Source organism: Mytilus californianus, unplaced genomic scaffold, assembly GCF_021869535.1.
Source record: "Mytilus californianus isolate M0D057914Y unplaced genomic scaffold, xbMytCali1.0.p SCAF_3, whole genome shotgun sequence".
Lineage (NCBI taxonomy): Eukaryota > Metazoa > Mollusca > Bivalvia > Mytilida > Mytilidae > Mytilus > Mytilus californianus.
Window position 1 is genome coordinate 71,051,074 of NW_026262679.1, and position 60,948 is coordinate 71,112,021.

The 60,948-nt window shown below is 32.3% G+C and overlaps 1 protein-coding gene across 1 annotated transcript; it reads right to left on the minus strand.

The window, feature by feature from the left end:
* Nucleotides 1-12,236: 12,236 nt before the first annotated feature.
* LOC127734994 (zinc finger RNA-binding protein-like) lies at nucleotides 12,237-59,266 on the minus strand. The gene is made up of 24 exons (XM_052245053.1): nucleotides 59,161-59,266; nucleotides 52,914-53,130; nucleotides 52,035-52,122; nucleotides 49,175-49,396; nucleotides 46,208-46,270; nucleotides 44,040-44,197; nucleotides 43,298-43,489; nucleotides 41,965-42,172; nucleotides 40,616-40,699; nucleotides 38,685-38,741; nucleotides 34,253-34,392; nucleotides 33,533-33,678; nucleotides 32,710-32,815; nucleotides 31,363-31,440; nucleotides 30,922-30,995; nucleotides 27,120-27,188; nucleotides 26,533-26,734; nucleotides 24,464-24,599; nucleotides 22,329-22,432; nucleotides 20,932-21,027; nucleotides 19,914-20,025; nucleotides 19,345-19,442; nucleotides 14,752-14,893; nucleotides 12,237-13,033 (listed from the first exon to the last, which is right to left on the minus strand). The coding sequence occupies exons 2-24, from the start codon at nucleotides 53,115-53,117 to the stop codon at nucleotides 12,978-12,980; spliced, it is 2,835 nt and encodes a 944-aa protein (XP_052101013.1). The 5' UTR covers nucleotides 53,118-53,130; nucleotides 59,161-59,266; the 3' UTR covers nucleotides 12,237-12,977.
* Nucleotides 59,267-60,948: the final 1,682 nt, after the last annotated feature.

The following is a 60,948-nucleotide window of genomic DNA, read 5'->3' on the forward strand; positions in this document are numbered from 1 at the left end:
TTATTTTTTGTTAACTCCACTTTTCATTATTTAGTTTGGATAAAAAATAAATCAAGTGCCTCTATCAAAATGAATAGAAATACTTGGGTTTCCATCCGTCTGTCCGTCTTCCCGTCCGGTCTTGTCAGTGCTCTGACGTGAAAAATTATTGCCAGATTTTTATAAAACTTTTATCATAGATTTAAATCAGCATTGTCTTGGACAAGTCCGAAAATCATTGCCAATCAGTTATTTTTAAAAGAGTTATGCCCTTGAAAAACTATTTATATGAAAAAATACATTGTAAGCGATATCACATGTACAATTTTTTAGAGAATTTTATCAATTTCATATTAAAGGATTATATCAGCAATGGCTTAGACTATTTCGAAAATCAGTGCCGATCAAAAACATTTTTAAAAGAGTTATTCTCCTTATAATATCAATCATATCCGAAATTGCATTCCATTTTCTGTCTAGCCTTCATTTTTCTTAGATATTTGTTCTTTATTTTAGTTATTGCTTGCCTTGGACAGCTAAAACATGTGCAAGGAGACATTGGAATTCTGTTCTTTTATTTTACTTGATAAAGTTTTACTTTTGAATAAATATACTGTATGAAAATCTACCACACCATGCTACACGCAACATGTAACACGCAACACGCAACATGCAACACGCAAAATAGCAACTCCCCTCTCCGTGTCTTGATTTGGACAACAGTTGTTATATTTCGTTGGACACTTAAATTCGTGGATAAAGTCACTCAAGAAAACCACGAAAATTGGTACCTCACGAATAAAAGTACTTTCACAGTAGGTGATTTGTTGAATTAATTCATATACCATAAGTCATAGAGACCTAAAGTCTTTTGATATGAAGTACTGGTCCATAAGCAGGAAAATGAGGTCAAGGTCTAATGTCTAGGTCATGTTTTAAATTTTGAACTTTGCTTGTTATCTTTATTGTAAAGAAACCGTAACAGTTGATGATAAGAGGCGTTTGCCAAATAATTGTTAACGACAGGGAGCAACTTCAACCCATTTAAGTCGAAGTGTTTTGGTGACCCTTTATAGGAGTTTTCTCCCCTTATGTATTTATAATCAGTATAACTCCTCAACCATACAAGTGAATGACCTGGGATCTTTTGATATGAGACACTGATCTATGACCTTGACATTAAAGTGAAGGTCAAAGGTCAATTTTACACTCTAGAGTTTGACCTTTGCTAAAAATGCATACTGGTTCATTATAAAACCATTAGGTTGGTAGACATATGACCTTTAAAAAGGTCAACTGGAAGTGACATTCTTTTAACCGGAAGTAGCCATTTTCACACTAACGTAATGAACCTTATTGCGTGAACCCCTGAGGGTTCACGCATATTTATTAGTTAGAAATATAGTCTATGGAGGAATATTCGGAAGCTAAATTATTGTTCATTCGGAACACCTATTCATCTTATCTGTATTAGCTTCCTGCAATTAAGAGCACCTCCATACGGTGTATCTAAGATATTTAAAACATGGCAGTAACGAATTTTCACAGATCGCTAATTCACTTATCTGATATATGATAATAAACAATCTATAGATCCTTTTCAAACATGTGTATATTTATTGTAAAGCTACTTTTTATGCATTGCAAAGGTTTACTGACTTGGGCAAAGTTGACAGTTGTACCCTTTGATAAACAAGTGAAAGTTAAATGGTCAAGATTTAATTATAACGACCTATGGTATCAAACATCTGTGTCTAGATATTCACAGAGAGATATTTTAAAATAGTGCTGTGGTTTCTACATAATGAGTTATAGCTATAGTGGGCTTTTGGGATTTGATTTGTAACAATAAAATCATTATGCACACTTGTCATTTTGACAAATCAGATAAAAAAAATCTGTTTCAAATGAAAATAAAACAAGTAAAATAAAGACTGTTCTTTAATATACATTTTTACAACTTTGACTGTTTCCTTTTTACAGTATTCTCTATCAATTAAGTTATCTTGTAAGTTAATTAAATGTTTATTTAATTCATTGATGTCATCATTATTTCAGTGACCGCTGCAGAAAGTCTTGACTCGTTCAAGAGACTACTGCATGCACATTAAATTTCAAGTCCCATGTTTTTATTTGCACCATGTATAAATGTTATGTACAGCACAAATTATTTCCTTTCTGTTAAAATCATTTTTGGACTTGTTAAGTATGCAAGCGCACACCAAACAGTGAGAGGATAGTCAAACAAATGACGGTGGTCACTTAGTGGTAGAAGTAGAAATTTCTTATATTATTCACACACTGTAATGCTCTTAAATTTATGTGTATTTTGGATGTGCACTAGTGATTGGTAAATATTGATACGTTTCTGTGTTTTAATATATGTGACTTAACATCAAGAATTCCATTATTATGGAATCGTTCACTTTTGTACACTTCGGTATCTAAATAGAGGGTGGTAAAAGGGAACACGGAAACACGTGAAATAACAAATCGCAAAAACGTTGCACGGAGAAAAAAAAACATTCTGGAAAAACGAAGCCAAGGAATAAAATCGTAAATATTAAGGAAAAAAGTACCAACAGTTATTACGCAGCCGTTCTTGGAGATCATGCAGTCATTATAAATGGACATGGCGACCCTGCATGTGGTCACCTTTTAGCGTCCGTTAGTTGCATCCGATTTATCATAGTAATAAATAGGATATTAATAGATATCTTGGGACCAGTTGCCAGTTAATTAGTTTATAATTTAAAACAATATTTGGGCTGACTTTGAATTAGTCCCGGTTTACTTTTGAATCAAATGCGGGACAATCACGAGAAAATAAGAGTACCGACACGAAACACGGAAAATAATTAAGGGAAAACACGAAGCACGCACATCGAACCAAACACGAGAAAACGAGAAATAAAACGTCGAAACACGGAAACACGTGAAATAAAAAGGCCGTAAACGTTGCACGAAAATAACCCTTTACCACCCTCTAAATAGGCCATACTAGATGTCGACACCTCATATCAGAACTTATTATAATAATAATTTAATTTAAGTAGTTGGTCAATTTCGTTTACAAGGTTAAAGAAATCTTCAACTTGCTCTAATTTGCCTGTGAAGGCCATAAAACCGTCATCCCTATTGATAGTTGATAGTGTAATTTGGTGTTTTCTCTCCATTGGAACTTATCTAAGATTTTAATGAGTACAAATTAATAAGCCTGGTTTGTACGCTCCTATAATGTGTTTGTATAACAGTCCATTAAACTCAAATTCATTGTTTCTAAGAATTAATTTAACAAATGCAGTTAAATCTATTTTGTTGAGAATCTTTAAAGTATATTCTCCTGTGTGTCAATAAATTCTAATGCATTGATAACAATTTCTTCTAAATTGTCAATGATCATATTTGTCTACATTGACGCACATCATAGGCAATAAGAATGCATACTTTTTTTACCTCGTGTGACTCTATTTTATTAATGAATTTTTTTGTATCTTGAATGTAAAAGTTATGCCTCTTCAATAATTGGATATTGGATGTGTACTTATTGATAATTTAGTCTTAGATGCATGAGTTTTTTAATTAGTTGTTAGTGGCTTTAATTTGAACTAGCTGTCAGTAACTTCGAGTACTCTCAGATCTGTGCTTAGTGTCTATTTGTTGTTGGAATATACAAGTACCCGGACACGTCCACTCTGTGCAGTATTTCTGTTTGTATCCATCTGATGAGTTAAGCCTTTTTCAACTGATTTTTATAGTTCGTTCTTATGTTGTACTGTTATAACCACTGTCCCAGGTTAGGGGAGGGTTGGGATCCCGCTAACATGTTTAACCCCGCCACATTCTGTATGTATGTGCCTGTCCCAAGTCAGGAGCCTGTAATTCAGTGGTTGTCGTTTGTTTATGTGTTACATATTTGTTTTTCGTTCATTTTTTGTACATAAATTAGGCCGTTAGTTTTCTCGTTTGAATTGTTTTACATTTGTCATTTCGGGGCCTTTTATAGCTGACTATGCGGTATGGGCTTTGCTCATTGTCGAAGGCCATACGGTGACCTATAGTTGTTAATTTCTGTGTCATTTGGTCTCTTGTGGAGAGTTGTCTCATTGGCAATCATACCACATCTTCTTTTTAAATTTATAATTAGATCAAGTAAGTATCTCTCGCGGGAGAGTTACACTTATTGATGATTGGTCGGTAACGAACATTAATGTGTCCTGCTAGCTGACCAGTTCACAATGCCTCATTACTTATTTCTAGATTAATTTAATGAATTTTTGGAAGAAGGTACAAGTGTCCTCCATGTTTTGAATTATTATTATTCTTTAAGAAATTATACGTCTGGGAATTTTTTTTTTCTCTCCTTGCTTTAAATTTAACACTTTTCTCAACATGCCAAAATTGTAATGATTTATAATAAAAAGAAAATATTATCCTCCATACACATGGCCAAGATAACACTGATGTATAATTTCTTATTCAGTTGAATTAATAATTAGAATAAAAAAGTTCTAAGGTTCACGTATTGTCTTTTTTTTTTTAAAAGCAACTTGTATTTTTAGAATCAGTTTGAAGTAACAAATCATATGAACCAGATGTGACATCTTCTAACACCATTTTAAAATTTAATCCTTTATTATCGAGATTGAGGTGGAAAGACCTTCAATTGTTCTCTTTTGTGTTTGTTTAGTTATACATGAAGAATACATTTAAGAAAGCCTTAATTTAAACATCGTCATTTTCCAGTGTTTTAATAGTCAACACAAAAAAAATCAATAGGAACAATGTAGGAAATTTTGTCAAAAATCAAATTTTAATGTTTGAATCACTGTTCTCATTGATCAGATTGAAAATATATTATCAATATTGAATAAATACAACATCACATGCAGTTTTGTGAGTTAAAACATGTATTTTCATCTTTTATAAGATAATTTATTTATCCCGGTAAATTAATCAATGAGTGATGGATTTCTCTTAGAAGAAACATAACATGCAGTTTTGTGAGTTAAAACATGTATTTTCATCTTTTATAAGATAATTTATTTACCCCGGTAAATTAATCAATGAGTGATGGATTTCTCTTAGAAGAAATCTAAAGGTCCCAGTGAATATACTACCAGAGAACAATAGCTATTGTATTTAAGAACAGACAAAAGTTTAAATAGATTGACCAATAGATGACTCTGTGGAAAAGTTTCATTTGGTTCGCAATGTCCTTTTCTGAAGGTTTGAAGAGAATTTAGTAAAATTAAATTGATTAAAATTCAAAAGTCCTCTTCCTTTCTTTCCAATGTACAGTTGTCATTCTAGATCATCATCATTTTCATGACATATAAAAAGTCATTTTTTTTACAAATTTAACAAAATTAAGAAGCCCTTTTCTTTAGCCAATTTAGAATTTGACAATTTCCTATACAAAAATGAAGGAGAAAATGATCTTCCTGATTATTTGTAATCAGAAATAAGTTATATGTTAAAAAAAATTAAAGACATAGCACGAATATACTAGTATTAAATTGTGAATTATTAAAAAAAATATCAAAAAATGGTTGTACAACTTTTATATAATATTTATCCTTTCTTAAGTTTCATTTGTTTGAGTCTTTTCTTTGTGCGTTTCGATGTCTGGCGGTTGTCTGGTCGACTATGCATGATGCTTCTTTTATGCTTTAAATCTTTTTCAGAGTTAGGATTATGAGTCGTATGTTATTTCTTCCGATTGTTTGATTTATCAGAATATGTATGCATAGGTCTTTTCGTAGTTTTACAAAAATATAATTGGATATGACTTATGTGCATTTATGGAGGTTGAGCAAGTCGGGTAAAAACTAACTTTGTCTTCAAATGAGTGATATTCAAGAAGTAGTAATAATTGAACAGTTGAGTCTTTTTACTGAAGACGAAACGACTCTTTAGACGAACGAAACTACAAATGTTCAATCAAGTATTACCTTTTCGGAATGGCGAATTAGCTTTAATCCCATGCTTACTGGCAATGTTCAACCGTTCTATGTCTTCAGATATTGGGGTTTTATGACCTTTCTGCATGTTATTATTACCATCGGAATAATTTCTTAAAAAATTTTCAAATGTTTTCATACGGCGTTCGATTTTCTTAATGGTGTATGTATGTTTCTTTTTCTCGAACATTAAATCTTGGATATCTCACTACTGGTTACAAAATTTATGCCCCAGATCGGAAATGCGTATATTTTGCATATTGGCCGTTTTTCGCAAGGTTATCAATTCTGTGTACACAGTTTCAAGATTTAGCACTTCATCTCTAGATCTTCTCCATAAACAAAACTACTGACAATTTCCACAAAACTAAAAAAATGTCAATAAACTCATTGTTAATACGTCTATCGTACCAATGATATCCATGACTTCTATTCGACATTTATGATAAAAACCTAACCTTCTTAAGATATGTATATATAGATATTGGACTATTGTCAGAGACAAACTTAGCTGGACTAATCAATGCGATTTAGATATAAAATGAAAATAACGCTAGATATTAATGTCGTGCGTCAGAGTTTGATTTCGCATTCTGACCCGTTGATTTTTTCAAATATGAAAGTTGTTGTGCAATAAAATCAATTTTTAAATAGCTGAAGAATAATGCCTTCAAAGTGGGTTTATATGAACATCAAGATTGTTTTTTGCATGTTTTATAGTCCATTAACTGTTTGACAGTCCGTATTTTCACATATGTAACAGAAAAACAAAGGATATGGGGTATCCATCCACGACACAAAATCAGTACATGCACAGCTAAAAAAAAAAATCACACAAAAAGCAAAGGAACGGCGCTTTTATAGTGCCGGTCATTTTACGATCGTACTTTTCAATTCAAATTTATGAAAACATGAGGTGAAATGCATATGATTTTTATTTGACCTCTTGATTTATAATTATTAATGGTTTCAGAAAAGGTATCACTCAAATGGATTGAAATTCTACTTTGGACCAAATTTTGAGGTCATTTGTGACATTTTGTGACCCCACCCCCCCCCCCCCCCCCCCCTCTTTTACATATTTTGTATCAAATAAATGCAGATTGTTTCCAATGTTACACCAAAAAAGGATTATATTTCACTATTTAAACAATATGAAATCAAATCCATGGAAGAAGCTGCTTCCATACATATCACAAATAGTAAGCTTTATTTGTTAGAAAGCAAGAGAAAGATGGTGGTTAAAAATAATGAATGTAAATTTCAATATTTTTCCCTGTGTATTGCTACCTAAGCATCTGAAAACCGGGAATGCTCAAAATGCATTAAACGCGTGGAACAAAATTGTGCGAACATTTTTCTTTAACTTTAATTTAACAGTTGCACATCCAGAAACTTTTAATAAATAGGATGGGGTTTTGATTATTTTCGTATTTTTAATTTGTGACCCCCCCCCCCCCCCTTTTGGCATATTTTGTATCAAATAAATGCAGATTACAAAAAACGCAGAAAAATAAACAATGTATTAAATATGCACATTAAAATTTGGTTGACCCTACAACCATTTGATATGATTGTCATTAATTGTTACTTTAACTGTGTGGAGACAATTGCTACTTAAACCGTTAACGGTTAAACAGGTCAAATTCATGATCGGGGCCTATAATCTGCAATCCAAATACAAGGTTAGATTCAGCATATCAAAAAAGATCCCCAAGATTTCAAGACTTTAATTAACCCCATTTAAATTGGTCAAGAAATAAGCAATTTATACAAAGTATTAGAAAAGTATTGTTATTGGACCCTACACAATTCCTAAATGGTTAGGGCTACAATCCCAAAATCAATACCAACCTTTCTTTTGTGGAATTGAACCATGTGGTACAATTTCATAGAGATCCATACACTTATACGGCCAAAATTTTTTGCGGTCGTATAAAAATTAGTACAATCTTCATTTAAGGGCTTATGTTTTCTTCGCAGAAACTTAAAAAACTGCACACGTAATGTTAAAAACCTTACGTACACATCACTTGTCTGCCCAGTCGTCGAATAATCTTCCCCTGTCTGGGATCCATACAAAAAGCAACAAATCACTCAGGTTGAGCAGATACAGCGTAAGGCAACCAGATTTGTCTATAACGATTATAAAGACAGAACACCTGGAGCAGTCTCCAACTTGATAAATTCTTTGGAATGGGAAAGTTTACAAATTAGAAGAAAAAAGGCTAGATTAGCTATGCTATATAAAATTAGTTGGGGGTTAGTTGAAGTTCCAAAGGACAATTTAACAAAATCTGATAGACGTACTAGGGGGAAACATAAATTTAGGCAAAAAGCAACCAATAAAGATTTCTACAAATTTTCATTCTACCCTCACACTATTTCTGATTGGAATAGGTATGTCTGACACCCTGGAATCCTTCAAAAGTGGCCTATCCACTCTAACATTTGAAGGACCCACTACAACTTATTAAACTACCAAGCCACTGTACATAATGTATATATGTTATTGTAAACTATTTTTCTTTATTATATTAATTTTAATTAAGTCCATGTGTACATAGCACACAAGTTCCGGGAAGTTTTACACTCCTACCTAGGAGTCTACTCCCGTATTCGGAAGAAGAAGAATCAATCCTACTAACGATTTCTTTACATATTAGATCTCGTCTTGCTGATCATTTTTGATATTAAAAAAGAAGATAAATATCATCATTAAATGGCAATAACTCCAATAAATTGCTTCGCCGAGAGCAGCTGGATACGACCGCAACCTTTAACAGTTGGGGCAAAAATGGACACAATATTCGCGCTTGATACAGGTCTGAATTTGGATTGTAATTGAATATTTGACACATAATAGGTTTCTGACACAGAGTAACTGTAGTCAAAGAACTTAGAATTGGTTATATGATTTGAATTTATATTCAATTTTTACTTTTGTGCAATACACCATGCTGTTGCGAATATTGACTCCCCCCCAAAAAAATTTTTTTCTTTACCTCCCCCCCCTAGAAACTAGAAAAATGCTTATTTGGGCCCCTAATTCCTAAACTGTTAGGACTATAACCCCCAAAATCAATCCCAACCTTCCTTTTGTGTTTAGATTTCTATTTACATATACTAAAGTTATTGTCGGGAAACCAAATGTCTTCGGACGACGCAGACGACCACAGGATACCAAAACTTTTTGCGGTTGTATAATAAGAAGTCAGCTGACAGTGTCCAGTTAAATGGATAAAAGCTATATCTCACCATTCTGAACATTTCTGCCCGTCAGATTTTCTCTATTTATAGCAGTTTTCAAGATAATAAACAAGACTTGCATATTACCACTATTATATTTTTTATCCATGTCAGCAATATTGGTTGGCAAGAAGGATCATCAGACAAATTTTTAAACTAGATACCCTAATAATGATTGTGGCCAAGATAGGATAGATTTAACCTTGTAGTTTCATAGAAGATCTTAGTAAAAGTTTGGGACAATGACAAAGACAAAAGCCAAGTAACGAGATTAGCTCTATGGGCCAGGTGAGCTAAAGACTGTAGACACCTGTCAAAGTAAATAAATTGGGAATGTGTCCATGTGACACAGATGATGCTCCCTCTTGCATAAATTTCAAAGGGACATAAATCAAGAACAGTAAAAGTGACCCTACCAAAAGTTGTACTAAATCTGAGTTTTTTGGTAATAAGCATTGTGTACAAGTTTCATAACATTTGGTTGAGGCTAACTTAAGTTGGAGAACAGAAACCAATAAATGTGGAATTCGACCATGGGACACAGATGAAGCTCCCGCTTGGATATCATATAAAATTATAAACGGACATAACTAAAGAACGGTAAAAGTGACCCTACCCAAATTTGAACTTGATCTGAATTTGTGGTAATAAGTATTGTGTATAAGTTTCATAAAATTTGGTTGAGGCAAACTAAAGTTAGTAAAGGAAACAAAATTCAGCAATTTTTCCATTTGCAAAGGAGCATAACTCTAAAACGGTTAAAGTGACACCACCATAATTCAAACTTGATCTGTATTTTGTGATAATAAGCATTGTGTATAAGTCTCATAGCATTTGGTTGAGGCAAACTAAAGTTAGAGAACGGAAACGAAAAATTCAGCAATTTCTCCATTTGTAAAGGGGCATAACTCTAGAACGGTTTAAGCGACGCCAACAAAATTAAAACTTGATCTGTGTTTTGTGGTAATTAGCATTGTGTATAAGTTTCATAACATTTGGTTGAGGCAAACTAAAGATAGAGAACGGAACCAACTTTGGGACCTACGGACTGACAAGGATAAAAATTCAGCAATTTTTCCATTTGTAAAGGGGCATAACTCTAGAACAGTAAAAGTGACGCCACCAAAATTCAAACTTGATCTGTGTTTTGTGGTAATAAGCATTGTGTGCAAGATTCATAACATTTGGTTGAGGCAAACTTAAGTTAGAGAATGGAAACGAATTGTGTGCAAGATTCATAACATTTGGTTGAGGCAAACTTAAGTTAGAGAATGGAAACGAAAATATCAGCAATTTTACCATTTGCAAAGGGGCATAACTCTAGAAAGGTAAAAGTGATACCACCCAGATTCAAACTTGATCTGTGTTATGTGGTAACAAGCATTGTGTACAAGTTTCATAACATTTGGTTGAGGCTAACTAAAGTTAGAGATCAGAAACCAATTTCAGGACATACAGACGGACAAGGGTAAAAGTTAATGACCCCTCCGCTATGGCAGGGGCATAAAAATGTAAAGACAAACAACAAAAAACACCATATGACCTAGATTGGAAAAAAAGAATTTTGTAGGGGAAAGTCTGAAACAAAGTTTTCCTTGTACCCTAATCTCTGCAAGCTGTAAAGTAATGTTCACTATAAACAAAACCTGAACAAGCATTGAGAGTATTGCATGGCAATACATAGTCCCCTACCAGTTAAAAATTCATTATTCTGGAACAAAATGCTAACTTGTTCTATAACTTGTCATGGTGTAAACTATATAACAATTATCAAATCAATATCTTCAAGCATGACGAAAAAAGTGTGAAAAACTGATTATTTGCGTGAAGTCCGAGGACCATAACTCTGCAAAATAATCACCCAAACCGAACAAAATTCGAACTTAATCTGTAACTTGTCAGAGTTAAACTATATCCCAAATATCAAACTAATATCATTAAGCATGACGAAAAAAGTGTGGAAAACTTATTTGGCGGACTGATGGATGGACAGACAGACAAACGGATGGATGGATGGATGGATGGAGTGCAAACTTGGATGGACTTTGTCGGTAGGGGACTAATAATGCAACATAACTACTAACTTGGACAAGGTAATAACAGAGGGCTTAGAATTTAGTAAGCAGGGTCAAAATGAGTTAACTACAGTGGCCACAATATACCAACATATATAAATTCTACAATAGTTCGGCATCTTATCTGTATATATAATGCTTCAAGGGTCAAACCAGACTTGAAAATTGATATTTGCTGTTTCTACAAGCATTTAGGAGCAACAGCAAAGACTTGGTTGGCTCAGTGACTGCTTCTTTGAGAACTAGCACCTTAAAAAGCAGGGTTGATATTTGTATCACATTTAATGTACTTGTCCTGATATGCATGCAGTATTTGCCACTGGATGTTGAACACAATTTACAACATCTTTATATTTGTTTTCTTCAGGGATTCAGTAGTTTATGGATTGTGTGGTCTGTTGTACTGTCCAATTTTTCTGGCAATTCCTATTACCCTTTTAATGTATAATATGAACCAAAAAGTCCTGTTGGTTCTACAAATACAATCATCTTCAACTTGATGGTATTTCACATATGTTTCCATTAAAACCTCAAGAGTAAACAACTTCCTATACACTTGTTGTTATATTGAGAAGTTGAAAAGTACAATGTTTATAATAATAATAATAATAATAATAAATTCTTTATTTAAAGAGGGTAAACTCAGTTAGTTAGAATAAACTAATCTTCCCTGAGGCCCTCAAAAAGGCCCTCGTTTAAGCTAAGATTGACCGTCTAAGGCATAGCTGGATATGTATTTTACATGTTCTTGTTCTGAATTGGTTACATGATTCCCTGTAAAATCAACATCTCGGTTTATTTTAATTAGTACAGAAGGGAAAAGGAAGATTGTTGTTGTGCAATCTTGAAGTCCTTTGCATGGCTTTTACAACTTTTATTAACTGCCTGCAAGACTAAGCAACAGTCTCAATGAGAAAATATACATACATATTTTTCTAACAGCTATGTAGGATGAAAAAAAATACAGACATGCTGTTTGTATCCACTTTTATTCACTCATGGCTAATATAGCCTTCTATATACATTTTACAATTATCAAGCTTTCAAATGTCCGACTTCAAAACAAACAAAGCTTGTACCTAGCACTCAAGCATAAGCTTACATAATATCTCCCTTATCAATTGAAACCATTATTTTAGTATCAATCTACCACATAAACACCTTTTAATATGCTGGTAAAATATCTTGCTTTTCATTTAATGCAACAACCTTATCTCTTAACACCTGCTCACATATATGTATATTTTTAAAGAACTATCACAATTTCCACCCTACAAAGAATATTTTCTATACTCATGATCGAGAGGAATGGAATAACAGATAACTATATGTATTAAAGTAATTAAAAACATGAAATACATGAAAAAATATGAAAGAAATGAAATGAAATGAATACTTTACAAAAATCATCAAGAACAAGCTTTTGCAACATGTTGACACTGAGTAAGATGAGGAACAGGATTATATCTAGTTCGTGTACAGCATTCTTGTTTGGAAATAAAAGACCTTATTGATTCCTTTCTTTGTCTATCTGGCTTTACAAAATAAAACAAGAATTATGAAAATCATATAAAGTGAAATGAAATGAGTAAATATCTACTGAACAATAAGTAATGTTTAAATTTCCAAATTTAACAATGATACAATTATCCACTTTGATCAGATAAACACAAATCTGCTTATGGTCCCCAGAAAGACTGTCACACATTCATTATTTTTTTGCCTCTTCTGTCAGTTCATCTTTTTTGTCTTTTTTCTCACCTGCAACTAAAAATTAGATATATTCTAAATGTATTAAACAATTTTAAAATATGATGATATTTTCTACAATTTCATGATTCATTATCACACCCTGGGTATATTAGTGACATTGTGATTGGTGTAATGCTGTCACGTGGTGACCCCCTATTGATCCGTAGATTTCATAGGGGTATCATGACTTCACGTCTACTATTAATGGTGACGTCATCTATTAATGTTATTGTATTTCATTGTTTATTTTTATACAAAACTTGGCAGGAAAAGTACTGTGTGCGATAAATTCAATTAAGGTTCACTACTGGCCCCATATGGATCCATAAAGGGTTGTTAAAATCCATAGGGGATTCGACCTTCCGCCTCATCCCCTACAGATTTAACTAACTCTCTATGGATCCCTAGGGGGTCAGTAGCAAACCATATAACTTATATCATCAACAGTGTATGTCCGCTTTCATTTACTGCATGCATCTTATCATTACTTGTGTGTTTTGTATTAATATTTACTGGAGATCTCAAGGATCCCCTCAAGGCTTCTGAATTATCAAATATGAAAATGATTATCAATTTGTCCAGCTTTTTGCATTTTAGTAAATGTGGATTTTATCATTTAAGGAACACATGAAATATTTGATTACAAGTTTTCAGCAATTTTCACAGTAGAAAGATGAAAACCTTGTACATGTAGTAACAATAACTCACATTATACTCATATTTAAATCCACTTTATCTCATTTTAAAGTAAATGTTCATTGTCTAAATTTCGATTGAAGATACAATATAAGCAGATGTGTACAATTCATACAAGGATAATAATAAATAAATTCTTTTCATTAACAGTCATGTTGTCTAGACTAAACCAAGCTATCTTCAAAACAAAAAAATATGGATAAAAACAAATGTAATCATTCATATTTATATATCTTAAATGTGATAACCTAACTGATTGATTGACATGCTAAGGAGAATTTAAACAAGCAGGCTGAAGTCATAAATGCCTTTTTTGATGATTTATTCCATGAAGCCACATACAAAATGAATGAATTACTTTTTCTTTGCTTTAATTTCAGATATATTAGTCAGTTTGCAATACATGTACAAACAATATTATTCATAAAACTGAATCAATAAAGAGTTGATTTTTTAGCAAACATATATTCCTGAATAATCAGTTGAATTAGCCATTTATTTCAAATCCTTATTTTTCATGGTTGACATTACATGTTTGGTCTTAATTTTTTTCTGCATAGATTTGTACAGAATAAGCAATATATCTCATGAATAGTGTATAGTAAGTTGTGATAAAAGTTTATAAATACAGAAAAACATGACCACCATCAAAATCTTCATGCCTAAACAGTTATCAAATAGAATACACACAACAAGATTTAAGGTGTGAAATACATTAATCCAAGTGAACTGCTATATCTTTGAAATTTTTTTTAAAAATGAATTTTTGTCCTTTATTTTGATGATTGTCACCAAAGGCAACTCCTGACAACCTCTTTATGTCAATGGTGCGAAGATTTTTCCTTCATCCTTGTAAATAGCATAAGATCTAAATCATTTGAAATATTATCTCAATTTCATATATTATCTTCCTGAAATTTAAATTTTTTTTATGTAATAATATGTGTGATTTAATTAAATCATAAATGTATTTCATTTTCTTTTACCATTATGTACAGATGCTGTAATAATCAATTTTAGTAAATCACATTACATACCATCACCATCAGCACCAGTATTCTCACTGTCAGTGCGGCGTCTTTTCCGTGGAGTCATGCGCATTCGTAATTTAGGTGCTGGTAAGGCATCCATACCAAGAACCTTGTGTATTTGTCTAAATGCAATCAGCCTCAATGCATGCTAAGGAAAAAAAATAATCCACATCAGTTTGGAATACTTTATTTCATGGTTAATGACTTATTCCTATCAAAACATCAGGAAATGTATATTTCCAAGGGTATGTAATCCACTGCTTGCCTTTAATTACAAAGGTTCCAACTCTCAGAATCAAACAATTAATAATGAATCCAATAAATTCTCTACACAATTTCACTGGTGCCTAACATGCAAGTGTGTTTTAATATTGAAGAATTCATCATTTTGTAATATTATTTTAATAATGTAATGAACTCTTAAAATAATTATCAAGTTGATAGAATTTTGTACTGCACTATTTCTATAACAAAGTTTTGTTCATTTGTCTATAAAATTGAGAATGGAAATGGGGAATGTGTCAAAGAGACAACAACCCGACCACAGAACAGACAACAGCAGAAGGCCACCAACAGGTCTTCAATGCAGCGAGAAATTCCCGCACCCGGAGGCGTCCTTCAGCTGGCCCCTAAACAAATATATATACTAGTTCAGTGATAATGAACGCCATACTAAACTCCAAATTGTACACAAGAAACTAAAATTAAAAATAATACAAGACTAACAAAGGCTAGAGGCTCCTGACTTGGGACAGGCGCAAAAATGCGGCGGGGTTAAACATGTTTATGAGATCTCAACCCTCCCCCTATACCTCTAGCCAATGTAGAAAAGTAAACGCATAACAATACGCACATTAAAATTCAGTTCAAGAGAAGTCCGAGTCTGATGTCAGAAGATGTAACCAAAGAAAATAAACAAAATGACAATAATACATAAATAACAACAGACTACTAGCAGTTAACTGACATGCCAGCTCCAGACTTCAATTAAACTGATTGAAAGATTATGTCTTCATCATATGAATATCAGGCACAATCCTTCCCGTTAGGGGTTTAGTATCATACCATCATAACATATATGAGAAGAACATAACCCGTGTCATGCCAACAACTGGTTTTTAAATAAATGTGTTTAGTGCCGATGCAAAGACCCTATAAGTGAATCAATATTAACGCCAAAATATGCAATCTTTAATGACCTGACAACAGTATCGTAACTATATCCCTTCCTAATAAGTCTATTTAAAGGTTTTGTTAGTTTCAGAGGTGGATACTGACATTTTTGTGCTTTATAAAGAATATTTCCATAAAAAATTGGATGTGAAATACCTGAACGTATAAGAAGTCTGCATGTTGAGCTATATTTACGAATGATGTCCTTATACCGATGATAAAATTTAGTAAATGTTTTGACTAGTTTGTGATATCGAAAACCCTGGTGTAATAATTTTTCAGTAATACATAAATTTCTCTCGTTAAAATCTAAAACATTGTTACATACACGAGCGAATCGTACAAGTTGAGATATATAAACACCGTAAGATGGTGACAAGGGAACGTCACCATCTAAAAATGGATAATTAACGATAGGAAATGAAAAATCATCTCTTTTATCATATATTTATGTATTAAGCTTTCCGTTAATGATATAGATATCAAGATCGAGGAAAGGGCAGTGGTCATTGTTAGTATTAGCTTTATTTAAAGTAAGTTAAACAGGATAAATTTCTTTAGTATACATACTGAAGTCGTCATTATTGAGAGCCAAAATATAATCCAAATATCTAAAAGTATTATTAAATTTGTGTATCAGATGTTGTTTCGATGGGTCTTTACTGATTTTTGTCATAAATTGTAACTCATAGCAATACAAAATAAAATGCTCCGCAGGGCGCAGCTTGATACGACCGCAGAGGTCGAACCCTGAACAGTTGGGGCAAGTATGGACACAACATTCAAGCTTGATACAGCACTGAATTTGGATTGTAATTAAATATTTGACACAGCATAGGTTTCTGACACAGAATGAAAGTGGTCTAAGAACTTAAAAATTTTCAATTTACCTATTCATACATGTGATGGACTGTGAAAATCAGATCAGGAGATTGGGAAATTTTGGTCAGGAGATTAGGACTCAGATCAGGAGGTTTTTAATCGACATTAATTTTGTTGTAAATGTAACCGTGTGCTGTAAAAATGGTCTTTTAAAGTGTGTTTTCTTCAACTTTCCATCCAATTTATTATGTTTATAGTACCCTTGTACTTATAAAGTTTCTCCATCTTTATATTCTACATGTTCAATCTAACATTGTATTTTTCCAGTATGTTCTTTAAATTTTTTACTTCATATTCTATAAAACAATCATTGCAACCAGAACATTTGTTTAGCTATCTGCAAATAGTTTTTATTTTTTTTTTTCTCTTGCAAATAGTTTTTATTTGCAAACTCAGAAAATCATTTTATCTGTAAAATTAGGGTCATAGTTATTATATAAATTTCAATTTAAGCCTTGAAAGGAAGTCTAGAATCCTCAAATAATTTTCAAATTATCATTTTTTTATTTGTCCTAAGACATTTAAAATCATTTAATAACCATCCTTGTATGATTATTTGTTCAATTTATATTTTATTTATATTCTTTTAAAAATTTTCATTATTAAAAGGAAAGTAACTTAAAACAGGATAAATCAAGGGAAGTAACCCAATAAATACACAGTTTTTGTTACACAACGGCAGTTAGCCTGAGGTAAAAATCGTTGATTACCTGTATGTTTGACACCCAAGCTGACAAGTGAAGCCATATAATTATGCATGTTAATTGATTTACAGGTAAAATATAACTTCAGGTAATGTCAGTTACACCAGATGCCTGAGATGATATGTTGGGCAGAAATTTTTCATTCATGAAAAATTTCATACACGGGATTTTTTCCTCTTCAACGGGAGGTCGGGAGGAGACCCCTGAAAACGGGATTATTGTACTCCCGTCGGGAGGTTCACATGTATGCCTATTCAAACCATATCATTATTATTTGCTTTTATATATAAATCAGAAATAACCAATTTAAAATGGAAAATGTTAAAGAAAAAAAAGGAAAAAAAAATCCCCCCCCCCCCAATTTTTTGAACCCCCTTATGATTCATCACCCCCCAAACTCAATCCCAGCTTTCCCTTTGTGGTATGGTACCTTGCAGTACAATTTCAGAGAGATTCATACACTTGAACACAAGTTATTGTCTGGAAACTAGAAAAATGCTTGTTTTTTGGCCCCTTTTTGGCCCCAAATTCCTAAACGTTTAGGGCAATTACCCCCAAACTCAATTCCAGCTTTCCCTTTGTGATATGGAACCTTGCAGTACAATTTGATAAAGATCCATACACTTACACACAAGTTATTGTCCTGAAACTAGAAAAATGCATGTTTTTTTTGCCCTTTTATGGCCCCTAATTACTAAAATTTTGAGGGAAAACCCCCAAAATCAATCCCAGCCTTCCCTTTGTGATATGGAACCTTGTAGTACAATTTCATAAAGATCCATACACTTACAAACAAGTTATTGTCATGAAACTAGAAAAATGCTTGTTTTTTGCCCCTTTTTGGCCCCTAATTCCTAAAATTTGGAGGAAATTACCCCAAAAATCAATCCCAGTATTCCTTTTGTGATATGGAACCTTGTAGTACAATTTCATAAAGATCCATACACTTACAAACAAGATATTGTCATGGTCGTATAAAAATGCTTGTTTTTTGCCCCTTTTTGGCCCCCAATTCCTAAAATTTGGAGGCAATTACCCCCAAAATCAATCCCAGCATTCCCTTTGTGATATGGAACCTTGTGGTACAATGTCAGAGAGATCCATACACTTACACACAAGTTATGTCTGGAAGTTACAAAAATGCTTATTTTTGGCCCCTTTTGGCCCCTAATTCCTTAACTGTTAGTACCATAACCCCCAAAATCAATCCCCACCTTCCTTTTGTGGTATTGAACCTTATGGTAAAATTTCATTGAGATCCATTTACTTAAACTAAAGTTAGAGTGCGAAAACTAATGTGTATTCGGACGACGACGCCGACGACGACGACGACGCCAACGTCATACCAATATACTACCACAAAAATTTTTTTGCGGTCGTATAAAAAGGTCCGCAATAAGTGGTGCACAGTTAGTCCCCATTGGAATTCCAATAACCTGACGATATACGGAATCTCCAAAGCGAACAAAAATGTTATCTAGTAAAAATTCAAGGGCATATATAGTATCAAAGCATGTCCAATTGACATAGTTTTTTTGTTTATTGCTACTAAAAAATGACCTAAAAGAGTTTGAACATATATATTCACATTCTGACTTTTTAAATGCCCATTTAATTAGGTGTGTGAATTTTTTCTTAATGAGAATGTGAGGCAATGTGGTATATAGGGTAGAAAAATTAAAACTTTGAACAGATTCAAAATCACCAATATATGCATGCAATTTATCAAGTACTTCCAACGAGTTCTTGACACTCCAAAAGTAATTAATTCCACTATTTTCGAATGTCTGGATCTGGACCTTTTCTCACAAAATTGACAGTGATTGGTAAAAACTAATACCTGTGCAGAAGCTGTAATATCTTCTCTCTCCTGATTGGTCAGTGATGTAGCAGCATCCATGGGATCTTTCTCACATGGATCATGTAATCCTGGTCCAGCTAATTCAAAAGATAATCAATAATTTTAAACTGCTACAATATTTTTAACATCTAATTGAAAAGTAGAAAAGATTGATGTGTAACAGTCACTTTTCAACAATATTGTTAACAAGAGTAGTTTGATGATATATGAATACACACAGGAACCCTACTTTGTACTAGACAGTAACACGAGAGAGCTGGAATTTATATTAAGCAACAGTCTGTAGGAAACTATGTAGCTCAAACTAAACATCATTTTGAATCTGAGTGAACCAGTCTTGGTTGTGGAATGTGGACATCACAAAGGCAGTGAATACCAATATTTTATACAAGGAGTTTTATAGTTGCTTTTTTATTTCCTCTATAAGAAATGATAGAGTGTGCTGAAAAATGTGTCAAGTGGCAAACACTTACAACTTTTCTATAATCAACTTGCTTAAAGTCTGCTTCAAAATATCTTTAAATCATTCAGTTAATTTTAACATTTACCTGGAAGGAGTAATCCAGATGCAATACATTCAAAAACTCTTCTTAAAGCATCACCAGGGCTCATGGTGGGTCCTCCACTTGCTACACACTTCTCTACCAATAATTCCATTGCCTGTAAACAATTTTTAACAATTAATATCAATCATCTCTAATACAAAGATGATAAACATTTTTGAGGTATCAATAATTGATACCTTTTTAGTTCATATTAGGTTTAATAAATTTCTTTCATTCTATAGACAATCCTAATCTTTGAATCTTAAAATTACACAACTTAACAAAGAACAAACTTTTTTAAGAACAATTCAGAACAATATCTTATCAGGAATACTCCTTACATATTATTTTATACAGCAACTGTGCTATTTGCAGAGTCCAAATGCATTCTTGTCTGCGACATTGAGATTGTGTTTTCGTTGAATTTTATCTAAGATGTTGTGAAAGAATTATCTCCAAAAAGGTATCATTTTTCAAAATTTTAAGCAAAATAGCTATTTATACATTGACGTTCAATACACCTTTTTGGAAAGCACTAGCTGCACTCTTTGGTCAAAACAAGATGCAGAAAGTGAGATACAAATCATTATCAAATGTTATTAGGGCTGTTCCAAAATTTATTGTGTGGGTGGGATGGGAGGCACTCAAATTAACTAAATATGGGTGGTTGCATTTCCTTGGTTGTGGCCTCCCATGCGTTTAATTCTAGAACACTAATAAGAGTATACAATTTTAACTTGTTTTTACTTAAGTTTTAAATAATTTTGTTTATCAATTTGGTTAGTCCATCTTTTTTCCTTAAAAGTTGATGCTTTAACTCTGGGTCAGAATTTTCAGTGCCATTATTGATTATGAACTCCATATAATCTTACTCTGTTATTTTAAATCACTTATATATTAGACAAGTGCTGCATATTTGGCAAAATTCTATCATTTGTTTCAAAGAGAGGCAATCTTTCATAGCATGCCAAAGGAAAAGACTATATTTGGTTTCTATAGTGCATATATTCACAATACATACCCATTCGTTGAGAGGTGTCCATGTTGGTACTCTCTGACAAAGGTCACGCAAGATACGAATCACCACTACACAGGATTGCAGTCCATTTGCTCTAGCCTATACAAATGATACAAAACAAATATGCTTTACACAAGTTTCTGCACTAATTAGAAGAAAAATGTGGATGGAGAAAAAATTATTTATTTTTTTTCAAAGAAAAATAAAATAACTTACCTTGTCATAAACACTAATTTTTGTTGGGGAACTTTTCCCCCGAAATGTTTTGATTGTTATTCATATCAAAATAAATTGAATTACTGTTATATCAATTTCATCCACATTTTCCAAATGTATTTTCACACCGACACTCAAATTTCAACCATAAACAGTCATTTATTTTGGAGGTAAAATAAATGTGTTCAAACGAAAATTGAGTGTAAATGGGTTATCATGATATATAAACATAGATTTTTCTATTAAGACCTAGTTTTCAGGGCTTTCAAAAAAAAAGGTCTTGCTTTTCCTATGTAATTCATTTAACAAAATAGACAGCTTCCATTCTTTTAATTATTGGAAGAATGGAGCCACCTTTGGTCATATAATTGAAAGCCCTGTGTGTGCATATCAACTTTCCAGCCTCATGTTGGCACAAATGATCAATCTTTTTACATGGCTGAAACTCTTGCTTAATGTAGGATGTATAAATAATACCATTAAATGGCCTTAATATATAAAGTCAGGTTTAGGGTTATTGCAAAAAAGATGTTACTGTAGTTCTTCACTTTTTCAATGAAAAACCTACATTTTAAACAAAGTAAATGCAATGAATAAAACTTTGAAATGAAAACATAAGCTGGACATTAAAATATGTGAACTACAGTAAACAAAATATTATAAGCTGAGATATTGTTTTTGACTTGATAACCAATTTAATTATGACAATTGCAGAAACCTACTATTTCACTGTTTACATTGATTATATTTTTTACCAATGAATGTCTTATGAAACCATGATTTAATAGAAGTATTGCAGACTTTGCATCAAAATATATCAGCTTTTATTTATGCTATTTTATACACAAGAAAGATTGATCATTGTTTTGTTTTGTTTGCTTTTGTACTTGTTCAGATTCTTGTGGTTTTTCTGTAAGCACCTATAACTACAAAATCGCCATAAAATAAGCTCTACAGTATATTTCTTGAAGTATCTATGAGCCCTGTCATTCTTAATTTTCTCTTCATTCACACAAAAATAGTCTCATGAACATATTTATAGGTGCTTTGGATATCAGGTGGTGACTGCACATTTCTTACATAGCTAAATAACCACAAAAATATGTACAAAAACTTGCACAAGCTTTTAAACATCAAAAGTATATTTCATAAGGCTGCAAAGTAGTAAATTAAAAGTTTCCAACCTGGAACCATTTAGCATGGCGTAGAGCTGCTAGGGCATCAAGGCATTTCTGCCTGTCCAATACATCTGGTGGATCTTTGGTGGTTACAGGTGTGGCTGAAGTTTCTGTTAACACAATAGCAGGTTGTAGGAATGGGTGTTTGACCATGAGCAAAGCAGATTGGCAAGCCTTTTTATGCAGACCCCAAAGGTTGAAATCTTTGCATTCATGATTTTTTATAAGCATGCTTTTATTGTAATTATAAAATGATATTTCAATCATCACATTTCCTTACCAGAACTTTGACATGTAGTAAAAATCACAAACAAAAATTAAACATTGGTTAACTGAGAAATGAATTTTCACAATACAATTTGGCTTTAGAAATAAACAAGAAAAATTGTTACAAATTTCACAGATAATTTTGCTTAAGTAATAAACTGCTAAAATGGTTATTGATCTCCAACATAACAAAACTAATGTATTTTTCCAATTTAACCATGCAACATAATCTCTTGACATTAGAAGAACTGCTGGACACAGAGCATGCAAACATGCGAGTTGAACAAAATCATAGAAAAATACATACAAATTCTTCTATATTTCTCTAAAACTTAATAAGAATTGGCCAAAAAAATGTCTGAATGCAGAAATCTCCCAATGGAGTCCACAACTGCTGCTATGGTCAAAAATCCTTCCGCTGAGAGACTGGATGTTCTCTGACCTGTGCAGTAGATTGTCTAGAAGGCTTCCCAATGTTAGCACAATATAAACAGTTATTAACATAATCAAAATATAAATAATTTGTGTTTCATGTAGTGTCATATTGTTAATAACTTCCATTTATATCATAGTTAAAAGTAGCATGAAATGTTTTTCTGTACCAATCTTGTTTACATATACAATATATATAGAAATATATGGTACAGAATAAAAGTCATACTTGGAAGTTGTCCGACAAGTTTAGTACTTCGCATTGCATAAGAATAAACTCTAGTAATTTTTGGTCACTTCTGGACATTTATAAGACTTGATATTAATATGAAGATATAAATTAGCAAGAAAATATACTGTTCACCATACTATATTTGACAAAATGTCATAAAAAAAGTAGAAAATATATATAATTAATCTTTCTGGAGCAGAAAGACCATCTGTTTAAGCATTATTTCTTTATCTTTTTTTTTTGTTTTCTGTACAGTCATTCCTTGTAAATGAAACTTTACTTTTGTTTTCTGTACAGTCATTTCTTGTAAATGAAACTTTACTTTTAACATCATTTTAAATCAAGTTATTCTGTTTAAACATTACATATTCTGTGAAACATATAAATCGTGAACAGTGTATTTTCCTACTTTCTTATCTTGCTTCAAAACTAAGAAAACAGAGATCAGAAAATCATTACCAAGAACTCATAAAAGGAACTGGAACAAAGTAAGAAATATTTTCAACAAATTTCAAAATTAAACTTTTGTAGGATGTATATAGAAAATAATATGTATGTACAACTAGTTTTACCTGAGTGTATTGGAATTTAACTAAATAAACAGACAGCTTCTACAACTATCAGAAAAGCAACATCAAAGTCCCACTAAAATCTCCATAACCTTAGTACTGTATATGTAAAGTGGAGATATTTGTTGCATAGATAAACAACTTTAAAATTTAGTCCAGAAGTGCCATGATCAACTTTCTCATTAAAATTAATTAAACGTTGAGACTTGTGTAAATACTGACAACTCTCCCTATGAAAAACCAATGTTTATGCGATGTACTAATCTGTGTTTAGATTATTTATACTGACAATACATAAACCCTGTATGGTAAAGCCTTCTAATTTCCAATTGACATGTCTAATGCAATATTTGGTAGAAGATAATTTTAGCAAATGTAGAATGATCATGTCCTCACTACAAACCAAACCACCTCAAATACAAAACGACCTCAGAATCTAGGAACTTTTAAACTGTGAGACTCTTTCCATCAAAGTGAAGTACATCCAGGCCCCTATCCTATAGTTTATATATACTTATGAGCTTGACTGCACTTCATTTTAAAGAGTCCACAATTAGCCTGAAGATGTTCATGACCACTCTACAATTTTCCTTTTGTGCCAAAATTTAAGAAATAAAACTTTTGATAATACTTGTCTTTACCTCCTTCAGGGGTTGCTGTTTCCCTCATGACTGGAGAGGTCAGAGTGATGGTACATGATGCTTTAATTTCTGCATCACTGGTAACAACAATAGCTGCTTCTTCCACACATCGTCTCACTTCAAATTTTTCCTCAGACTGAAAATAGAAAGGCGTGTTGAAGAACTTATTCATTTCAGTAAAAAAACATATAGGTACTTAGTATTTGCCAAACTTAAAACTGCAAAATCTTTCAAATATTTTGACCATTTACCTATAATTAATGGTTGAAAAATAGCATATCTTATTTTTTTGTTGGTAAAAATGAGGGGAAATATCAAGTGTGAAAGTATCAAATAAATATTTACATGAGATATGTAGTTTTTGTAGACAAACACACAGGTAAATACTTGTATGAACTGTATATTTGCAGGGCCTAATCTAGGATTTTGAAGAGGGAGAAGTGACTTCTCCTTCCATGAGAGAGAAGGGAGAAGTGGTCAACTTCTTGGAGAAGTGAGATTCCATTACCGTTTCGGTTGCATCGTGTTTTCAAGCTTATCACTAAGGAAATTGTTTTATATTCAATAAAAGATGTACTTGCAGTTTTTTCATATGTTATTGTACACAATGTATATATAGAAAGTTCTTAATAAAAAGGTTTAGACAATATATAGTTGTTATTTATTTATTTATTGATACCATATTGTGTTCTAAATAAAATTTGTTGATTGGGACATGAGGGAGTAGCCTAGTAATATTATCATGATTATGATGCATTAAATTCATGTGCATCTGCCTCAATTTATTTTTAAAACTCCAGAAAAATATGATGAATTTCACATGACTGGGAATTTAATTTATATCACCACTTGTCATTGTTTTGTAAAACATTATATTGAATGTCCAAGACATTTATGTTAGTTGTAGTAATTGAGATTATCGTTAAAGATTGTAAGTCTATAAATGAAAATATCTTTCAATCTCAAGTTAATTATCCGATAAAGAGCTAATTTCTATCATTTTTTTAAAATATCATCCATATCAACGAAGTGGTCATGAAGAAAAATCCACTGCTGATCACAAATTATCTGGTCGAGTGTCGTACGTTTGCAATCACATTATCCATCAGCTGTCTTTCTACCTTTTATATTTCAATTTTTATTCAATGAATATAATAAATCTACCGTTAATTCCCACCCTTTACCTACCGAATAGTAAAATTGATCGACTCGTGTAGGTAATAAAAATAAAACAAATCAGCTGAGTGATTACGCATCATCCTCAGATGAAAATCATCGTAAAACGATAACTTAAACAGATGGTCAGTTTTCCGTTTGAACAGTTTTGAAAGTTATATCCGATGATGTTCAAAGTCGCCGTTGTATTTATTTAATTTGATCGTTTACAGTATTAGTCCTGGGTAGTTTCGAAAATCTCGATTTTCCTTGTCAGCCGCCATTTTTTTTAACCTGTGAGACTTGTCAATTACAAGTTGTCTCCCTTTTACCGATTTTGATAGCGATTTGACTTCGCTATGAAGTCAGTCGGCCGGCGAGATTTAGCGATTTTCAAAATTCTTTGGCGACTTAAATCGTCATTTCGCCGGCAAGATTATGGCCTGTATTTGCAGTTAGTTGAAAATCATTCAAATTCTATGTATTTTTTACAAAACCTGTAGACACATGTAGCTTATTTATGTTAATCTAATTGTATTCATTGACAAAATGGATCCTAAAGTACTAGTTTATAGTTTGTATTACATCAACTTTAAAAATACACAAATATCTTAATCTAAATATAACATTCAATGCAATCTCTCACTTGAAACTGAGGAGACAAAATACATTGCCAGTTAAAGATGTCTGTTCTTTCATTTCCTTTCTGTGACGTATTGTTTAAAGTATTATTGCATTGAATTAATCATGGGTGACAAAGAGGCAGCAATACCAATTACAAAGATTTTGGTTTGACCCAGTCCAGGATCAAACCCACGACCTCCTGTAAACGTAAGACTATCAAACCAGTACACCAGTTTATACACATCAATTTATACAGTAAATTAGCTGCTATACGATTCTAAGATTGATACCTTCATTTCAGTTAGACATGCAGCAATTTGTTTTGGTAAATTATCTGCAACTCTTTCCAGTAATGTTCTGGTAGGTTTCTCAGCACATAAGACTACTAAGTTAACATTGAGATCCCCATGTAACAACAGTCCTTTAGCAAGGACACCAACTCTCATTACTCCCTTCAGTGTTCTGGGTGGCTGATTGTCTTCTTTCTTCTCTCTGTAATAAAGTATTATTTCTTTATGCATACATTCAAAGCAATCTCAGATGTGAAAATGTCTAAGATCAACGATTAAAGGCATCAAATATAGGAAATTTGTTATTTCTAATTTTTCGAATTTCTTATTTATACTCATAGTTTTTCAGGTTTTTTTTCCTTTTTGGAAAGGGAGAATTTCTTTATGTACTGCAACAACACTCATCTGTCTCATTAACATTTATGTGAGATCATACAGGTGTCTGGAAATATTTTCATAGTGAATTTGCAGAATAAATTTCTCAAATGGGATATCATTTCAAAGGAGTCTTACTTGAGTAACAAATCTTTTCACATGGAAATTTCATGCAGTGTGATAAAAAATAAATGTGATTGCAAAACACTAACCCTTCCTTAGCATCCTTAGCAGCTTCTTTATTTTCGACTTCCATCTTCACTTCTACTTTCTTTGGCAAGCTGAAAAGGAATATTTATTGCATGAAGAAAAAGGATATTCATATTTTATTTCCCATCTTGGATTTTTGGCAGTAAAATGAATTCCCAAACTAAAGTCAATGATAACATTTAATAAAATGCTCCGCTGGGGCGCTGCTTGATACGACCGCAGAGGTCGAACCCTGAACAGTTGGGGCAAGTATGGACACAACATTCAAGCTTGATACAGCACTGAATTTGGATTGTAATTAAATATTTGACACAGCATAGGTTTCTCACACAGAATGAAAGTGGTCTAAGAACTTAAAAATTTTTAATTTACCTATTCAAACCATATCATTATTATTTGCTTTTATATCTAAATCAGAAATAACCAATTTAAAATGGAAAATTTTAAAGAAAAAAAATGAAAAAAAAATCCCCCCCAATTTTTTGAACCACCTTATGATTCATCACCCCCAAACTCAATCCCAGCTTTCCCTTTGTGGTATGGTACCTTGCAGTACAATTTCAGAGAGATCCATACACTTGAACACAAGTTATTGTCTGGAAACTAGAAAAATGCTTGTTTTTGGTCCCTTTTTGGCCCCAAATTCCTAAATGTTTAGGGCAATTACCCCCAAACTCAAACCCAGCTTTCCCTTTGTGATATGGAACCTTGCAGTACAATTTCATAAAGATCCATATACTTACACACAAGTTATTGTCCTGAAACTAGAAAAATGCTTGTTTTTTTGCCCTTTTATGGCCCCTAATTACTAAAATTTTGAGGGAATTACCCCCAAAATCAATCCCAGCCTTCTCTTTGTGGTATGGTACCTTGCAGTACAATTTCAGAGAGATCCATACATTTGAACACAAGTTATTGTCTGGAAACTAGAAAAATGCTTATTTTTGGCCCCTTATTCCTAAACTTTTTGGGCAATTACCCCCAAACTCAATTCCAGCTTTCCCTTTGTGATATGGAACCTTGTTGTACAACTTCATAAAGATCCATACACTTACACACAAGTTATTGTCATGAAACTAGAAAAATGCTTGTTTTTTGCCCCTTTGTGGCCCCTAATTCCTAAAATTTGGAGGCAATTACCCCCAAAATCAATCCCAGCATTCACTTTGTGATATGGAACCTTGTGGTACAATGTCAGAGAGATCCATACACTTACACACAAGTTATGTCTGGAAGTTACAAAAATGCTTATTTTTGGCCCCTAATTCCTTAACTGTTGGTACCAGAACCCCCAAAATCAATCCCCACCTTCCTTTTGTGGTATTGAACCTTATGGTAAAATTTCATTGCAATCCATTCACTTAAACTAAAGTTAGAGTGCGAAAACTAATGTGTCTTCGGACGACGACGCCGACGCCAACGTCATACCAATATACCACCACAAAATTTTTTTTGCGGTCGTATAAAAATAGTATGGCTCACTCATTAAACCAGCATCTTCATGGTAAAGAATGTGACAAGTGTATCCCATATTTCTCTTTTCAATGTCCTCATAGATCAACCTTCAATCAATCTTTTCCTTGCTCTACTAAGTTCTTCTTTACTCATCAAGTAACCAGATTTCCACTTGTCACAACTGAGAATTTAATTAGTAACCTCATACTTTTATCATCAAATGCTGGGAATCACAAAGAATTTACTTATATAATTAAATCTGTATATGGAGTTATACATGTTCGATTTAAAGGAACTATATTTTGAGACCATTTACAGCTCTTTTCCTAATGCTAGCAAGGCAAACGTTTGTTTGGCTTGCTTGCTTTGTTTGTATCAATGTTTGCTCAAGCATTGTAATTAAGATTGACATCTGAAAACAACATAAAAAGGAGGATTTAAACTTGTATACATTATATTTAAATTTGATTGGATATTATCAAATAATCAAATTTACCTTTACACAGATTTAACTCTGCCTACTTGTATTGTTTGCAGATGTCAATCTGAATTACAATGCTTGAGCAAACATTGATACAAACAAAGCAAGCAAGCCAAACAAACCTTTGTCTAGCTAGCATTATGAAAAGAGCTGTAAAAAAATTATCTACAATCTGGCCTTTAAAAATTTGGTCAGAACTTAAGGTTTGACAATGTATTATGACAGCGACATCTTCTATGTTATATATAAAACTCTAATTTGTCTTTTTATTCTTGTTGCAACAGAGCCAATATGTGCTGAGACGTGGTATGTAACCACCCAACAACCAATCCAGTTATTTCAGAAATTAAACAATGCAGAAATAACATAACTGCTTTATAGCACTTTCATGAGACGAACAAAATCCTGCCTGCTTGCAAGTATTTATTGTAAAATGAAGAGTACACAGGAAAGAAACTAAGTATAAGGAAATAGGACTAGTCTGTAATAGGAGATAAACAATTCATCATGAAAAGAACATAAAGTCTAGGAAAGACCAACATGCATATTCCTACCCACTCACAAACTATTATATTCCAATACATTTACATGCATCAGCATCTCAATTAGTACAGATATGCTATCTTTGCTTGTTACAAGATCCTGGCAATATAAGTTACACTTATTTACAGAACAAATATAATAATAATAATAATAATAATAATAATAATTGTTTAAGAGGGTTACACAGTTAGCTATAAAACTAATCTTCCCTGAGGCCCTCATGAAATACAATGAAATAAAACAAACAATTACAAAATATTAAACAAACACACATATATGAAAAAATGAAATAAAAAATTGTTATGAAATGTACAATTTTCAAAACAGGTCAAAATTACAAATTCATATAGTATTGGCATCATTCAAATTACCTCAACAATATCTTAAGTTTGAGTAAGTGTGTGAAAATTATTATACATATAAAATAACACAGCTTCTTAATGTTCCAACAAGTAATTTTTTAAATCCTTTTTGAATGAGCTTGTACTTGAGGTTGATTTTTTCAGGGATGTTGGTAAGTTATTCCATAAAATAGATCCTGAATATATAAAAGATTTCTTATACAGCTCTGTTTTGGCTTTTGGAACTTGTAGTAAATTTTTGCAATACACATTCCTCAAACAATATTGGTTTATTTCCGGCATTTCTTTAAATTTTTCAGTGAGATATACAGGGGCTTCGTTCTTAAGGCATTTCTGCATCAAAACAGATTTGTGGTATGAGATAGACCCAGATGAACTTGAACTCACAAACCCTTCCCCCAAATAGATGCATAAACACTACACAGTAAGGTGATGTAAGTTTGGATGAACATTTATTAGATCTCTGACTAAATAAGGGAATATATAATCTAAATTCCCTTTGATGTAATCATAAGAAGCATAAAGGCCAATACCAGGATTTATACTACACTTTAATGTAAAACAAATATAGCTGAAATCAATTCTGTTTTCTTGATATGCAGACTGCACTTTCTGAAACATGACAACAACAACCCTCAATTGGACTCATTTTAGTACTTTACTTAAAGACAGGAAAACCAACACAGGATACATAGCCATACTATATAAAGAAGGAATTATAAGTTTGGCTGATTTCATTTCAGTACTGTAGCAACATTAGATTGCAGATATAAAGAGAATCTTAATTTGATTCCTACTTAAATCTCATGATGGAAACAAAATGCAGAAACCAAATACAGCAAGAGGACTAAAGAGAAGAAAAGTTTGAAATCTATTAAATAGTTTATACTAGATCTTGAATACAGATATCTTATAGATGAACATATCACATGCAAGGAATATAAAAATAAATAAACTACCAACCTTTCTGCTAAGAAATCAGACACCAATTTTAGTGCTTTTTCACAAAGCGATACTATATTCTGTACTGCTTGAAGCTGAAAAACGGTTATTCAAGTATTTCAAAATCTTATCAAATCTTTTAATAAATTTGAAGAGAGCACAGATTAGTGTAATATTTCAAATATAATTGTACATATAAAACTATATATAAATTCTTTTTATCATTCTTAGTATTTTTTTTAATGTTTTATTTTGTATCCTGTTCTTTAAAGTGATACCAGTGACTGCATTATTCATGGTATAATTTCATATGCCTTTTCTAGAAATTTTCTAAACAAATGTTTTTTGTATTTCCAATTCAAAAATTAAGATAGCATGAATGGAATGGTCATACAGAATAAGGAATATTGTATTGTACCTTGACATTTATAAAACCATAAGTTTTTCTAATGCAATGCTCACCTCAGCCTCATTTGGATAAATGCTGGAATGTTTTGCCATCACATGACGATCATCTGATGTGTCTGGACGTCTCATTGGCTACAAAAACATATGAAATTAATTATTTGAACTTCTGATTTTTTTGCACACAAAAGATCAATAAAATGCAATTCTAGGGTTCTATGCTTCACCGATTACTTGAAGTCAATGTAGCAATACTGTGTTTTCAATTATAACAACATGTGCTACTAAAAAAAGATTAAGCCAAGACAGAATGAACAGAAATTCCACGATTTGATCATATTTTCACTGCATGTTTATTACCATGTCCTTTAGTAATATCTCTTTATGTTTTCATCACTCTATACTAACTTAATTGATACAACTGTTTCGATCAAATTACAAGTTGGATGTTTTTTTTTTAATCATTTCTGTTTTTTTTCTTCTTCTTCAACTAATGGTATACTAATAAACATCTAACAACACATGATTGTTGAATAGAATTAGAATTACACTGCCCACATCTGTTCAATGTAAATATTTTGACATTTATTCATGGTATTTGATCCCTTATATAAATTTACCACTACTGTCAGTACACCAATTTCTTATAATAGATAGTCTGTAATTCTTTTTTTCATGCGCAAAACACAATGCGGACAACTATAAAAAAAAAAACCAAAAAACCTCATCATTCTAATCATTATTTTATGATTTAGTTTGTATTCTGTTCTTTAAAGAGATGCCAGTGAGTATATTATTCATTATATAATTTCATATGCCTTTTCTATTTATTTTCTAATCAAATATTCTTTGCATATGTGATGAACCATAGGCATATCAAATTTGAAACACCCAAAACATTACAACTTAAAAACTATTACATCTCTTTTCATAATGCTAGCAAGACAAAGGTTTGTTTGGCTTGCTTGTTTTGTTTGTATCAATGTTTGCTCAAGCATTGTAATTAAGATTGACATCTGGAAACAACATAAAAAGGCGGATTTAAACTTGTATACATTATATTTAAATTTGATTGGACATTAACAAATAATCAAATTTACCTATACACAGGTTCAACTCCGCCTTCTTATATTGTTTGCAGATGTCAATCTTAATTACAATGCTTGAGTAAACATTTATACAAACAAAGCAAGCAAGTCAAACAAACCTTTGTCTTGCTAGCATTATGAAAAGAGCTGTAATCCATGATTTACAGACTACTATCATCAAACGAACTTGTAGTTCATGAATTTCGGTATTATGTTTTGACTACAAAATTCCTATACAAATAATGTAATCTATATGATCTTTCCATACAATTTGTCAATCTGTTTAACATGTATTTCAATTTTAAACATAACTTACTCCCATTGGACCTGCCCCTGGCATAAAAGGGCCACGTGGCATCATTCCTGGTCTTCCTCGCCAGTCATAATAATCTCTTCCATCCCAATACATCTCTTCTTCCATTCTGAAAACATTGAAAATCTAATGTGTCATTGGGTATACATATATAATCAGGCCATTAGTTGTCCCGTTTGAATGGTTCTACCTTATGCTATTTAGGGTCCTTATATAGCTCACCGCGATGTATGTGTTTTCTCATCATTAAAGGCTTTACAATGACCTATAGTTCATATATTCTTCATGCTTTATTCTTTGGTCAATAGTTGTCTCATTGTCAGTGATACCACATCTCCTTATTTTTATATATACTTTAAATAATTTCATGAATGAAGCTCTGTTACCTATCTACCATAGATTGGTCAGTCCTTTCAAGCAAATTTCTAACAACAAAAAACATTTCACTTTACAGTAATATTTAAACACTGATTTTCATGAAGTTGCAAATCTGGATCTGTAACCGACTTGCTTTCAATTTATATGTGAAATCTTTTCATTGTTCCAAGTTCATGACTTTTAATGAATGTGGCAATCAAAATTACTCCCCTTATGTCATTTTAATCCCAAAGATTGAGAACTATGTCAGCAGAGGGCTCTGAAGTTTTTAGTCTTGTAAGACATAAATGCTGCACAAAATACATATTTACAAAAACACATGATTTGAATGAAGGTTCTTCTAGTATTGAGAAATGATACATGTTTCACAAGATCCCTTCAATGTTAAATAAGATGTCTGTTGAATACAAATACATTTAAAAAACGAAAACTTGTTCATAGCCTTTACCTCATTTCTTCCCGCCATCTTGCTTCTTGTTCTTTCCTTCTCCAGTATTCCTCTTTCTGCTGTTGTCTTCTCATCTTTTCTTCCTGAAGTTTTCGTGCTCTAATACTTGGCTTCACTTCTACTTGAAGATGAGGATCAACTTTTTTCTGTCAAAAATATTTATCAAATGTATATCAATTAAATAAAACTTTCCAGAATAAGGTATTTGATTTCTAAACTAAAAAAAAAAACTGAAAATAAAAAATTCTGCACTTTCTAATAGAGATCACATGTGTTTAACTAGATTTATACATTTAAATTAATTCTATAAAGTGCTCTGAAACATTCCCCTCTCAACCCTAATATCTTTCTTCTGGAACAGCCATAAAGCAAATGTGATTTAAGCAATATTATTGTCCATTTTTGGTTTTGTACTTGAAAATTGTGTCACCTTGTCAAAATGAATGTTCACTTCTTATTTCTTATAGATCTTAAGTTGACCCTCCAATTGAACCATTAGAAAGAATGAGGTTGATTTTCATTAAATATCTAAAATCACAAGTGAATAGATTCTAAAATCTAAATTGTGACTAAAGACCACACTTCAAAACATAATGCTTTTATGCAGGGTACACAAAAAATTTAAGCAAATTATCAGATTTTAATGTGATTCAATGACCAAGTAATAGACCCTATTGGATAGACAGCCACTTATTTCAAAACACTGTTAACAAGACATACCTTATACTGAAGTCTGTGACGTCTTCCTTTCATGTGCATGTCTTTAGCATTAGGATCATTAAATTTACATTCACATAGTTTGCAGTTGAAGCTCACAGTCTTTCCATGTTCATTTTTAACTTCCTCAATGTATTCATGTCCTAATAAGATAAAAGTTCATTGAATTATTTACTCATTTAAACCTCAATATCTAACGACTACAACATTAATTTAAATAAAATGCTCCGCAGGGCGCAGCTTGATACGACCGCAGAGGTCGAACCCTGAACAGTTGGGGCAAGTATGGACACAACATTCAAGCTTGATACAGCTCTGAATTTGGATAGTGATTAAATATTTGACACAGCATAGGTTTCTGACACAGAATGAATGTGGTCCAAGAACTTAAAAATTTTAAATTGGACATTCACCTATTATGGTCCAATATCCAAAATCTAAATACATGGTTAGATTCAGCATATCAAAGAACCCCAAGAATTCAATTTTTGATGAAATCAAATAAAGTTTAATTTTGGACCCTTTTGACCTCAATGTGGACAAAGTTGATAACGGGGCCCAAAAATCAAAAATCTAAATACATGGTTAGATTCAGCATATCAAAGAACCCCATATATTCAATTTTTGTTGAAATCAAACAAAGTTTAATTTTGGACCCCGATTTGGACCAACTTGAAAACTGGGCCCATAATCAAAAATCTAAATACATGTTTAGATTCAGCATATCAAAGAACCCTAAAATTCAATTTTTGTTAAAATCAAACTAAGTTTAATTTTGGACCCTTTGGACCTTAATGTAGACCAATTTGAAAACAGAACCAAAAATTAAGAATCTAAATACACGGTTAGATTCGGCATATCAAAGAACCCCAATAATTCAATTTTTGATGAAATCAAACAAAGTTAAATTTTGGACCCTTTGGACCTCAATGTGGACCAATTTAAAAACGGGGCCCAAAATCCAAAAACTTAATACACGGTTAGATTCAGCATATTAAAGAACCCCAAGAATTCAAGAATAAAACCCCATTGAAATTGATCAAGAAATAAGCAATTTATACGAAGTATCTTCTTTTGCACAATACTGTACAATTGACAATTTCTTGCTATTGCGCAATATTGTGCTATTGGATATTTCTTGCTATTGCGCAATACTGTGCAATTGAAGATTTCTTGCTATCGCGCAATACTGTGCAATTGAAGATTTCTTGCTATTGTGCAATACTGTGCAATTGAAAATTTCTTGCTATTGCACAATACTTATTATATAATAATTTACACATCCTGTTTGGTGTGTATCTCCTACCATATCATTATTATTTGCTTTTAAATATAAATCAGAAATAACCAACTTAAAATGGAAAATTTTAAAAGAAAAAAAAAGGAAAAAAAGAAAAAAAAAGAAAAAAAAAAATCCCCCCCCCCCAAATTTTTTGATCCCCTTATGATTCATCACCCCCAAACTCAATCCCAGCCTTCCCTTTGTGGTATGGTACCTTGCAAGTTATTGTCTGGAAACTAGAAAAATGCTTATTTTTGGCCCCTTTTTGGCCCCCAATTCCTAAACGTTTTGGGCAATTACCCCCAAACTCAATTCCAGCTTTCCCTTTGTGATATGGAACCTTGTAGTACAATTTCAGAAATATCCAAACACTTACACACAAGTTATTGTCATGAAACTATAAAAATGTTTGTTTTTTGCCCCTTTTTTGGCCCCTAATTCCTAAAATTTTGAGGCAATTACCCCCAAAATCAATTACAGCCTTCCCTTTGTGATATGGAACCTTGTGGTACAATGTCAGAGAGATCCATACACTTACACACAAGTTATTGTCTGGAAGTTACAAAAATGCTTATTTTTGGCCCCTAATTCCTTAACTGTTGGTACCATAACCCCCAAAATCAATCCCAACCAGGGCTTCCAAAACGGTCATATATTCCGGACTTGACCGAAACTTTCATAAAAAGACCAGCTGCTCTCAGCCTCAAACGGTCAAATAGAATTGGTGTGCCACATTTTGTTATTCAAGGCATTTTCATGAAACGGTCATTTCAATTTTTACCAACTATCGATCGATAAAAATGTCCGTTTGGGGCTTTGGGCATGTCCGTTTGGGCATTTTAGTTTATAATTGTGGCAATCTATTTCACAAAGATATTTCGGTCATAATTGGGTTTAATAAAACAGAAGCAGCATATTTCAGATACTTTGAAGTGTCTCAGTTAGTCTAATCCTCTGGGTACATAAATGTACGGCTTGGTCTTTAGCTTGTGTACATCAATAAAAAGTAGAAAAAACACGTTTTCTTTTATTTAAATAACAACAAGCTGTCAAACAATTATCCCTTCAATAAGTTATATTGAAGCCATAAATCATTCACTGATTACAGGTTTGTTACCTTTGATGAGGTGTCCTTAGCTTATCTTTATCAATAGAATTAATGATGCATAACAATGTACATAAAGGTAATCCGGTAAACGAGGTCAAACATGTAAGCGTGTATGGAACAACATCCTATTTAATTACGCTTTATAGATATTATTTTAAATGAGCATTCAGTTTTAAAAGTATCCTGATATTTAAAAGTTATTCTTCAAATAAGGATATTTATAAATGAATAAGTATGATATATATTATTTTATTTAACACTGTACATCGTGTTAAATACTGGGGTACTCTCAAGGGGAAAATTTACTAAAATATATAGGAAAAACCAATGGACAAATTTCAGTCAATAAATGATTTAACTAAGTTAAATGGTGCCGTGATCACTTCTTAATTATATCAAGAGAACAATGCCTGCTCCGAATTTATTCAGACAATTTCCGATGTTATAGAGAAAGAGGTGATGTCCGACGTAAAGTTAAGTCCCGCCGTGGGAATTATGATCGACTAAGGTGTAGTCTAGGTATTGACGCTTTAGATCAACTTATGATGATAAGCTTAGTAGGTGTAGATGTTAAAGACTTTGACCCTGTTCCTGCTATCCGCAAATGGCAATCCGTTCGTAACCGCCATGTTTATCAGAACAATGCATTTAGCAAGCTCATGAATGTAAAATCTTTAATTAGACTAAATGAACTCTAATCTTGTGCTGTGATCTGTGCTTCTTTTCAATGTGCTCATTGTAATATTTATTGCGTGTGTTTGTCAGCATTGTGCTCTTCTGACATTTTATTGTTGTTATATGCTTACATAAAATATCATGTTGTTATTCATTAAATTATTTATCAACTGAGTATGTTTTTATTTATTCCTTATTTTCTAAATCAGGTTGGGAAATTGTACAAAGAAAAATGTTATCACTGTTCAGTAGATTTTACACGGTTTAAAACAATATCCTTCATCGGGCCTCCTCAATGTTATCTATAAATACCGCATCAGTTGTAAAAGTCACGTGGTCAGGTAATCAATACACAAAAAGAAAAGTATCACGTGTATTGATGATCAAGTTGTACTGCAATTAAAGCCAACATCAACAGTTTCAAATAAGATGGCCTTAATTTACAAAGTGTTAAGTACTCACAGAGAGAAGATAGATTATATAAACAGAAACAAAAACATGAGAACAGTCAGGTACTGAAGCTGATTGATGCAATGATGGTTACTGTATTACGATACACAGAAAAATGACACAATACCGAGGATAATATTTTATTTATTTTTAGAATGAAAAAAACAAAACAGTTATAAATAATTTTATTGCATATAACACTACTAATTATTTAGACACATATATCAATTTATGCATCCTCTCAGTTACATTTAAGTATCCAGCTGATCATTGACCGTCAAAAATATTTCTTTGAAAAATGTCCGGCTGTCGTCAGGAAATTTTGGAAGCCCTGATCCCAACCTTCCTTTCGTGGTATTGAACCTTATGGTAAAATTTCATGGAGATCCATTCACTTAAACTAAAGTTAGAGTGCGAAAACCAATGTGTCTTCGGACGACGCCAACATCATACCAATATACGACCAAAAAATTTTTATTTTTTGCGGTCGTATAAAAACCGTAACTTTTCATCTGTAACATCACTAGAAAATACTTATAAAATTTAAAAAAAATTCTATTTTGTGTATCCTCAGCCAACTGCATTTGAAAAGCAACACACCTCATACATTTATGTGTTCAAAGACTATTCTCCATTAAAAATTGTTTGCTTATAAATCATAACAAAAACACTCTTCAATATCTTAGAGCTATTGGTAGTTTGTATGCAAACCTAAAATGGTAAATGACTCTACATCCTGTAGAAAGGCTGTATAAATCAAAACATCAAAACGTTTTCATTAACACATTTCAACAATACAGGTTTGTATGCACATACACATTTATGAAAAAGATTAATGTAATACAAATTCATCAAAGTTTATGAACAATATTTCATGTTATGCACATCTTAAGATACTTCACATTGGTACTACTACTAACCTACTGGAGCTACATCTTTCTCTCCCAAAATATTCAATGGACCATCATCTTTGTCATCTGTAAATATGTATATTTACTTAATCAAGGAGTACAATATTTACACAAAATTGTCTCAATATGAACTAATAAATTGCTTCGCCGAGAGCAGCTGGATACAACAGCAGAGGTCCAACCCTGAACAGTTGGGGCTAAAATGGACACAATAATCGCGCTTGATACAGGTCTGAATTTGGATTGTAATTAAATATTTCACACATAATAGGTTTCTGACACAGAATAACTGTAGTCAAAGAACTTAGAATTGGTTATATGATTTGAATTTATATTAAATTTTTTTGCTTTTGTGCAATACACTATGCTGTTGTGAATTATACCCCCCCACCCCCCATTTTTTTTGTTGCTTTTGTGCAATAAAAAAAAAATAGTATTCGAAGAAATTTTCTTTTTAATTTCTGAAATCTGAAATGAGAAAAAAAAAAATGTCCCCCCCCCCCCCCCTTTTACAAAAAAAAAAATTCTTTCCCTCCAGATATGGTCATTATCTCAATTCAAATTTCAAACGAAATTTGCAACCAAAATTACCCATTTAAATACATCATAAAAGTCTTAAAAAGAAAATGACATACATAATCATGTCTAAAATTAATTTTCCTAAATCAACATTTTTAATAGTAACTTCTTAAAATAAATTGACAGCTAATCATCTCAAGACAATACAAAATTTCTTTATACATAATTTAAAAGCAGTGTAAGGGAGGTAATCCAAACACAAAACATTGTACTTAAAAGTAATTATCCGTTAACAAGGAAACCCTTGTTTTTCCCCCTTTTTCCCCCCCAATTCCTAAATGGTTTGAGCCATTACCCCCTAACCATCCCTTTGTGGTATGGAAACTTGTGGTATAATTTCAGAGAGATCCATAAACCGTTCCACAAGTTATTGTCTGGAAACTAGAAAAATGCTTATTTGGGCCCCTTTTTGGCCCCTAATTCCTAAACTGTTAGGACTATAACCCCCAAAATCAATCCCAACCTTCCTTTTGTGGTTATAAACCTTGTGTTTAAATTTCATAGATTTCTATTTACTTATACTTAAGTTATTGTCCCGAAACCAATTGTCTTCGGACGACGACGACGTAATACCAATATACGACCGCAAGATTTTTTGCGTTCATATCAAAAGAAATTCAATGAAGCATGACTGCAAATGTAAAATTTAATGGTGTATCATAATTTCTTGATCGTAAATAGACTTAATAAAGTTCGGTTGAGACAAACTTAAGTTTGAGTGCAGAAAAGAAAAATCTTGAAATATTCCAAGTTATAATGGGCCATTACTCTAGAACAGTAATTGACTTACTGTCAAAATTCCAACTCTGTCTCCCAGTTAAAGTTAGAGTGCGGAATCGAAAATGGGACGGACGAACGGAAAGATGGATGGTCAAGGGTAACACTTAATGCCTCTGTTGCCTACAACGGGGGCATAAGAAATATACTGTCAACAAAGATAGAAATGTAAAACCTGTATCCAGCATTTAACAAAATTTCTGACAGGAAAATAAACTGAGTTTTCATGGCTTCAGATGTGTGGGTGCAAGGGTCAGTTTATGACTATCCTGTAGGACAAAAAGTCAAATTTTCCAGTAGAGTTTATCCAACTTCATTTGATTCCTTTTTTTCTTATTAAAACAATAGAATTTAATATATCATAATTTCTCATTCAAATTTGTATATAATCATTTTTTTTTTACTTAGTCTTACTATTTATACAATTCTTAACCCCCCTTTATTTATCAATAGTTCAAAAAGGGTATTTTACACTTGAAATGACAATCAGTGGATAACAGAATAAAAAGTTGTAAGCTCCATGTGGTGTAAATTAGTAATTTTTGTGAGAGAAATTAAACTTAAAACAGAAAACAAAATCAAACCTTCAGATGTAGCAGATGTATTCATAGGTTCTTCAACTTTTACTTCCTCTGTCTTTATTCCAAGAATTTTCAATTGTGTTCCTCCTACAATATATAGAAACTGACCACTGTAACTTTATATATTAAATGAGAAAATAGGTTGCAAATTCTATATTCTTCTCTTCAGCAGTTGCAGCAATAAGCAATGAATTATTTCATACACCTTTCCATTGAACTTCAAAAAATATTTGAGCCAGCAGGACATTTCTTATCTGGTATTTAATCACTTTACACTTAGAAACAAAAAGCTATCATGGTAAAAACAATGATTGACAGAAAAATATATTAAATTTTAGACTTTTGATATCAATTCGATGTTCTGGCGTTAACTTTCACATTGGCATTGCATCATTTGATGTGTTCAACATCAGCGTACTAACATCTGCCTTATGCTTCATTAATGCAGTACACGCAGTTAGGAACTTTATTTTTTGTTATTACTGTGCTTATTCAGTGGGCTTTGGAGTATCACATTAGCAATGGCTAAAACAGTTTACCAAATTGCAGTTTGAATTCTTCTTCAACAAACTGAAGCAATTTGTTGGAGAAGAATTCAAACTGCAAATTGGTAAACCGTTTTAGCCATTGCTATTGTAGTACCCAAAAGCTTACTGAATAAGCACAGTAAAAAGCATATTTTCCTAATAATTGATATAGACATGACAATGGTAAAACACGGAATCTTAGTACGATTATCAAGCAAAATAGAGTTTAAGTTGTTCCTTCCACATTATTTCTTCAAAGAAAATAATTGAAATGAACAAAGATCAAGATATCAATGATATTTTCAGTATTTTGGAAGAAATTGGATGCATAATTAAGACTCACACCTGTGCACACTGTGGTTCTGTCGATTTTTCCACCTGCATTTATCTCTGATTTTATTTTTTACCTATATACTTATTGGTTATGTCACTTTTATGACCGGAAATGTGTGGCTGTTTAAGACAAAAGTTCAGGTCAAAAACATCGCATAAACCTGATTTTTTGTTTAAATCATGTTATAATAGAAAACCCACATTTGAATTGTTCAGTCTTAACACGACTAGAAGAGAAAATAAGATCCTGGAAATTTACAGACAATACAACCATTCAAGAAGCTATGCTTTCCATGCAATAGTGATCTAGATATTCTATTTGGTAAATATTCTATTTTCAAAAGAATATGTTTCAATACATGATACTTTAAGATTGTATTGCATCTTTTTTTCTAATCTTCATTGCCATATTCTAAATGGATTCTGGACTGTTTTATGGCCCAAACTTTTCTATTTTGGAGATTTGCTATCACACACAGGCAAAAATCTTACCAACAAATGTAATCTTAGGAGTAGCTGCAACTTTCTTTGTTACAGTTGGTACTGTGACAGCAGGAACAGGCTTTATACCTGGCTTCACTCCTGTTGTTATTGTTGTGGTAGAAATACCTGCCTTGGCAGTAGAGGAGGTTGCTGTTGATAATACTACCGGATTAGTTGATGGAATTGGCTTTCCAAGTCTTGTGTGAAGTTTCAAAACCTGTAACCACACAAATATTATATATTGATAGTAAAGGCAGTTAGTGATTTTTTCTCTTGAGTACAGATTTTGCAGTTTTATGGATTTAGAATTGACACTATCATCAGGGATGTCAATGAGTAATTAAACTGAATACTGAATACCAAAATTCTACATAATACTCCACTAATCCAATTTTCTGTTTAGCAATGTCCCTTTTTTTCATTAAATTCATTTTCTAGTGAATGCCCTCAGAGATTTAAACAGTAATAAGGGATTAATCATAGTTAAAATAGCTTTCGTATGGACGTGCATAATTAACATTCAAAATGTCCCTAAATCTTCCTTTAGTCAATATTAACAAAGTGCAGAGATATATCATTAAAAGAGGTAGGCCACACACGAAAGCAGTCTGCATAGGCAGGCACTTTTAACTAAATGTGTCTTAACCATTCCTGCCACATCGATACTGTCAGAAAATATTTTCCTCTTCATGGCCATTAGTTAGAGAGCTGGGAAACTGACTCTAACCTAATAAAATTCAGAAAATAAAACATCTTAATAACAACAAATTCTTTGCATCCTGTCGTGATCCTCAGTGAAAGGCTGAACACATCAGTGACTTCTTATCATTACATGTTTACCTTTGTAAATGTGTTTTTTTTACCGTTACAAAATGTATCTTGTTTGACTTTGTAATCTTTTATATTCAATAGTTTATTAAATTATTGAATAGATTATTGTTTACTAATTAGTACATGTAGTAAATGAGCTATTAACTATGTAATATAATTCTTGGGACTATTTATGATGTAGTGTGTTTAACCTCCATAAGACAATGACCAATGCACAGAGTGTAAAATTTTCTAAATTGTATCCCCATTTTGTAGATATTTGAGTGAGTATAACCAACCAGTACTAGATCAGAATTCTTCAACAAGTTGACATCCCTACTAAATACAAAAGAAGATTTAAATATAAAACTTATGTTTGAAGGGACATGGCCTTTAAAATGTGTCTAAACAGAAAAATTTTCAGTTGTTTTGATAAAAATGTATTCCCCTCATATTGATGCTTCCTGTATTTACTTTAAATAATAAAAAAAAAAATCAATCTGATCAGGAAGCTTTGAAATTGTAATACTACCTTTTGATGTTTAGCTCCTCTGATATGAGCAGCATAAGCATCTGCTCCTGTACATGTTACATCACACAGCTCACATCTCAGCTGATTCTGACCACGAGGGGTTGATGATGAAGAAGTTGTAGTTCCAGTTTGGCTTTTCATAGCAGCCTCCTTTTTCTTGTGTTTTTGTCCTTCCAAATGTTCTCTGTAAGTCTGTAGGACAATTAAAACTTGTAACTTCACATAAGATTAAATTCTACCTTTCTTACTTATCCATATTTTTCATTTGACACATTTCAAACAATGATGAGAAAGAAAAATCTAAAACTCAATTAAAATCCCTTTTTTAAAATTTATTTACACCTCATTCAAATTTTGTTTTTGCAATTAATGTTGTAGTCAATAAGTGTATGCTATTCCACATTTACCACTGTAAATCAACTAGTATAATCATTGTTTTCCCATTTTGTTACACAATGACAAGTAAATAAAATAATTCTCTGCACACAATACATATATAAAATAATACTCTGTACACAATGCCTATATAAAACAATCTTGTGTACTAATGACAAATTATATGTAATTTATTTTTCATTATATAACATGAAATCTTAAATTAAACAAATTACATGTGTGATCTCTTTATTCTCCAGTCATCAATTGGAAGAATTGCATTTAAATTTAAGAGTTACTTCCCTTTGACCTTTTACTTTTTAGTTTTTTTTATAATAATATAAAGAATTTATAAACAGTTTTATACCTGTGGTCCTGCACAGCTAATTTTACAAACATCACAGTAATGTAGCTGTGGTTGTTTAGGTGGCATTTTGGTCTTTGTTTTCACACCAACTTTAACCTTGGCAGCCTGTTGCTGTTGGTAATAAGATGTAGCTGCCGAGTATAAAGCAGCATCATAACCTGTACAGAAATATAAAATACAAAGTCAAAAATAATTCTCTGCACACAATACATATATAAAATAATACTCTGTACACAATGCCTATATAAAACAATCTTGTGTACTAATGACAAATTATATGTAATTTATTTTTCATAATATAACATGAAATCTTAAATTAAACAAAATACATGTGTGACTCTTTATTCTCCAGTCAAATATTGGCCTGCAATCTTTTTTAATTTAACTATTTTATCATGTACAATACTGGATTCAAGGATTGTTTACACCATGGTAACACTGATATATACACATGATGGATGGATTTTGTACACTCATTATGTACATAGTAAGAAGTTACAGGACTTCTCAAGGAAATTAAGATTGTCATAATATAGAGATTTATACTTTTAAGAATTCATAAATAAGGTAAAAAATTTCAGAAAACACAAATCTTAGAACATATTGTTGTTCAGAATATTTAAAATTGTATTGTGGAACAATTTGCTGGATGTACAGCAATGCACAGTACTATTTAGTGTAACTCAGTTTATTGTGACATCTCAATTTAATATGATGAGGTTAACTTTTTTTTTTGGTCATTATAGAATATAACAAGAAGACTGCGATAATGAAAAAAGAACAACCCAAATATGAAGTATCAAAAAGTTTTTTGGTCATATAATTGAAACATAAAGCACAATCTTTTCGTCATTTTTGCTCTACACAAATCACCAAAGTATCAAGACTACAAGTTATATCATACAAGTATTTTGAAAAAAAATAAAAATAAAAAAGATACAAGCGAAGCATTAAAGAATTGTAGGCCAATTCATATTTAATTGTGGGTTTGGTAACTTGTCACAAATTATAGCCTACTTCCTAGCAACTTTCGTCAATGTCTTGAAATTCACTAAGCAATGAACCAAGTAGTTGATAAAAGTCTGTGCTTTATTCAAATGTCGGCACAATTTTTCCTTTTATTCTTATCAATGTTTGACACTAACTATAAAAGTCAAGACAAGATTTTTTTTTAAAAACTTGCCAATGAATTATTTCAATTGATAGATATTTAACAGAAGGAAGATACATGTAGATAACTCTTTAGAGGATTTTTTCACCAACATATTTGCTGGGTACTTGTTATCATCTCAAAATCACATTTTCATAAATTTAATTTAAAAATAAATGGAGAATGTGTCCAAGGGACACAGATGATGCCCCCGCTTGCATATAACGTTATAAATGCAAATAACTCAAGAACAGTAAAAGTGATGCAACCCAAAAATCGAACTTGATCTGTGTTTTGTGGTAATTAGCTACGACGGGGGCATAAAAAAACATCTCGGCTGTATGGGTAGTTTTTTAAGGAATATCAAACATTCAAATGAATATGAATAGCTTGATTCTTTTACCAGGTATATTTTGCTATCAAACAGTGTCAAAAAGCATACACACAAAAAAACAACATGCAAAATTTGTGAGTGCTTCTTCTTCAACATTTTAAATGAAATCTAACATAGCAAACTATAACACTGATAATGAAATGTCAGAAAATAAATACAAAAGCATGAAACACTACCACTTCTCAAACAACATGACAAAGTTGTTATGACCAATTCAATATAAAGCACAAATTTCACATGTGGTCATCAAAAATTATCTATATAGAATACTTCATTCTGTTCAGTTCAGCCTATGCCACTCATGTATGTTAACTACACTATTAAAATATTCAGCTTGTTCAAATTTCTTTCAAATTGAACCTCTTTTTAATTTTTAATATTTCTCAGAACTGTATGTTCTTTCTTTCAAATAACAATTGTTAAAATACATTTTCATGGAATTCAACAAACTTCAGATCTCAATATAGGACCATTTCAATACACATGGAAAACTTCAGGAATTCAACTATTGTATCAAAAAAACTTTTCTTTTATACTTTCAATCTAAAATTTACAAGCTAAATACGACAAATTTATGTCTTCTTGGAAATACTTGATGACATAACTGGCATAGACATAACCTACCTTTTATGACCACTGGTTGTACTGTTTGTTTTATGGTGGTGTAGTTGGACACGCCTTGTGGGGCTGAAATGTGAACATCAAGGGTTAGAAAGTTAGCCAAACCAATCTCCTAACCAAGCTGTGATTTCCTAAATTGATAAACTTGTTCTGAATCAATGCATTCTCAAAAACATATTTTTGAAATACTTTAAAAGTATAAACCAAAATTTGTTGTCTTTTATCATCTTTTATGGATATTCTGTTGATGCATAATTGACATACAAGTAAATGAATAAATTCTGTTTAGGTAATTAAAATGCATATATGTTGATACATAAGTGGCTAAAGCCTAAATAAGAAACAAGCATCTAGTCGAATATCCAACATCATTGTTTTTCAAAATAGTATAGAGTAAAAAAACTTGACTTTGATAATAAGTATGAATCTATGATCATTGTTTACTTGTAAATATGCCAGATTTACAGTTTGATGCCTCTACTGTAAACTATCAAATTATCAATTACATTTCAATCTCTAATTTACTGATTCAACAAGCATAACAGATAATAATCCTATATGAAATTCAAAGTATACATTTTTACAATGGAATCACATGTCACATTTGCAATTTCAATGTAAAAACATACACTTCTATTCATGCAAATCAATGTTTTTCTCACATTTCATAAATCTAAATATAATTCAAAGCTTGGTTATCTAAAAACATTAGCTACATATATACAAATGATAAAGCATCTTCCCATGAATATTTAATGCATTAACCCATCAATGAAGACATACTGCTACACCGAACTGATTAGTGTGTTCTTTTTTTCTAGAATCTTTTTTGTTATCTAGGGGGCCCGGGTTATTCTATTAAAATGTATGTGGGAGGGTAGGAAGGGAAGTTTAATTATTGAATGTATGTCATGGGTCTTTTTTCAGTATGCGTCTATTACCATTATGCAAAATTATCTAAAAAATGGTTCTTGGTTGTAGGGATATTTTGGAAGTCCCTTCCTACCCTCCCACATACATTTTAATGGAATAGCCCTAATACAGACAAAGATAAATATGCTTCATTCATAACACTTCCAAAATCTACTAGGCTGAGATTTCACTTCCTGTATGAAAAGAAGTCAATCCCTTTGATCTCCCTTAATATTGCATAGTCTTTTGTGTTATAAGAAGTGGGCATACAAAAATACATCAGGGTTTCCATTGTAAGATAAAGTCATATTCATTTTTCAGAAGAGTCAACTATAAAACTAAACATATTCTTTCTTAAAATGCAACTAATCAGTTTGATGGAACAATGCGTACATTGTTTGAAATGGAATTTTGTCAAATGTAATTTTAAAGTTTGGCTGATTTATTAATTCAACAAACAGTTCTACTGCAAAAGCATTGTCTTGCTAAACTCACAAATATCACACATAACTGCACATAAAGTGGTAATATGAAACAAACTCCATAAGCACTACATGATTTCATAATTAATAAACCAGTAAATAGTACATGTATCTTACATTAAAACAACTAAACTTGATGGAATTGTCAGATTTATTTTGAACTTTAATCATTCATTCAAATTAAAAAAGCCTGTTCTAATTGATCAAGAAATATTTTTTTGTATAATAAATTCTTGACTAATTGTGAAATCATGTTTATCACAAGTGAAACATGTCTAGAATTAAACAGTTTTTGAGTGTTCCTAATTTAAACAAACAATTGTCAAATTTTGTTTACAAATAGGCCTGTTCTACTGAAAATTTTGAATACTTAATGCATAAGCAATTATCAACTTCATTTAATCCTAGACTTCGTGGATTGCATCCAGTGTACATATTTTTATCAGTTAAATGTTTATAACCTGCATTTACTTAGGACTGTCCATGAATTGATTGTACAAGGGGGTTGGAAGGCACTTCTATCAAAAGTTGATGGGCAGTGATTATTTTAGAACGATAGCATGAAAAATCATAATAATAAATTAAAATTTTCTGAATGGAGGGTTAAATAAAAAGTGCCTTCCGACCACAGCTGACCGTACACACAAGCATTTATCTTTGGAACAGCCCTCAGTTAATATGTATTCAGCAGTAGAAATAATTAAAAAAAATCTACAGTGCTTATTTTTGTTTGTATACAAACAATTTTAACAACAAACAAAGTTTACATTTTTACATCTAGTGTCAACTTTAGCTTTTTTGTGTGAAAGTAAAGTGATTTTTTTTATATTTCTCCCAGATCAAAATTTAATCAATGGTGTAAAATCTTCACATGACTTTTTTTATTATTATTGAAGACCATAAATGAGTATTGTGTTTCAACTGATTCATGCATCACATGAAACTCCTAAAAACCTGGACACCTCTATAAAGTTTATTGCAGTTGACTATTTTTTGTTAGCCAAACCTGTAAAATCAAATTATGTTCAAAAGAGAAACACAATCAGTGTTTAGTCGACACCTGTTTAAATGGAAAAGTACATTGTACATGATGCAGAATGCTAGAGGATTTTTTTTAATTAAATAAAGACTTATTTATACATGTTGTTAGGATATCAAAATGAATAGAAATAGTACTTCTAATGTGGAAAGGGAGATGTCAGAGAAACAAAAATGAACAAGTAATTCAATTTTAGTAAGTCAGAGGATTTAACATACTTTGTCAAAGTATAATCTTTCAAAAACTTGTTCAAGAAATGTATTGTTAAACACAACTAAATGACATTGACAGTTACAACAAGAATGGAACTTGTTTCAAGATATCTGTACACAAGCTTGGGATGTAAAAGGAAAAATATCAGATGGCAGAATTCAGTTCCAAGATATAGGAGTTGTAGAGGAAGGATGATCAGGAATTCAATGTTCCATCTTACAATGATTTAGATATATATGTTATAATATAATAATATAATATCAAAATATAATTCAATATTATATGTATGTAACAATACTAAAACTTCTTTCCTGTTGTCCTTACCCTTGCTTGTATAAGATACTGTGGTTGTAGCATTTGTGTTACCAGCATAAGTTGTTGAGTATGATGACACCTGAGGAGTAGTAACGGCTGTTGGATATACATAGGTTGCAGCACTAGAAGCCTGGATTGGTGCCTGTACTTTTTGCTGTGCTACAACTCTGGGTGTGGCATAATTTGTTGTATTTGTTGAATACACTGGCTTGGCAGCTGCTTGAACATGAACTAATTAAAAAAAATTGGGGGTGGTGTTATCATACAAGTCAACAAAATTTTTTATGTTTTACACAATATACAGTTTTTGTGTCAAAAAATTGACTGCAATAACAATATGAAAGGAATAGGTTAGATAAGGCCCTAATATGGCCCTTATTTCTAGCTAAAATTTCATATTAAGATTTATTGACAAATATCACAATGAATCATACTTAAATAATGACTAAATATTTGTTAAAAATTTAAGTATTAGCATTTTTTTGATGACGTCAGAAATAGCCAAAAAAGTTCATAAACATTTTGTTCTTTTTAATTTAAAATGTAACTGACTCATCTGCAAACTATTACCTTTGCATTCTATTTACTTAATATCAATCAGAAATAAATGGAGAATGTGTCCCCATGGACACAGATGATGCCCCCTCTTGCATACAACATAATAAAGGGACATAACTCAAGAACAATAAAAGTGACTCTACCCAAATTTGTACTTGATCTTAGTTTTGCGGTAATAAGTATTGTGTATAGGTTTCATGTTTGGTTGGGGCAAACTTAAGTTACAGAACGGAAACTAAAAATTTTGCAATTTTTCAATTTATAAAGGGGCATAACTCAATAATGGTTAAAGTGACACTACCTAAATTCAACTTGATCTGTGTTTTATCAGCAGAAGGCAAAATTAAATATTGCATTGTATAAAACATTGATTGTAGTTGATTCAAATATAATCATGGACAAAGGAAGATAACTCCAATTTTAAAAATTACTTGAACAATGACATCATTGTTCAAAAAATAAAAAATTTAGCAATTTTTCCATTTGTAAAGGGGTATAACTCTAGAACAGTAAAAGTGACGCCACCAAAATTCAAACTTGATCTGTGTATTGTGGAAATAAGCATTGTGTATAAGTTTCATAACATTTGGTTGAGGCAAACTTAAGTTAGAGAAGGGAAATGAAAAATTTTGCAATTTTTATACGACCGCAAATAAATTTTTGTGGTCGTATATTGGTATGACGTGTCGTCGTCCGAAGACACATTAGTTTTCGCACTCTAACTTTAGTTTAAGTGAATGGATCTCAATGAAATTTTACCATAAGGTTCAATACCACAAAAGGAAGGTGGGGATTGATTGGGGGTTATGGTAACCACAGTTAAGGAATTAGGGGCCAAAAATAAGCATTTTTGAAACTTCCAGACATAACTTGTGTGTAAGTGTATGGATCTCTCTGACATTGTACCACAAGGTTCCATATCACAAAGGGAATGCTGGGATTGATTTTGGGGGTAATTGCCTCCAAATTTTAGGAATTAGGGGCCAAAAAGAAGCATTTTTTCTAGTTTCATGACAATTACTTGTGTGTAAGTGTATGGATCTCTCTGACATTGTATCACAAGGTTCTAGGTCACAAAGGGAATGCTGGGATTGATTTTGAGGGTAATTGCCTCCAAATTTTAGGAATTAGGGGCCAAAAAGGGGAAAAAAACAAGCATTTTTCTATTTCATGACTATAACTTGTGTGCAAGTGTATGGATCTTTATGAAATTGTACAAGGTTCCATATCACAAAGGGAAAGCTGGAATTGAGTTTGGGGTAATTGCCCAAAAAGATTAGGAATAAGGGGCCAAAAAGGGGCCAAAAATAAGCATTTTTCTAGTTTTCAGACAATAACATGTGTTCAAATGTATGGATCTCTCTGAAATTGTACTGCAAGGTACCATACCACAAAGGGAAGGCTGGGATTGATTTTGGGGGTAATTCCCTCAAAATTTTTGTAATTAGGGGCCATAAAAGGGCAAAAAAAAACAAGCATTTTCTAGTTTCAGGACAATAACTTGTGTGTAAGTGTATGGATCTTTATGAAATTGTACTGCAAGGTTTCATATCACAAAGGGAAAGCTGGGTTTGAGTTTGGGGGTCATTGCCCTAAACGTTTAGGAATTTGGGGCCAAAAAACAAGCATTTTTCTAGTTTCCATACAATAACTTGTGTTCAAGTTTATGGATCTCTCTGAAATTGTACTGCAAGGTACCATACCACAAAGGGAAAGGTGGGATTGAGTTTGGGGGTGATGAATCATAAGGCGGTTCAAAAAATTGGGGGGGATTTTTTTTTCCTTTTTTTTCTTAAAAATTTTCCATTTTAAATTGGTTATTTCTGATTTATATATAAAAGCAAATAATAATGATATGGTTTGAATAGGTAAATTAAAATTTCTTAAGTTCTTAGACCACTTTCATTCTGTGTGAGAAACCTATGCTGTGTCAAATATTTAATTACAATCCAAATTCAGTGCTGTATCAAGCTTGAATGTTGTGTCCATACTTGCCCCAACTGTTCAGGGTTCGACCTCTGCGGTCGTATCAAGCTGCGCCCCAGCGGAGCATTTTATTCCATTTATAAAGGGGTATAAATCTAGAACAGTTAAAGTGACGCCACCAAAATTCAAACTTGATCTTTGTTTTGTGGTAATAAACATTGTGTACAAGTTTGATAACATTTGGTTGAGGCAAACTTAAGTTAGAGAACGGAAACCAATTTTGGGACGTATGGACTTACCATGGACAGACAAGGGTAAAACTTAATAATCCCTCTGCTTCGGCGGTGGCATAAAAAGCAAATTTCATGTGAAACATCATCCTTACCTGGCTGATAATGGGTTTCAGCACCACTGTATGATACAGCTGCTTGAGCTGGTTGATAATATGCTTTTTGATCATATGTTCCTGCAGGCTGTCAATAGAAATTAACATCATCAAATGTGATTTTCTTTTCTCTCACAAAAATCTCTACAATATTATGTCTTTGTTCTACATATATATATATGATGGAGATGAATGGCTGTATAACGTCCAGTGGCTAATTAAATCATATTCAGGACGAGAACATGATAACATACATTTTGTAATATGAATATAAACCCTGCTTTGTACTAGACTAACACAGTGAGCTGAATTTTTTAACATGCTAGTTCACAACGTAACAGTCTGCAGGAAGACATGCATGTCACCCTACCTGGAAACATTATTCTGACTTGGAGCCGACAAGTCTTTGTTCATACTACTAAATGTAGTGTGCTTATCAGAGATTCAGCAAATATAAATTTTCAAGTCTTTGGTTCAAACTCATGACCTCCTACACTTGAGTCGAGCATGCTACCAGACTACCGAGTGGGGAAGGGGTCATACATATATGAAGTGGAGGACTAAGTCCGCGTAGAAAACTTAAAATTACTACAGGAAAATCAGCAAACAAGAGTTGAGCTGACAACCTATTTTTTTTCCATTTTCCATTTAAGTACAATCATTGGACTTTTGAAATTTGTGTGGTTTTCATACTAGCTGAAGGAGATGTAAAACCATGCAAGGCAAATAGCTGATTTAATATGCACAGTGCTTTTTCACCTTTTTCTTTAAGTTATACATTCAGTAACAAATGCAAATGTAGTTATAAGTACCATCTAATTGTCTAAAAGATGTTGAGATATGAGTTGTTATTACACAAAAAATCTAGTATTTACTTACAGTAACGGCAACTTGTGTACGTGTAGTATATGCATACTGTGGTGCAGCAGGTGTAGTCTGGTATCCTTCATATCCACCTGCAGCTCTTGGTGCAGCAGCTGCTGCATAAGCAGCCTGAGGTGCAGCTGCTACATAGGCAGTCTGAACAGTAGGGTATGCTGCTGTTGGTTGGGGATTGCCAGCAGGGTACACAAAGTGAGCCATCTTAGCAGGCTACCTACAAAGTAAATATATATGTAAATCTTCTGTTGCTTCAGTGGAACAAATCAATTTAATCATTTAGTTCCAATGGTTAGATTTTGGTAACTCTCATATTGTTTTGATACTTTTTTTCAGTTTTTTTTTTAGAGGGGTTAATTTTTTTATTCATTGGAAGTTACCAATAATTTATATATGTAGTAAAAAAAATATTTTGGGAAGAATGAAAAATAAATGAAAAGTATTGTCTCTTTAACTGTTATACCCCCTTCTCTTGATTATTCAAGTGTGTTATTTTACACTTTGCAAACTTCCAAATCAAAGGAAGATGTCAGTATCAGAATTGTTAATTGCATTATAAATATAAAATATGCACAATTACTAAAATAAATACAATGTACGTAACAGTATTTAAGTTTGCCTTCAAATCAAACAGGGTTGCTTTTAACCCTTTTCAAATGGGTTCCAGGCCTCTACAATAACTCTTTTTTCAACTTGCCCAATAGGACAAGTACATACCAAAACTTACTTGTCCGAATGGAATTGTAACTTGTCCAAAAAAAAATCTTTACTTTTTTTGCATTTTAATTTGATTCAATGAACAAAATGAATTAAAACAATAAAACAGAATTTGATTTATATCTCTTCATATCCTTTTCAAAAATATGAGTCGAGAACAACTGAATTTAGTCATGTTACAGGACTTAGGTTATAGTTTTCATCAATGCCAGTGTTTCATCAGACTCTGCACATGAGGCACAGTCTGGTAGGCCTGTCATTTGCACTTGACAAAGTCCAAAGCAGAAGCCATGATCAGTGAATTTATTGCTGGCCTTTTCCTTAATCTTCTGTTTTTTAAGTAATTTATCTACTGTAATAACAGACAAAAAGCCAATTTTTAGATATTATTTGAAAAAGAAATCACCTGATGGTTCATCAATTAAAAAAAAATGGTGTAAGTCTTAATTTGATAGACAATTTTATTGCTTACATCCAATTCTTTTGAACTTTGGTGGATAGTTGTCTCATTGGCAATCATACCACATCTCATTATTTTGATACTTTCAGTCTATACTCAGACTGACACTCATTTGGTTTATATCCTGGTCTTTTATGTTGATAAAGTATTGATTATTATGATTAATGACTTACTAAAATTAGCTTTGTTTCAATATATTAAAATGTTTATTCAACGGCAGTGGCTATTTTGCCGGCTCCAGCAAAATAGGCTCCTTGGCGCTATTTTGAAGGCTCTGGCAAAATAGCGATCTTTATAGAGTTTTGCTATTTTGCCAGTCTAAATTAAGATTTCCAGTATATCATGTATATAAGTTAAGAAAAGAAAAAAATATAGAAAAATACACTTTAATAAGAATATCTCTAAACAAATATGTCTTCTTCAAAACATTTATACAAAACGACATATCAAAACTTAATAAGAAGTCTCTAAAAAGAATGTATTTTTTAAAACACTTTAACAAAGCATAAATATTAAAATTGATATTTAAAAAGATATATGTAATACACATTAAACAAAGCATGCAAACCCATGTAAAAAAATCAACATTCTAATTAAAACTTTAAATAAAAATATCCTATTAGTTTTGAAATTAAAAGTAACATTCAACCATCTCAAAATATTTTACAAGTGTTACGAAACCAGTGCCTTGCTTTTGGTGCATTCTTTAGTAATGCACAAGAAAGATGCTGCCACTGCAGACATGAACTGCACATAACACTTGTATATTTTGCGTCTGCATCACTTTTGCAAAAATTGCAGATATATAAATTCAATTCAACTTTCATACAATAAATGCTGTCGATAGATTTCCATGAATCTTCTGTTCAATATTTCTTTATTAATCTTATATTAACTAGTTTGTCTAGACATGAACTTGAAACCATTTCAGGGGAGTTTCTAGTGTTCATCATCTATCACCAGATCGTCATCAACAGCTGACTTTGCTATTTCTTTTCCCACAAACCATTCTAATATAATCACGTCAGTCTGTTTAGACGCTTTTTGAAAAATGCTCCAAAATATCCGATTTGTGTATAAATAATTTCAATAAAATTTTTATTTCATATAGTCTGATCAAAAATCTGAGATTAGAATGGCAAAATAGCAAAACTCTACATAGATCGCTATTTTGCCGGAGCCGGCAAAATAGCATCAAGGAGGCTAATTTGCCGGAGCAGGTAAAAATAGCCACCGCCTTATTCAAATGCAATCAAGTATTGTTTTGTCTACATATGGTCAATAGTTTCTTCATTTTTATTTTAAAAATATTTTTTGTTGAAAAATTTTTTCATATTTATTATAAAGCAACAGAATAAGGTAGGGAAACAGGTACTGGTTTGTCTTGGTCCCGAAATGTCTCCTATGGTGGTCTCCTATGGTGGAACAGAACTGTCAAACATGGAGCCAATTCGTTTCCGTGCCGGTGCCGAACTGTCTTGTTACCAAAAGCACTTCACTGGTTGACTGGTTTTTGAGAATAGTATGGTTTTAACTGTTATAAAGTATCTGACAAAGAACCAGTTTTGAATTATCGATCGCAAGTAAACATGTCAAATTAATATTTGTTTTTATCTTGTTTTTTGTTTATTACTTTGATCATCAAAGTTTGATTGCATTTATTTTCTACAGAATGATTTAACTTGTCCCGTCGGACAAGCTTGATATGGTTTTTACTTGTCCGACCTTTTTTTGCTCTGGGACTGGACAATCGGACAAGCGTTATTGTCGAGCCCTGGGTTCCTATCCAACAGATTGGGAAATTTGTATGGCAATAAATCAGATTTTTTTCATACACTTATATAAATCCTTTTATCGTCATATTGTATGGAATATATGTTCATTTTGATAATTAACATGCTTAAGCAGGTGACCACAACGAAGTCATAATAGTTTTATTAATTCCAATTCATCTACTATTCACTCTGCTTTTCATATCATCATACCCAAGGCCAAATAAAAATATCTATGTGGTTCCAGTTTCATAAAAATAGTAAAAAGGGTCGGTAGGTTGGGATTTTTGTTGTTCAACTTTAAAATACGATATAATAGGGTATGATTCTTAATGATACTGGTTTCACTCTTTTACCCAGATAGTAATTATTCTTCATTTAAATATTAAAGACACTCTATCTCCAGTGTTTGAAACAATTTAATGTCTATAAAAAAACAGATAAAATTTTTGAATAGGGTTTCTTTCATTTTTTCCCACCAAAAAGCATGTTTGTCAACAAATTATAACATGACTGTGTGAATACTGATCATGGATATGTTTGCAAGATTACTACATTCATTAATTAATTCCACAACGCTTAATTTTGGTCCTAAAAATGGTATAAACTTTATGTGCCATAATGTTGTGAAAAATCGATTTAAACAAACATGTATGCTAAAATAATCAATTGTTTCAGTAAGATTTTCATCAATAGCGTCATTAGTGATGTGTTCATTAACACTTACCATGCTGAATTGTTTTCAGAAAATGTCCAATTTCATTTATTTGCAAAAATATGCAAATTACATGCAAATGAGCTTTACCCTGCTGCTGATGCATATTGATTCCTTTAAATCTAAGATAGGGGATCACAGGGTGGGGTGTTTGGGGTGAGGAGGTGGGAATTAGCCCCAAAGTTGGTCATTGGGGGCAAAAAACATTAATTTTGACGATTTTTCGTCCTATTTCTTGACCAGGAAGACCGAGGGATGCTGATAGATGTATCTTACTGTAGTCTATACCCCAGTGAACACATAAATCACAACAAAGCCTAGGTCAGAGTCAAACTGTTATTGGTTCAGCAGTCTAAAGAAAGTCATTTGCACCAAAAATCCAGAATTTCTTGTTTTTTCCTGATTTTTGGCTTCAACTGGACTTACAACCGGAAGTAGTCGTTCACTAAGTGGATTCAATAATAAACATGATCAGTAGTTATATTTCTGCAGGTTTACACTAATTTTTAAAGTTTTACGCCTCTGAACTGCGTGTGTCTGACACCGAAGGGAAGCCCACCCCTCCAGAAAAAAAATTCGTATTTTAGCTGAAAATGCATGTTAAACATGAGAAACATGACAATAAATAGCCTCAGGTCGATGAAACATGCATAAACTTCGAAATTAATGTCATAAAGTTGACCTCTAAAAGTATGGAGAGCCATTGGAGCCAAATAACAGTAGTTTGGGTAATCCTGTAATATGACGGGCACCGCATGGTAAGGGTTAAAATATGATTTTTTGCTTAATTTGACAAAATTTATGACAGTTTTCTGAAAAATTAACAGTGGCAGCCCCCCTCACCCACACACGTTTTTGCTGAAATATTCTTTACATACCATATCCTTTACTGTTCAACCAAATTATTACATGTATGAATTGGCGAGGGGTGGCGCCACATAAGAAATCATGAAAAAACGTTGAAAAACTTGGTTGCAAAGTTCTATAAAAGTTGAAAGTAGTGTGTCCCTATTCTTAACCTTATCAGAAGGGAATAAAAATGCTAGGGTTTGAGGGGGGTGTGTTTAAATAGGGTTGGTCAGGACATTGGAACCACGAGATTTTTATTTGGCTTTATAATCATGATAATCAAAACAAACAAGAGTGCTGAGTAAGATAGTCAAACTGAGGCAAACAAATGTGGAGAGAGTTTCTGCACTGGTTCCAGTATAAGAGACAAGACGCAGATCAAGACACGTTTCCAGAAAAAAATCTGGATTTCAAAATTGAGTTTGCTGTGATTTGGAATTTTTCATGTGTAAAGTCAGCCCAAATACTATAGACATGATAGAAGAGTAAACTCACTAGATTTTCTTAATTTCAAATAAAAAATTATTTGCCCCCACATAACATTTCCTTTGACTTCTTTTCTATAACCATTTGATAACGGACAGCTACACATGTATGGGGCTTGCTGCCTGTAATCAGGCCTAAAAAAAAAAAAATCTGTGTTTCCGGTAACATCATTTTGAAAAATAGGGTCGGTAGGTCGGATTTTTTTTTTTTTTTTTTTTTTTTTTGACATTTTAAACGAAATCCGGAAAATTATCATGGTTTTTCCAAGTCCGGGTCCGTAATTAGTTAATAATACCGGAAGTGCGGCCATTTGCAATGTTTTTGAAGCACCTGCTGTACAAATTTCTTGGTTTTTAACCTATTTGGAATACCTTTTGACATAAATAAAATGTTTTACTGGCTTTCTGTGCCAGTAGAAGCAAGTTAGATAAATAATTATGTCGATTAATAGAAGCCTGTGTCAAAAACAGGGTCGGTTGATACCATTTTTTTTGAAGATCCAATAAAAAAATTAGGGTTGGGGCTAAAAAAACAGGGTCGGTCAGGTTACCGGAAACACAGATTTTTTTTTCTTGGCCTCATGGTAATGTTTTCTTTTTGTAAATTTTGCACATCGGTTTTTCGAAATTTGGACTGTTGCTTTACTTTTGCATGCAGTCATTAGAACTTGTCGCTCAATTATTTTAAACTCTTCTTCTTCTTTCAGTACAGAGCTGGACTCTTCTTCAGTGTAAAATTACTCTTGCTCGCTGAATGATCTGAATCAATTTTAATCATCTTGGGATCATAAAATTGCCTAAATTTGGGACTATCTACTATTTTTTGCTTTCTTTTGTTTTAATCAGAACATCCATCTTGACCGTTTCATATTTAATGTTTTGAAATTTTACATGGTTGTCCCCAGTCATGTTAATCTTGTTGACATTTATACCGGTTTTGAGTTGCTAATTTTTTCACTTCCGACTACTGTGCTCATTTGGTTTCGGCTTTGATCGATTAATATAAACAGTTATTTTGGATATTGTTTTCATTTTCAAGTACACGGAAATGTTTTAAACATGTAGTAAGTAGTGCCTGGATGTCTTATTAGCATGTTCTTTTTAAGTGAGACATTATGAGACGCCATTTTCAGACATGCGGTTTATATATTTCCTTGTCTGATTTTGCTTTTGAATGCGTTTAGTCTCAGTATTTGATTGCATTTTACTATAATATTGCTTAACCTGCAGTTAATATTGTTGAAATTACCTGAATTGTGCTGTTAATTTGCAAAAATATCAATAAACTTGTTCTTTTGATTGGCCAAGATATTGGATGCCTGAAATTCTCACCCGACGATGACGTCACACATACATTATTTTCGATGCAGGAAAACTCGGCCTTAAAATCTCGGCCTGTAACAAACTCGGACCTTCATTTCATTTTGTTTTTCTATTACATCGTTTTGTTTTACTTAGACCTAGTTTGTAACTAATTTATATACGTTATATGTTTTAACTTTAGATGAATGTGATGATCATGTTGACGAATCTTTGTCAGTTTCTCAACGGTTAGAATTTAGAGTCCTTTAGAGCTTGTGTCTAAAAGAGTGTTTATATTTTAAATGATCGTACATGTGTTTTGTTTCAGATAAAGTTTTTATTGTGTCGTTAGGGCGGTGTCTAGTTGAAATATAGGAAACTACTAATCAAGTTTTCTTCATACTCATGGACCGTGGCAAATATTTCATAAATGGCAAATTTCCCCATGAGTTCACTGGCGTATAGAAATGGGTTCACCCCTGGACTTTCTTTATTCGACAGTAAAGAGGGGGCGTCGGTTTGGCTATAAGCGATGTATAATAACACAATAAAGTCAGGTCGGAATGTGGATAAGAAACATCATGCCTCTGGTGAAGTATTCAAGCCACGCTCTCTGTACGATAAAGAACCCTTGTGACAACTCTTTAAGGGGTCCGTATTTTGCTTCTCCAAGGCAAAATTTCTGCTCATATCCAACAGTTTCTTAAGACAGTCTCGAAATTCCCACCCTACATCCTGGTCGATTCACTTTGCAGAAACTACCAATTGGATTTATTGTTAATCTCTTTTCGTTCTGAATATGCTTTATAAACGCACGCCACTGTACGTTAAGCAAACAAACATCTTTCAATTAAAATATATAAGCAGAAAATAATAGGAAGAATACACCGATGACACATTCTACTGCATCATCCACTCCTTCACGTAGCTCTGTGAATGTGATGAACATTTTCAACTCTACTCCTCGGCGTAGATGCAGTCATCGTCATCGTCATCATACATCACCTACTCTCCATGATGTCTCTTTTAATGACCTGCTGCCATTCATACAAAACTTTTGAAAAGCCTTTAGATATTCATCACATTCGCACGAAGCTTTATTCATTACCCCTTTCAAAACTTCATTTTCTGTACAACTTATGTTTGGAAACCACTGTTACAAACCCCCATTCAAACCAATACAAACTTACAGCTATCATCTTGGATCAATCTAATTAAAATATAGACTTCTGATTTCGTTATCCTCCTTATTCGTACGAGCAGGCGAGTTAATATAGGTCTGAATTTTAATCAGATTGATCTTGGATATTGCCAGTCACAGACTTTTCAAAACTAACCCATTCCAAACTAAAAGACAAATTGAAAGAGCTGGTCCTGCTTTGTCTCATAAAAAGAAAGGCCAACGTAGATACAAGTATCTTGTCTAATGGAGGGATAAATCGTACTTTCAAAAATCACTCTGACTCAAACCACAATTCTTTGAAACTGACATTATCAAGATACTTGATTTCTTAATTGGCAACATATTTGTTACGTTTGGAGGACGTGTTTTTCAACAACAAACAAATCGGCATTCCCATGAAAACCAACTGTGCTCCTCTTCTTGCCGAATTGTTCCTTCATTCATATAGGCTGACTTCATACCGGAACTTCTTAGGAAGAAAGATAAGAAGTTAGCAGTATCCTTTAACTTCACTTTCCGATATAAAGATGATGTTCTCACACTAAATAATTA

Coding starts and splice junctions, on each gene's coding strand:
- LOC127734994 (XM_052245053.1), bottom strand. CDS start 53,117: ATGGCTCACTTTGTGTACCCTGCTGGCAATCCCCAACCAACAGCAGCA. Junction 33,679..34,252: donor GTCACAGACTTCAGTATAAG/GTATGTCTTGTT, acceptor TATTTTTGACAG/AAAAAAGTTGATCCTCATCT. Junction 13,034..14,751: donor TACTGGTGCTGATGGTGATG/GTATGTAATGTG, acceptor TCTAATTTTTAG/TTGCAGGTGAGAAAAAAGAC.